Here is a 72,089-nt window from a genome sequence, read left to right on the forward strand (position 1 = left end):
TGTTCTCATGGAGCTTACAGGGAGAAAGACAGCAAATCTATACTTACAGATGGTGATAGGTTCTATGAAGGTAGTAGACAGATATGGCAGTGAGACAGAAAATAACTGAGGTCAGAGAAGGCCTCTTTGAGGAGTTGACATTGAAGCCAAGACTTGAAGGTTGAGAAGAAGCCAGCCATGGGAAGAGTAGAAGCAAGGTCTTGCACACCAAGGAGCACAGCTTGGCAAGAGGACTGCAGGCTAGATTTCGGCCCACCCTACACCTCAGCTGGATACCTTTGTGTAGAGAACAATCTGCACGATCTTACATGAGAGTAGGGGGTAAGGGGATTGTTCCAGCAGATGGAATTTCATATGTAGGAAAGAACATGTATTCTAGAAATTATGAGAACAGTGCCAGGAAAAGACTAGATCACAAAGGGTCTTATGGGGTAAGATAAGGAGTTTGTATCTTATTTAATTCACAAGAAGCCAGTGAAGGTTTTTAAACAGGACGACTGAAAGGATATGAATTATATTATTTAAAAAACTCTCTAGTTGTGCAGAGAATCCACTGGAAGGGGAAAAACCAGTTAGGAGGCTATTGAGTAGTCGAATCAGAAATGCTAAAGGTTTGCATTAGAATGAGAGTATTAATAGTTGAAGAGATGAGAAGTGGACAGATTTGAGAGACGTTTAGGAGGTAAGCCGACAGATGGAATGGATGTAGAAAAGAATTAAAGAGGGCAACCAGGTTTCCGATGAAAGCATCTTGGTGGGTAGAAGTGCCATTTCCTAAGAGGAAAGAACAAGCAGAGAGGAGGAGCAAATCCAGAATGACATTTTAGCTACTTCAAGTTGGAGAGATCTGTGAGATACTCAAGTGGAGATGCCAAGTCAAATTTGTTATAAACTTGGAAGAGGGGTTTGAGACACAGATATCAATTTGGAAATTATAATCATTGGGTTATCTTCAAGGCCTTGAAACAAAGATTAGATCACTGAGGGAAGGGAGTATAGAAAGGCAAAGTCCCAGAACAGAGCCCAGAGAAACTCTAGTTTGGGGGAATGAGGTAAAGAGTGGCCAAAGAGGAGAAAACTCAGAAAACTGTGATGCCACAGAAATCCTGAAAGGGGCTGCTTAAGGAAGAGTAATGTGGGTAGCTGCTGCTGAAGGATCAAGAAAACTGAGAATAGAAAGAGACTGATGGCTTTGACCACATGGTGGTCATTGCAGACCATAATCGGAGCAAGGGCACCAAACTGGAAAAATAAGAAGTGGTGGTCAGAGTGTGGAATTCTTAAGACTTTTTAATCTTGAGATTTTGGGAGTGATGTATATTTTCATTAAGAAAGGTCTAGGATCCTTGGCATGGTCCTGAGAGTAAGTGGATGAGGTAGGGTAGATGGCAAATTATTGGAAATGTAGAAGCTAAGAAACAGAAACGTTTGTGTGTTCAATGGCAAAATTGTCAAAGATTTAGGGTGGAGAGAAAGTGTAGTGAAACTGTGGTTGCCAAGCAGTCTTGAGCGTGCTCATGACCACAAATTTTTAGTGAATTTAGTCAACCAATTTTCAATATTTTTATCTGCTTCATTTAGTGGCAAGGAAAAAGTAATATAGTGCAATTCAACTAGAGTTTGGGGTTTTGCCTAGTAGATATGATAGACAGCTAAGAGGAGAAAGGGAATGGAGTGAGTGAGTAGGTATCAGTTTCCTATTGCTGCTGTAACAAATCACCACAAACTTTGTGGCTTAAAATACAGACTTAAAATATTAGAGTTGCAGAGGTCAGAAGTGTCATTGAGCTGAAATCAAGGTGTGGGCAGAGCTGTATTCCTTCTGGAGACTCTAGAGGAGAATCTGTTTCTTTGACTTTTCCAGCTTCTACAGCCTGCCCACTTTCACTGGCTTATAGTTCCCTTCCTCCATCTTTAAAGCCAGCAACATCAGGCCAAGTCTTTCTCATGCTGCCATCTCTTTGGTTCTCTCTTCTAATTCCCTCTCCCACTTTTAAGGATGCTTGTGACTGCATTGGGCCTATCTGACTAATCCAGAATAATCTCCCTATCCTAAAGTCAACTGATTAGCAACACTAACTCCATCTGCAACCTTAATTCCCCTCTGCCAGGTAACCCCACAGGGTTCTGGGGATTAGGACATGGGCATCTTTGGGGAGGCCAGCATTCTGCCTGTGATAATAGCAACACATAGTGGATGGAATTTAAACTGGGTAAGTAGGCAAATGAAGAAGATGGTAGGAAGGTAGAGTGAAAAAGTGGCTAGGTCAGCAGATTGGGGAAATAATCTGATGGGATTGAAACATTGTAGCAGTAGAGAAGAAATTTTCTAAATGGTGCCATTTCTGGTAATGGAAAAGGCTAGTGTAGGACCATGGGGGTAAGTATCTGATGTAAGTTTGTAGAAAAGATCAGATGAGGAGGTCACGGAAGTGGAATTCCAGGTCGTGGGATAAGTCATCCCTGTGGATGTTAAAGTCACGAAGAATGATGAACAAACTTCAGGGTAGGAAAGAAGACTGATGATGCAAGAAAGGCATAAACCCCACAAGCTAGATGAGCCTGTAAGTGAAAAGGAGCCTGTGGTGGTGCAGACTTGCCCAGAATCAGAAGGATGGAGCCCTGACATGCAACTCCACTCCCAGGGGCTGAGCTCAAAGTCACAGAGTCTGTGCAATGACCCCCTTGGGATGTGGAAGTCAAGGTCAAATCCCAAGAGAGACCAGCATTCCAGACTGTCCCTCGCCCCTCCCGTGGCTTCCATGAGGAGCAGGAAGTGCTGGGCTTGAGGACCGTGGGCTCTACCTGGCCTGGAAGGAGATGGCACTCCTGTGCCAGAGTAGGCACAAAGTAGGCACCCGCAGCCTACTCTGGCTGTGACACAGTAGACTAGGAGGCAAGCACTCCCTGTATGTCGAGGGTGGGGGAAGGGTCTCCCATGAGGGGTGAGATCCCTCATTGTCCCCAGCCTCACAGCAGAATCACACTAGGTTGCAAGAGCAGAAATCTCACAAGAGGCCAGGGAGACGATCCCAAGAGAGAAAGGAAGAGGGGATAGCAAGGCCCTTTGTAGACAGTCAAGCCCTAGGCAGATAGAAGAGAAAAACACCATTCATGGTGATAGTGATTCCAAAGCCGTTTGATTCGTTTAGCAAACATTTATCAAACACCGACCTGGTGCAGAGCCCTGTGGCAGGCACCGTGGGTGTTACAAACTTGAGACAGGCCTGGACATTCACCCTAAAGGGCCTGTGCTTTCTTGGAGTAGCTAAACCATGTCCACACATACCACTGTCATTCAGGATAGTGTCTGGTGAGGGTGGTGGGGTATAGATATAGAAAAGTAGGCTGCCTGGAGGCGGTGAGTTTTGAGCCAGGCTGTAAAGGAGATCTTTGGGCTGGTCTTCCAGGGGTGTTCCCTGTCATCCCAACATTAAGTGGAAACCTCTGAGGGTTGTTGTGGCTTTAGGTCTCTCCCACTGGCCCACCTTGACCTTGATGGTGGGTCTGCAAATGGAAAGGACTTGGCCACTTCTGTTGACTGACAGAGGGAGGTGGGGTGGGGAAAGAGAGCACCTTTCCCTAAGAAAATCTGAAATCCTGGGTTGTGCCAACTACCTGGCTTGGCAAAGATCAGATGTCATGGGTGGGATAGCTGGAGATAAAGGAAAGGTAGCAACTACACACCAGAGATAAGGGAATGTGACATCCTGGATGGGTCTACATCTGCAGACAACAGGCTCAGGCAGATAACCAAGGCTATGGAGATTGCTCCACGGACTTCTGGCTCACATACTTGCCATGAAGAGAGCCCCAATGCGGGAGCTAGGAGGACACTCTCCCTCAGTTTCACTTCAGGTAGTTTCACTTCACTCTTTGAAAGCACATCTGCTCAGCTTTTTCCTTTCTCTTCTGTTTGCTGGTGCTAACTAGTTTCCCCTCCCAGGGACTTGAAAACAACTGGTAAGATAGCTTACTGCCACTGCAACAGAACCATCTCCTCCAGGATCTGCCTCACTCCTTGACAACAACTTGCTCCATAACAAGCCCAGTGCCCAGTTCTATCTCCCTGCAGAAAGAAGCAGCTACTGCTGTGTACTTTTTGCCCTAGAGACTACAAGATTGACAGCAGTCATCACATTGTGTTTCACACTCACTGATAAGTGGACAAGGCAACTAAAGAGGAAATGATTTAGTATAAACTGGAGTCTCTGCAAATATATTGGAACGTTGACACTCTATGCAGCTGGGAAAGCTCAGCTTCCAGGGGTCTCAGCTAACCTCCACCCCAAAGAGGGGCACAGGAATGATGGGGGAAGAGGCACCAGGATGTAAACCATGAGCAGTCTGTCATCTTTGGATTTCATCAGTCAAACAAGCAAGAGGTACAAATGACAGTTGTAAGGAGGCATGGCATTGGTACATGTAATGCACTCAATAAATTTGGTAAATGAATAAATAAATGGTTTAATGAATACGGTTGATCATTTTAGGTAGGAGGTGAAGAAGATCAGAGGGCAATGACCAGGCAAATACAGAAAATAATGGTGGTACAGGCTGGGCGCAGTGGCTCACGCCTGTAATCCCAGCACTTTGGGAGGCCGAGGCGGGCGGATCACGAGGTCAGGAGATTGAGACCAACCTGGCTAACACAGTGAAACCCCATCTCTACTAAAAATACAAAAAAATTAGCTGGGCATGGTGGCGGACGCCTGTAGTCCCAGCTACTCGAGAGGCTGAGGCAGGAGAATGGTGTGAACCCGGGAGGTGGAGCTTGCAGTGAGCCGAGATCGCGCCACTGCACTCCAGCCTGGGCAACAAAGTGAGACTCTGTCTCAAAAAAAAAAAAAAACAAAATGGTGGTACAAAGAGGAGTATGTGTTCTATGGAAGGCAGGAAACCTACTTAGTGATAGTAATTACATAATAGTCTTGATATTGCTTCTGGACCTTGCAGAACCTAAAATGTTTCCTCTCTGCCCTTTACAGAAGAAGTTTCCCCAATCCAGGGTGCCTCCACATTGGATCACTATAGTGCTGCTAATAATCGTAAAATTAAAAGGACAGGACTTGTGTGGACCTAAAGGCTAGCCCTGGACACTAAGGTCTCAAAGAAAAGGTAGAGTTCTGGATTCTGAGTTGTCCTAGAGCTTAAGGGCCTTGATCTTCATTGGACGCAGAGCATGTCAATCTGATGTTTTCAGCAAATGAGCTTAGAGCTCGCTGAGAGCCCCTCCTTGACCCTTCCTGTCCCGCCCCCTGTCACTTACCAACCCGAATCTTTCCCGCCTTGTCTAAGTCCTCTCAGGCCAACCTCAGCGAGAGGCTCCTGGGATCGGCTCCCTGCCCTTCCCACCTTAGGGTGTCCTCAGAGACAGACTTTTATTCCCTCAGTAAGGAGACAGACTCTTATTCTCTCAGCAGCCCAGCCCCTCACCTCCCCTCAGCCACAGCCACGTCAGTGGCCACCGTCTTCACCGTCGTCACCTCAGCCTAGTCGCCACTCCAGTTGAGGCACTGACTGGCGTCATGTCTGCCACAGGGGATCAAGACCCGATCCAAGAGAACCAGGAGGCTCCAGTGAGCCAGGAGGGAGCGCAGGCCGAGGCCGGAGGTGACCAGGAGGGCAGTGACTCTGGCCCCGACAGTGGCAACACGGTGGCTGGAGTCGCAGGGCCCATGAGAGGCCTCGGGGAGGAGGAGGGTGAGCAGGCGGCAGGCTTGGCCACAGCCCCCGGGGGTGGGAACGCCGAGGAAGACTCAGAGATCAGGACAGTAGTGGAGATGGTGGAGGAGGAGGAGGAGGAGGAGGATGAGGAGGATGAGGAGGAGGAGGAGGAGGATGAGGAGGAGGAGGAAGAGGAGGAGGAGGAGGAAGAGAGGAACGAGGCGGACAACTTCGACTTGGTCGCGGCCGCCCGTCGCTACCCCATAAGAGGCTTTCATATGGAGTTTCTGGACATGGTCCACACCCTTCTCCTCCGCATCTATCATAACGACCACATCCTGATCCGGATGCGTGGCGGCCGCCTGATGCGGAGGCGCCGCACTGCGGCGCCCAGTGGCTCAGAAGAGCCCCGGCTGTTGCTGGTGCATGAGAGGCTGGGTGTGGGGGCCGCGGGTCCTGAGGGCGAGGGCCTGGGCCTGCTCCAGGAGGCCGCGTTGGTCCCAGAGCCTGAGGTGCCAGCAGACCTGGCCGAGATGGCCAGGGAGCCTGCAGAAGAGCCCGCAGAGGAGGCCTCAGAGAAGCCCGCAGAGGAGCCCTCAGAGAAGCCCACAGAGGAGGCCGCAGAGGAGGAGCTTGCAGAGGAGGCCGCAGAGGAACCGGCCAAAGAGGGACCGGCTGCAGAGGAGGAGTCCGCAGAGGAACCAGCAGCAGAGGAGGAGCCCGCAGAAGAAGCGGCCGCAGAGGAACCGGCCACAGAGGAGGCTGCTGCCCCTGAGGGTGAGGAACGGGCTATCTGCAGTGGTGGGGAGACAGGGACCCGTGCACCCAAGGGTTCCAGGCAGGGCCGCGGTGTGTGCACAGCTGGTGAAGCAGGTGGTGAAGTGGGGGTCGGGCCTCGGGTGGTGAAGTGGGGGTCAGGGCCCTCCTGAAACTTAAGGCCAAACGTGTACCAATGAGTCGAAGCCCAATTCTCTAACGACCTCTATGATTTTTGAGAAAACATGCCGCCCTCTACCAACCTGTGTTTGATAGAAGATCTGAGATCATCAATGCCATCTGGGGGGCCCACAGATGAATGGCCAGGTAGATAGGGGTTCAGGAGGGAGCTCAGCAGGAAACAAGGGACAACGGAAAGAAAAGAACAGGCAAATGGCAGGCATCCTTTTTTGTTCATGGCTTTTCAAAGTGTAAAGATCCTTAGAAAGTTGATCCCCAAATGATGAAGTGATACAGGGGCCCTTGGTAAAAATGAAACATTCAGGGGGGTGAGGAACCAATGAGCTTCACCATAGAATTTGTCTTTTGAGGCAACAAATATTTTTCCAGCAAAGTTCTGATCAAAACACTTAGAATGAGATCAGACACCATGATTCTGATCTCTTCTCCAAAGAACTAGAAATAATCAGCAGCTTTGGGTGGGAGATTTACTGGAAAAAAGGGAAATAGTGTCACTGTGGAAATGATCAAGCAGCAGCAACGTGAGGGCCATGGCACTGTTGTGAAAACCAGTAGGAAGGTGCCCAGCTATTCCTTTCTTAGTTAAGTCTATCCTGCTGCTTCTCCTGAGGGTGGAGTACTGGGTGCCGCTGCTAGTTATAAATTGGGCTATATTTTCTGTGAATGTCTGGTCCCAACATCTGTATTATTCTTCACTAAAGAAGTCACTAAATATCAGCATGAAAAGTGGGATGAAGAGGCCCAAGATGCTGCAGGCGAGGAAGAGAAAGAAGAGAAAGAGAAGGATGCTGAAAACAAGGTGAAGAACTCCAAAGGGACCTAGACGCAGCAGAGGGGAAGCCGAGAAAATCCAGGTATCGGTGTATAGCTTTGAGAATCACTCAACTATTCCGGGCATTTACCTGTTGCTGACAGTTTTATTTTAAAATAAAATTCCCAGTAAATTAATTAAGAAAAAGTTTTAGTTTAAAAATTCAATTTAACTTACTTAAAATGTTACTAGAATATTCATGTACGTAGTAATATGAACTGCAGTGTGTTCTGAAATACACTTCATGGCTACTCATTTGTTCATGTTGAGGTCTTTTGTCCTCTAGCTGCAGGACTACTAACAAGTGCAAATGTATCAGACCTACTACCTAAGATCAATATTTGTGTAGAAAACAGTTGCCAGACACAGCATCTAACTTGCTTGGGCCACACATTGGTTGGGACTTCATTACTTAGCCACAGAAATGCAGGCTCCCATAGTAACTAGGAGACAACTCAATGCCTTTTACAAAGTGACTACTAACAAATAGCAAAAAGCTAAGAATTTCAAGTAGGACCACATTTAATGACTAATACCTAAATATTTGTTTAGCTATATATCTTTGTATTTTATGTGACAAATGAAAAGAATGTGTGTAATTAAGTCTTAAGGCATATCTGTCTTTGAGTATATTTAAATGGTTAACATTTTTTCTTTTTTCTTTTTTTTTTTTTTTTGCATTTTCACAGCTGTATTATTTCATAACAGCTTCTTTCCCATATGGTAGATATGGAAACCAAGGGTCTGGGAGAGTAACGGAGTATCATTTGTGGAACTAGCACAGGCTGTTAAAGCTTGAGAGATGTATTTAAATCCCAGAATTGCCTCTCATGTAAAAACAACAACAACAAGCTTTTCTGGTGCTAGGGAGACAAGGTTGGTGTGGTCATTTGACTGGAACCATCAGTTTCACAAGCACCCTGATATCCAAGCTTGAGAGTTACAAAAGGAAAAGGTGTTCTTCTCTACTTGTTTAAGATATAGCACACAAATGTTGCAGATATACACAGAGCTGGCCATTTTCTTCTATTTAGAAAGTCACTGGTGCTGGTTAACGTACCATTGTTTATTTTTTTCTCATTTCATTCTGTAGTTGGGAAGAATAGAAAGAAGATGAAGAAAGAAGACTCTGTTGTTCATTGTTTTTATTTTATTTTATTCAGATGCCTGTGAGAATTTTAACACATATCATTCCAAAGTTCATTACCTTAAAAGTGATATCTAGTGACATCTAACTTTTATCTTTCACAAATGTATTTGACAGTGTTTGTTCAAGTTAGAAATAAAAGTTTGTTTTAAATGAATAAATTGAAACATGAGGAGATTTTCCAATAAATAATTCTGACTCAAATCTCTCTTTTACCTCTTTGTTTTGGCCCACCATACCTTCACTGAAAGGTATTACTTTCCACCATTTAGTAAGACTGTTTTAAATTCTTTTACTGCAGCCAAAAGTCAATTAAAATGTCAAGTTTAAAACCATTTTTGCAAAGAGAGAGATGGGGCTCAAGTCTTTAGAGCTGTACTGTCTACTACCTTAGTCACTAGTAACGTTGTGGCTGCTGAGCACTTGTAATATGGCTAGTCTGTTTGATATGTGCTGTAAGTGTGAAAATAATATTGCATATCTTACTAATGATTTTCATACTGATTACATGTTGAGATGATAATACTTGAATTAAAATGAAATATTAAAGTTTTTGTTGGTTTCTTTTTATTTTCAAATGTGGCTACTAGAACATTTAGAATTACCCATGTAGATCACGTTGCATGTGATCTACATTACAATACTGCTCTAGAGCATGGTTTTGAAGAAAACTTCATGGATGGCCCAGGTTGCCTGGAAGCCACATGGTATTGCTGAGCTTGGGCCCAGACTTTGATTTGGAGCAGTGGTTCTCAAAGTCTGGTCCCCAAACAGCATCATCAGCATTACCCGGGAATTCTCAGACTCCACCCAAGACCTACGGAATCCGAAAATCTGGGGTGGGGTCAGCAATCTGTGTTTTAACAGGCCCCCCAGGGGCTTCTGATGAACACTAAGGTTTGAGAACCACTGGTTTCAAGCAACAGAGGAAGAAGCTGAGCACCTCCTGTCGAGCCAGGGTTAATTCACTGGCTCGGGGCTGTTTCAGGTAAACTGAAAGGGACAGCAAGGGATGGGCTGGGGAGGAGACTAGAATTCACAGGGGCTGAGGCCTAGAGAGGAAAAATGCATAAAGGAAAAAGTCGGGTCCAAAAGGATACAAACATGATACCATGCATATGACTTCTAAGAAAACATACAAATGATCACCATAAATTGATTATGGGTACATATAGAGAGACTAAAAGATGTGCTTGTAAGAGATGCATACAAGTGTAGCATACAGAAAGGTGTGCATTCGAAAGAAGCACATTTGAGATGGTGGTTACCTCTCAGGGAAAGAAAGGGAGGGGCATTCTAGCAGAGAAGGCTCCACAGCAGGCATCAACTATATTTGTAATGTTACATTTCTTAAGCTGAATAGTAGATATATGGATGTTTACAGTAACATTTTCTACAATTTTGTGTAGGTCTGAAATATTTCTAAAGCAGGAGGAGGAAGGGGAGCAGTTCTTCCCACACCACTGGGGCAGGACTTACAGGAGTCTGAGAATTCTAGAACCCAACCTGGCCTTTGAGGTCATTATGAAGGTATATTTGTCATGGAAGGAGATAAGCCATTAAATAAAACATGCTGTATTCGTTTATTTAAACATTTCAAATATTTAGATATATGGTATGTGGATCCCAAGTTGAACTCTTGTTCTAAACCCTGAAAATGTTACAGGTGAGCCAGGCTCATTATCTGGCCTATAACCCCTTTCCCTTCCTCCCTCCATCACACTTTGTTACCTGAGCACAGTAGGGCCCCTTGCTTCTGAAAAGCGCTTGTTGCAGTAGCCCATCTTGCTATCGGACTTGGACTTTGTCCCTGACCCAGGCTACAGTGCAACCACCAATCACCTTGTCTCTTCTGCTTGCCCCCCAACCACACCCCCTCTTTATTCTCCAGGTGTCCAAACGCAAAACCTCTTCGATGGCCCTTCTCCCCCATACCAAATATCAATGCTCACCTGAAAGCCATCAGCTTGGTCAGGCACACCTGCGTGGACGCCCCTTATTCTCAGCACCACCTTTTAAGAACATTTTACTTTGGCCGGGCGCAGTAGCTCACGCCTGTAATCCCAGCACTTTGGGAGGCCGTTAGACGAGCAGATCACAAGGTCAGGAGATCGAGACCATCCTGGCTAACACGGTGAAACCCCATCTCTACTAAAACTACAAAAAAAATTAACCGGGCATGGTGGCGGGCGCCTGTAGTCCCAGCTACTTGGGAGGCTGAGGCAGGAGAAAGGCGTGAACCTGCGAGTTGGAGCTTGCAGTAAGCCGAGATCGCGCCACTGCACTCCAGCCTGGGCGACAGAGTGAGACTCCGTCTCAAAAAAAAAGAACATTTTACTTCTCTGACAACCTTCAGCTCTGAGTTGTCAATATCCTATTTGATTTCCCGCCCCATGTCACAGACAGAGATGGACTACAGAATAGGCTTTATTGAATTTATTTGCTTTGCATATATCATAAATCAAAAAAGTTAAAGAAGTAGAAAAGTCGTCAGAATATGCCTTTAGCCATTTAAAAAGAGCTTAATCTCTTCATTTAAAAACAGAGCTTTGTTGTTAACTGTGGAAAAGAAATTGTTATTGGAGAGTTCTCAGAGTGAGAATAGCTGAATACAGGTTCACTGTGAAAAAAAGGAAGGGAGGTGTAACAGCTGTGTTGTTAACTGTGGAAAAGAAATTGTTATTGGAGAGTTCTCAGAGTGAGAATAACTGAATACAGGTTCACCTTAAAAAAGGGAAGGGAGGTGTAACAGCTAATCTACCAGGAGTACCCAGATAAAGGGCATCTACCTTAATATATTGTTCACTATGGGAATACAAAGGAAATAAAATTCACTCAATCAAAATGGCATTATCAAAATGGCAAAGGCACAGTATCAGGAAAAATAGATGTTATATAGAGAAAATGCAAAATTTAGCATGTAATTGTACTGTGTCACATTATACCAGCATCAGCAAAACCCAGCACCAAGTGTTTAGCTCTGACACCTCACTACCTCTCTGGATTTTTTTGCATGGGGCAGCACCCCACTCAGAATATAAAGGCACAGTCAGATGTCCAGGCCTGCATTTCTGTTTAAGCAAAGCAGCACAGTGTAACAGAGGCAGACACAGTGATAACTACTCAGAAGTCACTTCTGGGTCTCCTAGAAAAATGAGCTAGGTTTACTGCCCAGACATCCAAAGGGAGCTCTCCCTTAGTGTTTGGTGGGTTTGGGGGATGGAATGAAGAGAAAGACAGAGAAAGGAAGATTTAACTAACTTCTAGTGAACCTAGATGAGATTCTAGGGTGGTCTGCATCTCAGATAGCCAGCCAATTAAGGAACTGGCTCTGGGGGTAAAGGTGCCTACATCTTCATCCTCAGCCAAAGAGTTATTAATGGAGGCTGTGCTACAAAAGAAAAAGACTGTGTGGCAAGATGGGAAGGGAGGCATCAACATTTGCTGGGCCACTTGCCCCCTCCCCTCACAGCTGACCATCCCTCTCATCCTCTTTCCCTTTTTGGTCTTCCCTCTTCTCCGTGGCTGGGGGATGAGTGGGTCACTGGAAGGTAGGTTCTCTCCAGCCTAGTAACTTTTGAGGTGTGTGCCTCTAGGAATGAGAGTGGGGAAAAGCTGATTTACTCACTTAAAGCTTCCAGGTAGCAGAAAGTTCATTTCTCTGTGGCTTTGGGATTGCACTCTTGCTTTGGGCTAAAACCTTGTGAAGCAAAGACAGCTGAGGGGAAAGGACAAGAGGCTACATGGAGTTCTCCACCTTAATGCTGGAACCAGAGAGGAAGGAGCTCCAGTGGCTCCAGACGTGCATCAAGGCAGTAAGCTTGCCATCTGCCTGATGGAAAGTACAGCTTTTGGCATCTGTAGAACTCTAATTTCAATAGGGTCTTCAGTGCTTAACAGGATATACGTGATAGGCAGTGATTTCTGTGCGATCAGAGAGGGTCACAGTAGTATTGGGACAAGAAGCAAAACATTGATGGGCTAACCCTCCAGAGGAGTAAGATAATTCCCAAGAAGGATTCTGCGTCATAGGGAGGTGCTCGCTGCAGCCAGGCCTGTGACAGGTCGACATGGGGCATGTCCAAAGAGGGAGCTTTGTGTAAGTGCTCTGCATGTTACTATCACCCAAGGAGAAAGCATCAGGGGCCCCCAGGGACACAGGGAAGATGTTTCAAGGGGTGATAGGCTGATTGCAGAACTGGCTGTGCAGAAATTTTCTTGGAGACCCAGAATTTTCACTTCCACCACCTCTTTTAGGATCCCTTGCAAAGCTTAGGGCAACAACCAAATAATTGCGGCATCTATCTAGGCTCATAAAACCTAAAGGCCAATCTTTAGGTCAAATCATCTGAATGTTTCCATTAGAATTACTTTATTTGGTTGAGGGAAATGACAATTTTCTAGTTGCTCCAACAAAATGTTTTTGCTTTCTCCCTTCTAAAGCACATTGTCCAAAGTTAAAGATTTTGCAATTTTACAGCAGTGCAAATGTTTTCCATAGTTTTAATAGAGGAAATGCTGGGTTTCTGGGTGCTGGCAGTGACTACATGGAAGGTTAAGCATTCATGGCATTTATTTCATTCAAATAATTATGTTTTAATTTGCATTTCTAAGGCTATTTTGCTTAATAAATTCTTAGTTTGCTTAATACAAGTGGTCACAGTAAAAAGATCACTACATAGAATTAATACAGCTATTAGCAATTATCATTTAAAACGCTGATGCTTGGCCGGGCGCGGTGGCTTACGCCTGTAATCCCAGCACTTTGGGAGGCCGAGGCGGGCGGATCACGAGGTCAGGAGATCAAGACCATCCTGGCCAACATGGTGAAACCCCATCTCTACTAAAAATACGAAAACAAAATTAGCCAGGCGTGATGGCGGGCGCCTGTAGTCCCAGCTAGTCAGGAGACTGAGGCGGGAGAGTGGCGTGAACGCGGGAGAGTGGCGTGAACCCGGGAGGCGGAGCTTGCAGTGAGCGGAGATCGCGCCACTGCACTCCAGTCTGGGTAACAGAGCGAGACTCCGTCTCAAAAAAAAAAAAAAAAAAAAAACAACTAAATAAAATAAATGCTGATGCTCCACACAAGAGCTCTTTATTGCATGATTTCTGCCATGTGGCTCCATGCTTTGGCTTTCTTCCTGGCCAGTGAGAACCAGACAGGCTCAACTGGCTCAACGGGGTTCTGGAACTTGGCTGGGAGAGTTGAAGATCGTTTGGTTTCTTTTTCCATGGCAGGCACTTGCAGTATCTTCTGAGCTTCAAATCCAACTGGAACCACAGCAAATAACACACAAGCAATAAGGAACCCCAGAGATATCGGGGTATGTTGTTTATGGAATGCCATATAATGTTTCCTCCTTTCAGGTTTCCTCTGATCCCCCTGCTCTAGTGCTTTCTAAACCCTTCTCCCTTTGGTGCCAGACTTCTAAAAGTTAGGACCTGTGTGATGCCATGGGTGGTATGTCAAAGGGGTAAAATCAACATGGCTATGGCCACAGGGCCCTGAGCATGGGAAGGCCTGGGAGGTAATACTTATGGCTGTAACTGCCAATCTTCAGGTGGTAATTACTGGATTGTCTTACATCTTTGAACTGAGACCAGAGGGAAACATATTGTATCTACTTAGTTTCTAAAATTTCAAATAAGGTAATGTTATTTGTTTGCCAATCCACGATTTCATGTGAAATGAATTGATTGATGACTTAATAGATGCACCCAGTAAAAGTTGATGATAAATAATATTGTACCAACCCAACTACCCCAGCCAAGGAGACTACCTCCCTATTCCTAATTCCACTCCCTCCCTCATCCTGCTTATGGTCAATTGACTTAGTGACTTAGAATCAACCTGTGGTTCTCAATCCTGGCTACACATTAGAATCACCTAGGACTCTTTTAAAAACACCAAAGCCCATGCCGTTTCCTGAAGCAAATGAATTAGAATCTGTAAGGATGGAGCCAGGACCATCTGTAATTTTTTAAAAAGCTCACCAGGTGATTCTGATGCACAGTGACAGTTGTGATTCACTTGATAGGAGTATAGTGCCCATGAGGCCATTAAAAGCTGTGAGCAAGTCAACTGCTGCTATTTCATGGCCAGAAAATGGGTTCCTAATTTCTTCATGAGCGGGATTAAGGGAGAGGACAAAGATGGTTCAATAAAAATCAGTCATCCACTCCCCTGCTCCTGCTGAAAAAATTCTCTCTAGCACACAATTCTTTCTGGTGAGATCACATTCTATTATATCCCAGCAGAGTATTCCTCTCAGCTGTCAACATTTCCTCACCACTTACACATCCCTGCTCAGAATACAGAGAAGCTTAAACAAGCCTTCTAAATAATTAAAAACAATTGAATACCATTGGGCCTTTAGAGTGAATTATTTTCAACAGTTTCATTGGAGATGTAGAAAGTGAGAAAATACCGCTTTGCTATGAACTGGAAAGTGACTTGGTACTTTCCTCTTGCATACCCAGCCAGAAGAATGTTTCAGTGAGTGACCACAGTTTTGTGCCTAGACAGCTTCTTTGATGAGGCAAAAGACTGGAAGACCCTCTGAAAGTTATACACTGGACTTGTATTAGTCAAAATAATTAGATTTTCCTAAAATAAGCTAATATTTGTATCTAATTAAAGAGCCACGTGAGAAATCATTAAGCTGACTTAAGGTAAGAGACAAGTATTATCTGAGCTTAAAATTGCAAAAGTTTTACAACATTCTGTCGGGGCTGTTTTTTGAGAGGTCAGAATGTATGCTTTTACCTGATTTTGTAGGCTTAGGTGGCTTCATCTGTGCTGTCTTCTCCTGTTTATGGACACTGGAAGTGAACATCTTTTTAGGCTGGTTTTCATTTGCAGAGCCAGCTCCCTTTAATACAAAAATGAAAACAGAAAGCTTGTAAGTTCTGACATTAAAATGGCAGATTGCTTATTCAGAGGACCATAGAGTGCAAGCCCTGTCCTGGGTACTATGAGTTTAACAGTATCCAAAAGGAAAGAGATTAGAGATATAGAGATAGATAAGGAGAGAAATAGCATTGAGCCTTTTGGCTTAAAATTTAGGTTCACAAAACCTAAGCTGGCTCAAGTTTACCACCTTTCAGACCAGAAAGAAAGAGCTGTCTAATTTTACAAATAGTGAAAGCAGGTTAACAAGATAATTATTTAACTTGAGAACAACCTTTTCCTTAGCACTTTACCGCACTTAACAGCAAGCTAACAGAACATGGTAGTTGCAAACAAATCTGATCAATTCACTGAAGTGAGTTCCATAAGATTTCTACTTTTCAAAACTAGCTGACATATGACTTGAAGCATTTCTCACATTAGAAAGTAATATAACTGTAGGTCTTTCCAAAATTCTGCAGTTTATTCTTTTCAAATTAACCTCTTCATAATTGGTCTAAATTAATGAGTTTATATACACTAATGTATCCCTCCTGACAAAAGCTTTAACCAGGCTGAGAGCAGTGGCCTATAATCCCAACACTTTGTGAGGCTCAGGCAGGAGGATCACTTGAGCCCAGGAGTTCAAGACCAGCCTGGGCAACACAGTGAGACCCATCTCTACAAAAAATTTAAAAAATTAGCTGGGCATGGTGGTGCACACCTATAGTGCCTATAGTCGCAGCTACTATGGCGGGGATGAAGGGGAAGGATCGTTTGAGCCTGGGAGGTTGACACTACAGTGAGCTGTGATTGCACCACTGCACTCCAGCCAGGAAGACAGAGTGAGAACCTGTCTCAAAAAAAAAAAAAAAAAAAGCTTTAATAAAGGTGGGCTTTACCCCTCTATGTTCCTGTCCCCGTGTAAATACTAACGATGAAAAAGAAAAGCCCTTTAAAGCAAAGAGTTAAACACCTCCTCGCACAGTCCTTCAACAAATTTAGTAAGCACTTAAAAGTATAGGAGCTTAGACATATCTCTTGATATATGAATTTGGTATGTTTCCTTGAGTCAGTTTTCTGCAGGTTTGATAAGAGGGGAGAAAGGCATCATCCCATCATCTCTTATCCACATGTGGTAGTTAGCCTAGTTTACCACATCACATTTTATAAATTACAGGTAGGTGCCACACCAAACCAAATCAATTTGTAGAAGTCCAAACATCAAACACAGAAAGGGAACTTGTTGTGTACTGATACAGAAAAGTGCCCAGAAATAAAATGTTAAATGAAAAAAACAGTATTTAAGTTTGATTCCATTTATAAAAATATATATACATATTGATAGGTATAAAATATCTGTAAAGATAGTCACTCAACTCTTACCCCAGTGATTACCTTTAGGTATTTTTTTAAGCTATGAGGACGCAAAGGCATAAGAATGATACAATGGACTTTGGGGACTCTGAGGGAAAGGGTGGGAAGGGGATGAGGGGTAAAATACTATGAACTGGGTTACAGTGCACCAAAATCTCACAAATCACCACCAGATAACTTACTCATGTAAACAAATACCACCTGTTCCCCCCAAACCTATGGAAATTAAAAATTAAAAATAAAATAAAATGACTTACTCCTTATTTCTCAACCAATTTCATGGAGCCTTGCTTTAGAATATTGAGGGCAGGATTTGTTTTGTAGATTCTCTCCATGTTCATGACTTTGCACAACACCCCCCCCCCACACACACACTTTTGAGACAGGGTCTCACTCTGTCACCCAGGCTAGAGTGTAGTGGCGTGATCTTGACTCACTACAGCCTCCATGCCTGGGCTCCAAGTGATCCTCCCACCTCAGCTTCCTGAGTAGCTGGGATGTCAGCACATGCCACCACACCCAGCTGTGTTTTTGTATTTTTAGTAAAGATGGAGTTTCAGCATGTTGCCTAAGCTGGTCTTGAACTCCTGAGCTCAAGCAATCCACCTGCCTTGGCCTCCCAGAGTGCTGGGATTATAAACAAGAGCCACCGCACCTGGCCTGCACAAACCCTTTAAGAGCATAAAAGCAGGGCACGTTTGTATAAATACAAAGCAAGTCTTTTTCCCTGAAGAGTCCTCCTGCCTTGATTAATGTTCCCAAAGAGAGGGGGAGCTGCATGTTGGCAAAGTTCCCAATAGAAACCTAATCAGTGATTCCAGCAACCTTTTTGGAGTGTTTTATTGGCTACCCCAGGTCCTACCCCATATTTAGGCTCCTTAGTCTCAGCATCGGCTCCAGCACTGCTCTTAGTTTTCAGCTCTTTCACAGGAATGTGGGCCTTGAAACTCCTCTGCTTCTGCTTTGCCATAGTTATCCAAACTGGCTCTGAGACAGCATAATCTGACTGTTGACCAGCAGGCTTTCCTGAGAAAGAAAAGAAAGGAGTTAGAACTGAAGCAAGGCAGGCAGGGTCTTGAGCCTGGTTGGGGCTTACCCACAATAATATCCCAAATGGGACCCTTGTTAATTGCCAAAGGAAAATAAACAGATATCAACCAGAGAAGGCCCCCCTTTTTTGGGCCCTCCCTATAGCTTGGCAAGGCAGGAGTTCCTTGAGTAGTAAAGAAGCTGTACTTAAACGTGGGCATGCTGTCCCTTCACTGGACCCTTCCCTTGTCCATCCCTCGTGCCATCTGCAAATCAGAGTAGGACAACGCTTGCCAGGTGGGCTGGGAAAATCCCAAGGATGCCAGAGGCTCAGGCCATTGATGCCATTCCTCTAACTCCTAGAAAAATCTTAGAGTATTTGTTACTTCATAGTCCCTCGCACAAGTGTGTGGTTACATAAGTGTGGTTACAGGAATATAAAAGATTTTTCCAAGGATGGAGTGTAAAGGTCCAAAGGTTTTGGGAGACATTCGTGCCCAAAAGATCGCCTAGCTCTAAATTCTTAGATATTTCAGATGAGCGAAGAGACATTTATGGCAAATTAAGATTTCAGGCTGAGAGACTGAACATAGTGCTCTACGAATGAGTTGGCTTTAAAAATCCACATGGTGTTAGGGAGGGGCTTAATACATGTAAAAGTATTTTGAGAAAAGCATAAAATTCCATCCAAATGTAAGGTGTGCAGAGGGTGAGGAAGAGGGAATGGGGAAATGGTCATGTGTCTACTATGGAATGTAGGTGGATGTCCAGAGGGGGATCCCATTGGGAAAGGGAAGGCTCAAAATTAACTACCTCCAAATCTATTAAATCTAGAATGGGGCACTATTTTGCTCCCAAACTCATAAACCAGCCCTATCAAAGCCACAATTCAGTAAAAGACTAGAATAGACTTTAATGCCCATTCAAGGCTTTGCTTTCCAGTTCTTTCCACTTGATATCTGCTTGCCATCTGGAGAGATAAAAGCATTACCTGGGGTCTTGCAAGCAGGTCGCTTCTTGGCCATGCTTTCAGATTTGGGCCTGCTCTGTTGCTTATCTGCAACGTAAGATATTTTGGTGAGGTCCCCTGCAGCATCCAGGAGCCCCTGGGAAGTGCTTCTGATTTTATGCCCCCTGCCTACAGAGGATGAAATTGGGCCCGAGGGCACTGAAGCAAGCTGGGTGAAGTTATCTTGTTTCTCACTCTTATACTTCTGCGAGGGAGGGGCTCTTTTCAGTCGAACTCCAAAAAGCTTTTCAACATCATCCTGATTGGATAGGTTTGCATGCTGGTTATTATTACCATCACCACTCTCAAGATCTTCTTTTTTAGAGTAAATGCCCCCAGAAGTGGATGTTTGCCTGACAGGAGCAATGGTGAACTTCCCAGGTTTGGTAGCAGGGGCTGGAATGCTCTTTATGGGGTTTTTGGAACCTTGGCTGAATTTCTTGGTTTTGATTGCAAAAGCTTCATCTCTTCCTAGGAACCAGTTGTCAGAATTGCTCTCAAAAACAGATCGCCTAGCAGCAGCATTCGCAGAACTTGAATGAACCTGTTGCTGGAAAGGACTACTTGAAGGCAGGTGCTTCTCACCGCTGCTCTGCTTTACAGGTACATTCACTGGGCCCTTTGATGACATCTGTGGCTGGAATTTAGACCTATCTGAGGCTTGGGAAGAATGTTTGGGAGGCAGCTGCTTTTTAGAATTCCTCCACTCTTTAGGAGAACTGGCAGAAACAGAGGAGACTTTTTGCTCATACTCAGGTTTCCTCAAGGCCTGGGAAAGCTGCCTGGGAGACAGCTGCTCTTTAAAACTGCTGCACTTCCCAGGAGCTCTCTCTGAATATGAGAAAACTTTCTGTGGGTCTTCAGGCCTCCCCAAGGACTGTAAAGGGTGCTTCATAGGTAGCATCTTTGAAGAAATGCCTTCCTTAGGATTAGCACTCCCTGAATCTGAGAAAACTTGGTGCTTGACTTCAGGCTTTGATAAAGATTTGGAAGGAAGATTGGGAGGCAGAGGTGCCACATCACTGCCCCTCTTAAGAGCAGAGCTCTCTGAAAAGATTTGCTGTGCCATAAATTTCACGAATGACTGGGTCGGACGCCTGGGAATCCATGATTTGTTAGAAGTGCCTTCAACAGCCATTTTCACTAGTCGTGGGGTCATTTCCTGAACTTTAGACCTCTTTAAGAACTGGGTAGCATACTGGGGAGGCAATGGACTCCCAGAAATGTCTGCCTCAACAGCAGCCCGCTCGAAATATGAGGACAGTTGCTGGACTTTATTTCCCACAGTAAACTGGGAAAGATGTCTGGGAAGCAGCTGCTCCTTAGAAATGTCCTCTTCAACAGTAGCGCTTTCTGGATGTTCAGAGAGTTGATACAGTTCCTCAAATTTAGGGGTCACCCATGGCTGGGAAGTGTATTTGGAAGGTGTTGGTGCCACAGGACTGCTCCATTCTGCAGAAGTACTCATTGAGTCCAGGAACTTAGGCCTCTCCGAGGGCTGGGAAAGGCATCTGGGAGGCAGCGGTTCCACATAAGTGCCTTCCTCAACAGCTGTGCTTTCTGAGATTTGCCGGATTTGAGGATCTGTCAAGGACTGAGGAGAATATCTGGGGAGTAGTGGCTCCACAGAAATGACTCTCTCAACAGCAATGTCCTCTGAACCTGAGAACATGTTTTGTTGAACTTTAGGATTCATCAAGGGCTGGCAAAGAAGTTTAGGAGGCAGAGGCTTCATAGAAATGCTCTCTTCAACAGCCATGCTCTTTGGAGATGAGGAAACTTCTTGCTCCACTTTAGGGTTCACCCATGGCTGGAAAGGGTGTCTTGGAGGGATTGGCTCCACGGAATCGCTCTGTTTTATAGAAGTGCCCACTGAACTGGTGGGGACTTGTTGCTGAACAGTAGGATTCATAATGGGCTGAGAAGGGCATCTGGAAGGCAGCTGCTGCATAAAATCATTCTGCTCTTCAGGAGTATTATTTGAAGCAGAGGAGACTTCTTGTTGGTTTTTGGGCTTTCCCAATGCCTGAGCAGGGTGTCTGAGAGGCAGGTCTTCCTCTGAGCTGCTGCAATCATCAGAAGTGTTGTACTTTTCAACATAACTGCTTGATTCTGTGAAGACTTCTTCATCTTCAGGCTCCTCTAAAGCCTGGGAGGGGCATCTGAGGTCCAGCTCCTCCTCAGAGCTGCTCAAGTCCTCAACAAAACTTTTTGATTCTGAGAAGACTTCTTGTTGATCTTCAAACTTCCCCAAGGACTGGGAAGAGTGACCATGAGCCAGTTCTTCAGAACCATCCCCCTCCTCAGGAATATTCTCTGAATCTGAGGAGACTTCTTCAGCATCAGGCTTCCTTGAGGACTGAAAAAGGCTTCTGGGAGGCAGAGTCTTGGCATAAACATCTCCTTTGGCTGTAGTACTTGTCATACCCAAAACACTTGCTGTAAAGGTCTGGTGAACATTTCCAGAAGGGTTTTCTTTGCAGATAGTTTGAACATCCTGGGCTGACTCCATTTTGGATTGGGCCTTTTGTAAATCAAAGCTGAAAGCTTCTTGATCTTCTAACTGGATATGAGAAGGATTCATAAACACCTGAGCCTCTGCTGCTACTGAGAGAATGGCCTCCTCTTGGGTTGTAGAAAGGCTTTCCACCATCAGTGAGAGAGAAGCTCTGGCTTCTGTCTTCTCAGCTCCAGAAGCTGCATCTTCATGGTATCGTTGTGGATCACTAACCATGGAATTGTCCATGTTTTCAGGTATGGGCTGTGCTGCTGATGCTTTTCTGGACCCGAAATCTATGCCAGCATTTCTCCTTCCCATGTCATCTTTATCTGAAAGCAACCCCTGAGGGGTAGTGGTTTCTGGTTGTGAAGTTGTAGGCTGCTCCATGTTGTCCTTCTCTAAGGACAAGTGCGAGAAAGGGACATTCCTGGCAGTCTTATTGGTAGGTGAAGACCCAGCTCTATTGCCCAGGCCATACACTTCACTGGATTGTTTAAGGCTTCTTCCTTTGAATTCACACCCACTCAATCCTGAAACACTTGCTCCTTTTCTTCTCCATCTTCTTCCATATGCTGCTGACATTGGATAGCCCTGACTCCGAGAAGCATCAGTGTTTGGAGCCTGGTCTGTTGTCTTCTTATCATACATCTCAGTTTTGTTGTTCTGTTTCTGGCTTGAGGAATCTGCACCAAACAGAAATAAGGAAAGGAGAAATACGTGTGACTTTGACTTCCTAAAATAAGAATACTGTGCTCTGGCCCAATGGTACCTATTTGCTACTGAATTTCCCAGTGTGAGGAAGCAGCTATTTGGAAGACAGAGGGCAACATGGTCACTATTAGGTTTCTGCAGTTGGACATTTTTAAGCCAAAGAGAAATCCTAGTTCTAGAAACTGACTCCAGGGTTGGCTTATCACCTTTTTACCAATAGTCTGGTCCACCATTCAGTGTGAGACACATCAGAAGGCAAATTTTGAACCTGTAACAATGACTACCTGTGGGGAAACTGACTGGGGAAGGAGGAATTGAATTTTTTACTTTCTACTTAGCATTTCTATTTTCTACATAATATTTATGTGAACTACCTGAAATTTCATATCATGTGCATGTTTTTTTTTTTTTTTGAGACGGAATCTCGTTCTGTCGCCCAGGATGGAGTGAAATCGAAAATTAAATTGAAAATTAATTATGGTTCTATTTTACACTCTACCCAAAGACAAATTTCACACTTTGAATTCATACATCATACCAGGCTGCAGTGGCGCGATCTCGGCTCACTGCAACCTCTGACTCCTGGGTTCAAGCAATTCTCCTGCCTCAGCCTCCTGAGTAGCTGGGATTACAGACACATGCCACCACGTCCAGATAACTTTTGTATTTTTAGTAGAGATGGGGTTTCCCCATGTTGGTCAGGCTGGTCTGGAACTCCTGACCTTGTGATCCACCTGCCTCGGCCTCCCAAAGTGCTGGGATTACAGGCATGAGCCACCGTGCTTGGCCATGTTGCTTTTTTTTTTTTTTAAGAAGGGGTCAATAGGAGTTATCTGGGAGGCAAGATTATGGCCCGCTTTTCTTTTTTTTTTCTACCCTCTTACATTAAAACAATCCTAGTTGTTTTTATTTCCAAGATGCAGATTGGAGGCATTGTTAGCATGTCTCTCCCACTTGGAAAGACAAATAGTATGTAGATATTCATGCTGTGAGCTTTTTCCAAGAAGCAACACAGGAACTTAACAGAAAGAGTGAAAGAAACCACAGACCCTTTGAAAGAAGTGATGGGCAGCAGCCTACACTGTGAACCAGATGGAAAACTCCCCATAGGAGACAGTGAACCTGCGCACACACCCAGCACATCACTACTGCAATCAGCATCTGAGAAAGCCATCACACAAAGATACTCTGCAACCAAGGAACTCATACAGAGTCTTCAAAACTGAAAGCACCCAGAGCTGAAGCCAGGTGACAATAAACTATAATAATCCATTAAAAAGTGGGCAAAGGACATGAATAAACAATTCTCAAAAGAAGATATACAAATGGACAACAAACATATGAAAAATGCTCAATGTCACTAATCATGAGGGAAATGCAAATTGAAACACAACGCGATATCATCTTACCTCAGCCAGAATGGCCATTATTAAAAAGTCAAAAAACAATAGATGTTGGGATGAATGTGATAAAAAGAGCATACTTATACACCGCTGCTGGGAATGTAAATTAGTGCAACCTCTGTGGAAAACAGTATGGAAATTTCCCAAAGAACTAAAAATAGATCTATGATTCAATCCAGCAATCCCACTACTGAGTATCTACCCAAAGGAAAAGAAGTCATTATATCAAAAAGACACCTGCACACATATGTTTATTGAAGCACAATTCACAATTGCAAGGATATGGAATCAACCTAAGTGCCCATCAACCTATGAGTAGATAAAGAAAATGTCAAGCACATGCTAGTAGTTGTACAGATTACTCCTCTCCTTTCTTCTAGTACTTTTCTAAGGAACTCACTTTGATCCCCAGATGGAAGGGTCCCTCACTGCCTTTCTTCCCTCACTATCTGCTGCATCCCTAGCTCCATCTAGGGGTTTCATACCCAGCATACCGCGCTGAGAATAGCTGACTGTGCTCCAAACCACTTTCATGATATGGAAAATCAACTAAAGAAAATGTGATACTACTCAGGCATAACAAAGAATGAAATAATGTCTTTTGTAGCAACCTGGATGAAACTGGAGGCCAATATTCTAAGTGAAGTAACCCAGGAATCGAAAACCAAATACCACATGTTCTCCCTTATAAATGGGAGCTAAGCTATGGGTATGCAAAGGCATACAGAGTGGTATATTAGACACTGAAGACTCAGAAAGTGGGAAGCGTAGGAGGGGGTGAGGAATGAAAAACTACATAATGGGTACAATGTACATTACTCTAATGACAGGTGCACTAAAATCCTAGACTTCACCACTATACAATTCATCTGTGTAACCAAAAACCACTTGTACCCCTAAAGCTATTGAAATAAAAACATTTTTTAAACCAATCATATGTAATACACATGCAAAGAAATTCTTGGAATGCCTTAAGAATTGCATTGGTCCACAGGCTTCAGGTCAAGCACAAGGTAGTAGTTGTACAGATTACTCCTCTCCTTTCTTCTAGTTCTAAGGAACTCACTTTGATCCCCAGATGGAAGGGCCCCTTGTGCCTTTCTTCCCTCACTATCTGCTGCATCCTTAGCTCCATCCAGTAGTTTCATATCCAGCATACAGCGCTGAGAATAGCTGACTATGCTCCAAACCACTTCCATGATACGGAAAATCAACTAAAGTATCTGCCACCATGGATACTGACTCAGTTCTATCCTCTGTGTGTAAAAGAGACAACTATTAAAAAATAAAGCTCAAAGGCTGGGTGCAGTGGCTCACGCCTGCAATCCCAGCACTTTGGGAGGCCAAGGCGGGCAGATCACAAGGTCAGGAGATCGAGATCATCCTGGCTAACACGGTGAAACCCCCTCTCTACTAAAAATACAAAAAATTAGCCAAGCGTGGCGGCGGGCGCCTGTAGTCCCAGCTACTAGGGAGGCTGAGGCAGGAGAATTGCTTGAACCAGGGAGGTGGAGGTTGCAGTGAGCCGAGATCACGCCACTGCACTCCAGCCTGGGTGACAGAGTGAGACTCCGTCTTAAATAAATAAATAAATAAATAAAAATAAAGCTCAAAAAGACAAAAGAGTACTCATTTAATCTTCCTTTTTCTTTTTTTTTTTTTTTTTGGAGGGTTTTGTGGTTTTCTTAGTATTCATGGGAAAACGTGTTTAGGAATATCCTGTCTTTGAACCCACATGTGAAATCCTTTGTGGCAAAAACGTAACATAACTGTTCAACTTAATTTGAGGAACTGGAATTTTTTTTATCAAATATTGCTTGAAATCAGCTTGCCATCAACTGGAGCCAACATCCACATATGCACACACATAAACACACAGAGAGATTTTCACTCTGGTGATATTTGTTGTTTGGGGATTTGATAGGTGTTGGCTGCCAAGGACATCTGTCTGCAGCTGCATAAACCCTCTTTGTCCATGGATGTGGGCAATAGTATCATTATTAACACAGACATTTTCTCTCTACAGGAAGAGAAAGGCAACTTTAAAAAAATGATTTTTTGGCCAATTCTGTTATTCCTTTCTGGTTCTGCTGCTGAGGAAGAATGCTGAAGGGGAAATCAGTGGCTGTCCTCTCATATCTGGGCTCACTGAGGAACTCAGCATGTATGTTAGCCTCGGAGAGGATGAAACAAATTCACAAACAAAACACCTCTCTTGTTGGAAATTCATTTACATAAAATAAGAATCCAGGTATGATCCTTTACCTGAACCCCACACAAGTGGCAATTGTATTACTTTGGCAGTTTAGATGGAGAAGCCTGGACAACATTTTCTGCATATAAAATTGAAAGCTCTCTGAAGACCAAGGGCAGCAGTCCTGGGTAGTTCTTGGGTATAGCTCCTATCAACATAGCACTGTGCAATGAAGTCTGTCATACATGTTTCTGGGCGAGGGTGAAGATATGCTAACCTGCACTGTCCATTCCCAGCTTCTTTTCGTTGATTTCTTTTGGTTTGGTTATGCTCTTTTCTTCTTCAGAAACCAATGGAAGGTTTGGCTCCTCCTCCTTTGGTTCCACCTGAAACAGGAAAAGAAAGAGCTTGAATCCTACTGAAGTGCTTTCCAACCACTCCTGCATGGTTGCCAAAGAAAAAGCATCAGGAAAAAAGTTCTTGATGCTGGGCACGTAACAGTACCTTTAAAGATGGACGTTATTTCAATGGAGATATTTCCAGGGATTTCTTAATGGAATTGTTTCCACCAAGAGATCCTTGGGGATCATTTTACCTACTGGAAGTGGTTCATCCAGGTTTGGAGTTTCTAATGTCTGAGTGACACACTGCAGGGATCTCTCTAAAATACCCTGGAAATGACTGAACCACACTGGAAGGCCACGAATCCGAAAACGGGGTCATTGGGCCTGACAACAATCATGCCCTCGGCCATATTGGGATTCTCTGATTTGCTTCACCAGACCTGTGAGCCAAATTCAAATCCTTTTTGGCTTCTTTTCAAGGAATGTAATGAAAGCATGAATTATCTCTTTCCAGATCAAAAGAAGAAAAAGAATTGGGGTTTTGTTGGGAGGGAAAGGAGAAAAAGCTGAAAGGTTCAGCCCTTACACTGGATGGGCTGAAGTTGGTTTAGTATAAATAAGGTTTTCTGATAATTACAATACAGCTCTGGAAATGTCAGCATAGCACTGCACTGAACAGTGTCCAGAATTTGCTTAGTGTAAGCCTTTATGGCATGCATGTAAAGACAAACATATAAGTCTTTACACTCCCACTCAAAGTGCCTGTGCAAACAGACACAGCTCATAATAATTTATTTTTGAGTAAACGTGGTCAGATTGGCCTGGATTCAAAATCTCTTCATCATTTACTTGCTGCGTGACCTTGGGCAAGTTATTCTCTGAATCACTGTGTCTACATCAATAAATAAGGGACCAGGAGAAACCTCCTGTGGGACTTGTAGATCTAAGAAATTACAGAGCAGGGAGAAAGTGGTAGTAGTCCCTGTGTCATAAATGATCCTGGATCTTCTTTATATTCATCCACATGTCAGGGAGAGAGTCACAGGGAAGAAGTGGATGCTCTGGCCTTCTCAGAGGGTAATGCACAGGCTTTTTCTCAACTAGGCTATACAGAAAGAAGAAAGTTAGAAGGGTCATACTGCTTCCCTCAGCCAACCTTCCCCATCTCCCAGGTTTGTGGTGAGGTATTCAGGGGATAATGCATGTATAGGGTTTGGCACCTAGTAATTGGTCACCCCTTCTTCGACACCAAACTAACAAGGTACTCTCAAGGCCACCAGAGGGCTTCCCTCTGCCGCCCTGCTCCTCCACCTGTTCTTTCAACTCGTATTTTGTCTAAAACCTAAAGTGAAATTGAGATGCCTAAGCTAGAGGCAAGATGGTGGGATGGAAAAAGGGCTGAGCTGGAAGTCAGAAGACTGGATTCTGGCCCTAGCTCTGCTACCACCTGGGTGTTTGACTTTGGGTAAGTATCTGAAATTATTTGTGCTTTAATGCCCTTCTCTGTAAAATGTTTGTACTATACAATCTTTTAGTCACTTCACCTCTGATTTACAGTCTCTTCCTTTCAGCCCAGAATCACTGGCGAATTCAGTTTTTGATCAAAGTGAGTTTTATAGACAACTGACACATCGTTTTAAACACTAAACACTAACATTTTTTAATCCTTAACTTTTTTTTTTTAAACGGAGTTTTGCTCTTGCCAGGCTATAGTGCAATGACACAATCTCGGCTCACCACAACCTCCACCTCCCGGGTTCAAGTGATTCTCCTGCCTCAGCCTCCAGAGTAGCTGGGATTACAGGGATGCGCTACCACACCTGGTTAATTTTGTATTTTTAGTAGAGACGGGGTTTCTCCATGTTGGTCAGGCTGGTCTCACACTCCTGACCTCAGGTGATCCGCCCGCCTCGGCCTCCCAAAGTGCTGGGATTACAGGCATGAACCATTGCACCCAGCCCTAATCCTTAACTTTTACTAAAAGCCTTTTCCAAAAGCATTATTTCTCTATCTTTTTAAACAGGGATCACGGAAAATAATCTACTTTTTCTAGATGACTTGGACAAATAATAAAATTATCTATTACATTGGACTATGATATAGTGTGGCCCTGAAGGACATATTGAGGTGGACAAGGTTCTTGAGCCCCTGTATTAAATGGCCCCAGATTGTTTCTGTCATTCTGTCTGCTACCAGCTGTCACTTCTCTTTGCTGTCAGGTCTGAGTCTAATCTGTGGCCATGTTTTTAACACAGTACGTCTGCTTCCTGGAAAGTCATGTGGCATCTATTTGGAGATCTTTGGATGGGTTAACAACTAAGTTCTGGATGTTTAGGGTTGCTGAAAGCTTGACCTCCAAATAAGTGGAATAGTGCTGCAATTTATGACTCATGGGTCTCATCTGATTAATAACTGAAAGAATCCTGATCTGGGCTAGGGTTGAATATTCTCTACAAATAGGCCTGAGTGAACTCCCAGATGTTAACCCAATAAGCAGTTTATGGGGGTTTAAATCATTCACTGTTTCTGCTTCCTTTTAGTCCCTTCTAATATAAGTTCCACACGGATAGGAAACCACATCCAGTAGATGCAAGCTTGCTCACCCCTCTGGGGGTGTCAAGCTTAGGACAGCACCCTTGACCTTGCCAAGCTTACTTAGGGCATGAGTCTCCTACACCATACTATTTCCCTAGTAGTAGTTTGTAAAGGTTGGAACTCATCTTTTCTTATACAGGAGTTTAGTGCCCTGTCTCTTGAAGGACTTACAATCACTTGAAGGTTCTTCTTTTGTTTGCGGGGATTTAAAGTCATTTTGTGGCGAGCAGCTGAAGAATCCAAACAGCCCTCGGTGGTGGCTGGGGTGCTGAAACCAATGGGCAGCTGGGTGCTGCTGGTAGAGGCAAGCATGGCAAATGCAGTCAAGGACTGTGAGCAATCAGGTCCAGAAGATAACTCGGAGAAGCTCTGGGGAAGGTGGGAGAAAACAGACGAGTCAACCCGTATGCTGTTACTGGTCTCAAAAGTTGGATATTCTTCCGGCTGAAGAATTCCCAAAGAAGAAATCCTTCATGAACTATTGTCCCCTTTCCTACATTTCCTGTCAATGGGCTTATTTGTTAGAGGTAAGCTCCATAATTTTACTGGTTTCCTTGCAGATGAAAACAAGAAACAGGAAGAAGTTTGGGTTACTCCTCTGCTTAGAAAGCTTTCAGGGGCACCCCGTTGTCCTCGGGATGGGAACACAACCACTTAATTGAGTTTGCAAAGTCAGAGAGACTGCATGTTCTCTTGTCCTAGATCCCCTTCTTATCAACAGGACATCTGGCTGGGGTGAGAGGAACAATTGGTATCAGTGAAACCCAGCAGAGCTCTGGGATTTCTATATTGGAGGGTTGGGTGGAGGGAGGAAAATCAGGTTGGAAGAGGGCCTGTCTGCAAGGTGCATTTTCATAGACAGCACACTACCTTTTATTTATATTGACAGTTCATGGGTGCAAGACTGATGGGAGGACCCTCAGGAACTGAATGCTCTAACCTCCAGTGGGATAGTGATGGAGCCTGTAACCCTGTCCTCATTATGGCTGGCCTCCATATCTCCATACTATTTGGTTCTGGGACACCTAGTTGAATTCCTCTGTAGGACCTTCAAAATAGTCTCCTCTGGGCTTCTGGACACAGCATTTTCCATACCTCAAAGAGCCTCCCCAGAGCTCTTTCCATTCCTAAGAAGATTTCGATTTCTGTTAGCAGAAGGCCCTTTGAAGATCAGCTGATAAACTGTCTCTGCTAGATACTAGTAGCAAACCATATATTATAATTTAGCAAGTAGACAGAATCTCCCATTGTGTTTACCCACTAAGTTCTCTTCAGGCTAGTTTTGCACAGCGGGGATCCCCTTGGTACTTGCAGCTTTCACATGCCTTCATGGTTCCCACCACCATTGTATGTTGATGCAGTGATAACCTTAGTTACTATCTTGGTTATGAAGATGGCACTGTCATTCCAGTGCATGGGGACTTAACACAGTGCTAATGGGTCAGGCTGATGACAAATCCTGCAGACCATTCTGTTTTGGATTCAGGGAGAAGACAGAGAAATAGTACAGTTGACTTTTGTGGGATCAATCACACAAAAGTAGGATTGATCCCAAGATTTCCTTTACTTCTTTGTGCAACTTTCATCTATGAATTTATATACTGCCTCTTCCTGATATCATCTAGTTAGATTATGTTATCTACTGGAAATATAAATTTGATATCAGTGTATAGAGTAAAAGCTCTTCTTTTATTGTTCTGAACATCTTTCATACTTCAGAGTGGTGTCATAGTTCTGGTCTTTTGGGGCTGGAGGATAACATCTATGCTCCCATTAACCTCACATGATCTGTCTTCCTTTTATCCCTGACCGCATTACCAGCCATTTCCTGCTCCAGACACACTGCTGGTCTGCTGTTCTTCAAGCACTTCAGGCATGCTCTCCCCTTGGGGCCATTGTGCCTGCTGTTCCCTCTGCTAGGCATGCTCTTCCCCCATGTCCATGTGGCTAGCTCCCCTACTTTTTTCAGGTTTTGATTCAAAAGCCACCTTTTCATGGCCTGGTGTGGTAGGCTCACGCCTGTAATCTCAGCACTTTGGGAGGCTGAGGTACGCAGATCAACTGAGGTCAGGAGTTTGAGGCCAGCATGGCCAACATGATGAAACTCTGTCTCTACAAAAAATACAAAACTTAGCTGGGTGTGGTGGCAGATGCCTGTAATCCCAGCTACTCGGGAGGCTGAGGCAGGAGAATCACTTCAACCTGGGAGGCGGATGTTTCAGTGAGCTGAGATCACCCCACTGCACTCCAGCCTGGGCGACAAAGCGAGAGACTCCATCAAAAAAAAAAAAAAAAAAAAAGGCACCTTTTCAGTGATGTCTTCCCTGGCCAATCTATTTAAAATGTTTGAGCCACTTCATATCCCCTTCCTTACATTGTTTTTCTCCCTGTCACTGTTCTCACTGTCTGACATACAATATGTTTTCCTTATTTAGCTTGCTTATTGTCCATGACCCCCTTTACAATATAAACTCCATGAAGAAGGGTTTTTATCTGTTCTATGTACTACTGTATTGGGGATACAGTACCTCCAACTGTGCTTGTAGTAGTTGCACAAGCACTACATGGTAGTTGCTCAAAACATGTTTTTTGAACTGGTGACTTGATTACGTTAAAGGCTCCCACCAGAAGTTGCCTTTCTGAGATGTCATCAGAGCAAGCTCCTCTGTTCTCTGTATTATTTTAGTTATTCTTTCTGAGGCCTCACTAGCTCCAGCCAAAGGTAGAAGGAGAAAAACAAGGAGATCTATGAATCTGGAATCCCTAAAAGAACACCGTACAACTTGCTTTGCATGAAAGCCAACTTATGATGCCCACATGGCAAGTAAGTACATATTTAATAAATATAAAGACCTTTCAATTCAGTTGGCATCCCAAACCTTGTGGTATAAACACTAAAGATACTTAATTTACTTTAGTGAAACTCATTCTATAGCGTAACAGAAAAATCAGGCTCAGCAAAAATCTGGCAATTTCTAGATTGGGTATGTGCAGGACAGAGTTTATCTGTTTCCAATCACAGCCTAAGCCAAGAGTCCATCAAACTTAATAACAGCCACTGATCTCCCTGTGTTAGCTTGACTCTCACTAAGGAATCTATAGACATCAGTCTAAACACAGACCCACATCCATTCTCAAACCGGGGCTAAAAATTAAAGAGCAAAACGATCAAGCATTCTCCTCATCTGACTATGGAGCTCAAGCTCAGACATGTGATTTAAAACAGTCTTAACAGGATCTCTGTTGTTAGGTTTAGAGTATGTTATGTGGGTATAGATTATATGTATATGTTATGACTTCCCTTAACTCACCAGTGAATTAAATAAACTATACACTCTCTGGAACTCTACACAGTATTTCTCAATGTATGGTCTGGAATCCCCCAGCACCAAAATCACCTGGAGTGAGTGTTGTAAAAGCACATTTCGGGGACATATCAAGACCTAATGAGTAAGAAGATCAGGGGAAAGGCTTTAGAATAGCTTTAACAGGGTTTCCAAATGAGTCTTCCAGGAGCCAAAGTTGAGAACCAATGCCTAGTCCTCTAGCATGAAGAGAACGGCTCCCATTTTCAAATATGAGTACAGCAAGTTCAGGAATAATCCCATCAGTTGCCTTAGAACAGGAGTCACAAATATATGGACTCCTTTTGGGAAGTGTGGCTCCTTCTTAGGCCTTCTTAGGTCCTCTTTCCCTCAGTCCTATTGGTTAGCAGCAACTTAGAAGAGTTACCACAGGCCAGGCATGGCGGCTCACGCCTGTAATCCTAGCAGATCGCGAGGTCAGGAGATCGAGACCATCATGGCTAACACGGTGAAACCCCGTCTCTACTAAAAACACACACACAAAAAAAATAGCCGGGCATGGTGGTGCACACCTGTAGTCCCAGCTACTCGGGGGGCTGAGGCAGGAGAGTTGCTTGAACCGGGGAGGTGGAGGTTGCAGTGAGCCGAAATTGTGCCACTGCACTCCAGCCTGGGCAACAGAGCAAGACTGTCTTTAAAAAAAAAAAAAAAAGCTACCACAGAAGCCAACCACAGGATTTTATGAGTTACCCAAGAAAAGCAAATAGAATCCCTTCCTGGCAGAATTCTGAAAGAAAAACGAGTGGAGAAAGTGGGACACCTTTCTCTACTTTTCCATCCTCACTCCCCTCCAACCCTACTTCTCCTTCCACGCACTCTGACAGCCAACATACCCTGTCTGAACCCAATCTGCATATTATTTTTTCGTTTGTATAAATCTAAGGGGTAGAAGCATAGCTTATTACATGGATATATCGGATATATCACATAGAGGTGAAGTCTGAGCTTTTATTTTTACTGTAACCATCACCCAAATAATATACGTTGTACCCATTAAGTAATTTGTCATCCCTCACCCTCCTCCCTCACTCCCACTCTTCCAAATCTCCAATGTTTATTTTCCACACTCTATGTCCACCGTGTACACATTATTTAGCTCCCACTTATAAGGGAGAACATTTGGTCCATTATGCATATTATTAAGTACAGCTGAGATGTTTTCATTTCTTCTCCTGTGTTTTAGAGAGAGTTTAGCACAGATATCTTCAGATTAATATCTGGAATTAAATGGGCTCCTTGTTCCTCAACATCTGGGAGATGTGCCCGGCCTGGTACCTACTAATCCAGAATCTTCTTAGAGAAGGAACCTGGGTTGGACCTTGGGCCAGGGGAAAGGATTCTTCAGCACTGGTTAGTAGAGAGCTGGACACTCTTTTGCTGTTAGCTGGGATAAGGGCTGCTCTTTGGAAAATAATAACACATTTTCACTTCTTTTTTCCCTTCTGTCAAGTTTCTAGACCCAGTGCAAAGGAGTTTCGTCAACAATGCACATTTTGGTAGTCCTTTTTAATGATTTCTTTTTCTGTTTTATGATGCTAGGGTTTTCCCCTTTTGAGCAGGGATAGAGAGAAGGTTGACTGTCTTCTTGGAACAAAGGAAAGCTCTGATTGTAATGTCTTAAATAAGGGGATTACCAGGTGGCTGTCTAGGCCCAGATTTCATCAAGCATTTGGCCCATAAAGCTGTCACTCTGAGAAAAAATACATTCTGAAACTGACACTGGGATGTTGGAGAGTTGGGTTCTATGTGAGTCAAAAGCTAAAAGCATGTGTCTATCTCCACAAGAAGAAGCTACTCTTGGTGGGAAATGTGGTTCTTGGTGGGAGACTTCTGCACCAAGAGGTACTGGCACAGAGTGTGAGACCCAATAATGGCTGTAGGGATTTTAATTCCCTGGGTGTGGCAAAGTGGCTTCTGTGCCCATTCCTGAGAGTTCCTGCACAGCTGCTGCTTCATTCAAAATCTATGTTACTTAAAAGCTGTTGTGGTCAATATTTTTGCCAACTTGAAAGTTCTTAGAGATGGAATTTCTGGTATTCCCTGCAGCCCCCTTCTATCACAATCTCTTCAATTTCTTAACTAGTATAGAGAATAAGAACATGGACTTTGAAACCAAATAGGCCTGAATATGACATCCTAGCTATACCACTTATTGGCTGTCTGACCTTGAGCAAGTTCCCTAGCCCTTTTGAGCCTCAGTTTTCATGTCTGTAAAATGGGAATAATCATAATACATACTTTGGTTTGTTGTTGTAAAGATTAAATAAAATTATACAAGGAAAGTGTTTAACACAGTGCCCGTTACATAAGAAAGTCTTGATAAATGTTAGCTGTCGTTGCTATTGCTGGGCATTGGTTATAAAAAGAGGACTGCTAGAAGCCACATAGTTCAGTGAAAAGTGCTATGGATTTGGTCAGGAGTCCTGGGATCAAGCCCCAGCTCTATCTTTGATTGGCTCTGTGGCCTTGGCCAAGTCACTTCACCTCTCTGAACCTCAATTTTTTTTATCTATAATGAGAATCTTTCCTATCTGCTTTACAGAGTTATTGAGAGAGTCAAATGTAACTATATAAGGAAAATCACTTTGAAAGTTGTAAATTTGTATACAATCATGGGAGGGAGCATTATGTTCTCCTTTGATGTATTAGCGGATTTTAAAACTAAAATTTTATTTCATTTTAGAGACAGAGTCTCACTACATTGCCCAGGTGGAAGTACAGTGGCTACACACAGGCATGATCATAGTGCACTACAGCCTGGAGTTCCTAACCTCAAGTGATCCTCCTGCCTCAGCCTCCCGAGTATCTGGGACTACAGGCGTATGCAGCAGAAGATTGCTTTAAAAAAAAAAAAAAAAAAGATGGCTCTGGGCTTCGGAGACTTATTTGTATACAATGCTGGGGAATTATGGTGTAAGCCATCCAGGTAAAGCATGAGATATTATAAAAAGAGGCATACTTGTAGCACTCAAAATTAACTCTTTATTAGCCAATTCAGTGGAATAACTTAACCCCCAAATGTTAAATACCAGCATTTATCCTGCAATGTGACTGAGGCCAGGGAATTTAATCAGCCCAAACTTTAAGCTTTAAGAATTTTACCCTGACAATGTATATTGATAGCTTATCTTCACAGGTGTGGGACAAAGGACAAAACTCAAACTCATCCCTCTGCTCACCTGAGACAAATGCATATTTGATTGCTTCTTCTGATGTAAAAATGCAGATTCACTGAGGAAGATGAAGGCATAAGTGACTATTCCTCTACCTCCTCTCACATGTAAATTGTGTATTCAGTGAAAGGCTGATCAAAGACTCAAAAAAATGCAACCATTTGTCTCTTATCTTCCCACACCTTTTAAAAATGTGGTCATCTTTCCCCAATATCCGCCTTTTCCCCCTTTAGACATTGAAGCCCTCAAAATCATCTTTGGAGAAAGGCACAGACCTGCCTCCCAGGTGCACATCCTTAACCATGGCAAAATAAAATTTCCAAATTGTTTCTGACCTGTCTTAGGTACTTTTCTGGTTTACAAACTCGACAACAAAAAGATAAATAACCCAATTAACAAATGGGCAAAGGAGAAATAGATATTTCTCCAAAGAAGATACACAAATGGCTAACAAGCACATGAAAAGATACTTAACATCATTATTTACTAGAGAAATGCAAATCAAAACCACAATGAGATACTATTTCACACCCACTAGCATGACTATAATTTTTTTAAAACAGGAACCTAACAAGTGTTAGCCAGGATGTGGAGAGATTGGAACCCTCATACATTGCTAGTGGGGATGTAATGTAAAGTGGTACTGCTGTTGGGGAAAACAGTTTGCTAGTTCCTCAAAAACTTAAACATAGAGTTACCATATGACCCAGCAATTCCACTCCTAGGTATATACCCAAAAGAATTGAAAACAGGTGTTCAAACAAAAATTTGTACAAGAATGTTCATAATAGCACTATACACAATAACCAAAAGGTAGATAGGACACAAGTGTCTATCAATGGATGAATGGCTAAACAAAATGTGGTACATCCATATAATGAAGTATTATTTAGTCATAAATAGAAATGAAGTACTGATAAATGTCACGACATGGATGAACCTCAAACACATTATGCTAATTGAAAGAAGCCAGCACAAAAGCCACATATTGTATGATTCCATTTACGTGAAATATCCAGAGTAGGCAAGTACAGAGATAGAAAGCAGAATAGTTGTTGTCAGGGGCTGATGGGAGATACGAATGGTGAATGACTGCTTAATAGGAACGGGGTTTCCATTTTGGAGAACCAAACAGGTTCTGGACCTTGATAGTGGTGATGATTGTATAACATTGTGAATGTATGTACTGTCACTGAATTGTATACTTTAAAATGGTTAAAATGGTAAATTTTATGTGATCTGTATTTTACTACAATAAAAAATGTTATCTAATTCAATCCTTCCACTAGTTCAGATTATACATCCCAATTCATCTGATTTAGTGGCATTCTGCAGAAAATACTTGTAGTCATAGCCCAGATCCATAAAACAATAAGCATCCATCCACCTACTACCAGTCTGTGCTTTAACTTTGGTTTTAACCTAATTTCTTTGTTGACATATCTAACTGAGGGCTGCTTCACTTCATAGGATCTTTTAACATCAAAATAGAGTTTTGTTCTGACTGGCCAATTATCTTCCCTATAAATTAGGTTTCTGTTTACTTTTTATTTCCAAAGGTTAATCATTCTAAACTCTACCTCACTCTCAGAGCCTTTTCAAGTTCACCAACAACCAATTCAATTAAACACACATTAGTTTGAGAATGGAAGTGTTGATATGAGCACACACTACTATACGCTGATTGATATTATCTGGTTGACAAACCTAGATATATGAAATAGACACATCGCCCTCTCACGTGTCAACTGATTTTTCACATGGATATGTGTCTATCAAATAATACTATATGTCCTAACCTCTGATATTTTTTGGATTTCTAAGTGTAGAGTCTATGCTTCAGTAAAAGTCTGTATTTTTATCTTCATGAAATAACTCAAAACATCTGCAAACTATTATTTTTTCGAAAATACTATCTTCCCTTGCTTATACATTAAAATGGTGATTATTTGGTTTGTAGAATTGGATGGAAAACCACCATGCAAATCAAAAGCCAAGAATGTCAGCTCCTTCCCCAATCATCCCCCTAGTGTTGAGCTCCAGCGGGAGAATAGATGATACAAGAAGAAGTTATGCCTCTGATCTGTGAGGCCCCTCAACCTGCCCCTTAATATATACTCACCTGAGTCGCTGTCAAACTCTTATGTGGTAAAGCCTTCTTTTGTGGATTCTTAGGTGACTCATCATCGAGAGAGATTTCTACCAAGTTCTTAGAAATTATTTCAGGTTGGATAACAGGTGGGATGATGCTGAGTCGGCGTCGGTGCGATGGTGGGTTCTGTCAAGAGGGAGAATAGAAGGAACAATTTAAAACCTGTGCTCTCTTCCTCAAATTAGTGGTTTTCTCTTATTCTTTAATAAGAGTAAGGAATCCAAAGTTGGTTGAAGGACTAAGAATCCAAAGTGAAAAAAATAAGCCCAGGGAAGAATTTCCTACCTACCCGTCTTCATTCCTAGTACCTACTCAAACCAAAGACTACTAGCCTTGATTTCCTCTCTGAGGTGCTGCACACTTTTGCCAATCCCCAAACAAAGACAGAAACTTCAAATTGCTTGTTCGTGCAAGATCAGAATCCTGATGTTATCTCCTTACTGATGTTAAATACAAATCTCATTTAGTTCTGATCTTTGTTTTAATGTCTGAATTTGACTTTGGAAGTCCAGTTCTCATAGAGGTGAGTCTTTGAGTTATGACCTGGAATTGGCATCCAAACTGCACTCTTTGCTCTTATTATTAAAGGAATTATTTGGATTGAATCTTGACTGTGTTAGTTGCTTATCTTAATCCTGTCAATAATGATTTTCTGGGATTTTAAAGAAAATCTACAGAATTTAAAAATCTATAGATTTTAAAGAAAATCTATGGAATGGTTTCCTAAAGGGACAAAAATTTATCATTTGGGCTTTCCTTCGGATTCAGCAGACAATTTAGTTGATTCCATTTTGAAGAAAATGGTACACTCGACTTTGAGGCACTAGTCCCTGCCATGGTCCTCTTGATGTGGGTCAGAATCCCTGCTTTTTATCTTTAACAAATACTGGCTAAGCATCTACAATGCATTACACCCCATTCCAGGAAATGGGCCTACAACAATAAACAAAACAAATTCTTGCCATCATGAAGCTGACATACTTGCTTCTGTTGTAGACTCTGCTCAGCTCAGGGCAGATAGCCTTCAGACACTGTAGCCAAAGAAGGAACCACAGTGAAGCTTACAAAGGTTATGCTCCTGGGGTGCTCCTGGCCAGTTTCTCCAGTGCTTCCTTATTACTACCAGGCCCCATTGGGAGCTCTTGGGGAGAGGCCATATCAACCAATTCTAAGCCCAGCTTTAATAATAATAATTACAATAATGACAACTAACTTTTACTAAGAGCTTACAATGTGCTAAGCAGGGAGTGCTCTCCATAGATACATCTAACTGAAGCCTCACAACAATTCTTTGAAGCATTTGCTGTTGTGGGCTCCATTTTACGGATGGGGAAAACAAAATTTGAGAGATGATGTAACCTGCCCTAATTCTTTCAGTGGCAGAGCAAGCATTTGAAAGGTCTGTCCAGCTTGATAGCTCTTGTTCTTGATCACTGTGAACTCGTGTCTCCTAATTATAAGAGCCAGAAAAGGGAGAGCCCATACTGAAGCCCAAGTTCAAGACGTTTAAAGGCAACAACCAGAACATATGGTGTGCCTGCTTCTTTAAGAAGGGCTGAGGGACAGTCAAGCCCGTGAGCAGTAAGAAAAACTGTTTTGAAGTCTCAGTTTCTTAAATGACTAAATTCAATTTGATTCAACAACAGCAAAATGCTAATAATCTGCCATTGTATCTTTTTAACTATTTACGCTCAAATAAAGGGAACAGAAAATGTCTTGGAGAGTAATGTAGGCATCCACATTCTTAACACTTCAGATAGGACATCAGGTGAAAATCTGGCAGGAAATAAAATTGGCTCAGTGTCAGTATTTCTGACATAACTGTATACCTGGATTTCTTCTTTCACAATCTCCTCGTTGTTCTGAATGTCACTTAATCCATTAGAATCCTGCCCCTTCAAGGGAATTGACCCCACTGGCCAATTTCATGCTTGCCCCAGCTTTTATGTAGCACTGGGTGTCAGGACCCTTGACTTAATGCTATCAACCATCCTTCCATTGGGGTTGTCATTTTGGTACTTAAGGGAAATTTCCCATGCAAAGGTCAGGTTGGTTGTTGATAACTTAGGTCCTATTAATACCCTATGTTGTCTTCAGCCTTGTTTTCCAGGGTATCAACTAAGGGATCAGGCCAAAAGTGTGAGGTATAGGCCCAAGCCAAACATTTAAGAAAGCTTGCCTTTAGGCTATTGTGGCCTTCCCCAACCACTTCCTTGTGAGAAGTAATGCCCCTAGAATATTTTCCTTTAATTTTCACAAAAAATAATTTTTTTAAAAAAATGGAATATCTCTGCTATATGAGTCTCTCTGTTGCTGGGACTAAGAAAGGAGGGGAAAGAAGGAGTCGTCCAAGAAACCAGTTTCCTCTTTCTGAATGTGAGAACCCTGTGCCACTTGGTCATGGTCATGAGGCTGCAGGGAGTGTAACTATGGAGGTGAGTGAAAGCTAGTGTTGATGTTTAAAACTAAAGATTGAATAGTTCACGGAAGTGACTTTTCCTGCTGTAGTACAAGAGGGAAATAGTCTTCTGACCCTAGGGGCTGCTTAACAACTTTAGCGTCAACACCATTAGCGTCTATCTCAGTGTTTTCTCCTCTGTAGCTAATGGATCCAGAAGAAAGGAAACCAGAGTGAGAGATGTGGGGTCTTAACAGACATGTCAGAAATAAGCCCCACTTACCTTTTGCCAAATGGAAAATAATCATCTCTCCAGTGGAGAAGGGTCTCCTCCTTGTTCTCTTCCCACTTACACAGGGACCTTTGGGCGTAATTCCACCCACAGGCTGAGACGGGGAAGGCAGCTGTTAAGGGTTGTCTCCTTGACAATATCTTCAGCTCCCCCTGAAGCATTTCTGGATCAGAGCTATACTCTGACTGAGAAATGGATCCCTACCATAAGTTTAGGATTAGCTGGAGGCAAGATGCTACATATATGCTACATTATGTAGGTGCTAAGGTGTACCCTTCTTTCTGTCCAGGCAGGTATAAAGAAGTTGAGCATCTTGGGGTAATGGAAAGATCATGGTGTTTGAGTTTAATACACCTGGGTCAGATTTCCAAGTCTACAATTTACTACCAGGGTGGGCTTGAGCAATATCTTTAACTTCTCTGAGTCTTCATTCAATCCTCACAAGCAACCCTTTGAGGTAGATGTTAATATTATACCCACTGTAGATGAGGAAAAGAAGGCTCACAGAAGTTAATCAACTAGCCCAGGGGTCACACAGCCAGTAAGTAGCAGAGTAGGAATTCAAGCATAGATCTGTCTTTCTGACTCAGCTGCCCATGCTCTGAACAATTCCACTTTGTTACCTCAGTGATCTTGGGGCCAGCAACCCAGACTGCACTTGTAGGCACATTTTGAAGCACAGCTCCTGACATGGCTCCAGACACAACTCCAGGCACCTTACTCCTAGGTTTAGCCAGAGTTCTGGAAATATGGGATCTCTGTGTAAGAGAGAGAGAAAAAAACTTGAGGATTGGTATGCCAGCACATAAACAGTGGAATGTCGCTGCCAAAATAATTATTCTTATGGTATCTTAAGAGAAGTGAATATAGGCCAGGCACAGTGGCTCACGCATGTAATCCCAGCACTTTGAGAGGCCAAGGTGGGAGGGTTGCTTGGGCCCAGGAGTTTGAGACCAGCCTGGGCAACATGGTGAAACCCTGTCTCCACAAAAAGTACCAAAAAATCATCCAGGCGTTACAGGCCTGTAGTCCCAGCTACTCGGGAAGCTGAGCTGCGAGGATCACCTGAGCCTGGGAAGTTGAGTCTGCAGTGAGCCACGATCATGCCACTGCACTCCAGCCTAGGTGACAGAGTGAGACCTGTCTCAAAAAAAAAAAAAAAAAAAAAGAAGTGAATATGGCAATACTAATCAACACTGTGTGCCAGGTAACAGGCACATTATATATTTATACATTCTGTCACTCAAGGCCTACAACAGCCCTGTGGCGGTAGGATCAGCTGAGAAGCAGAACCAAGTTCCCACTCCTTTTAATTTTGGCAGGGTTAGAGTAGGGAACAGAAGAGAAGTAGTCCAATTAGACACTGATGCTCGAGTCCACTATTACCTGCTGAGGTCTGCCTCTCTGGGGATCCATAGAAGGAAACATTTTACTTGCTGATCTTTCAGGCTCAGGACCCAACATAAAGATGCTATCATGGGATAGGGCTTTGCTCCCCATGCTGCTCTTGGCCCTGGACAGAAAGGAAAGGTCTTGTAAAAGCAACCCAAGGGCCATGGGAACTGAAGACAAATGTATATTCATAATATGGCCTACCATAGATACCTCAGAAGGAGAGCAGGGATGCATATGTGCTGACATAGAAAGTGGCTCATGAGATAGTAAGTGAAAAAGATAATAGTATGGTCCCATTTAATATATACACACATATATAGTTCATATTCAAAGAAAAAAGTCTAGAAGGATATCCACAAATTGTTAGAGGTGGTTCCCTCTGAGGAATGGCGCACTAGGGACAGGAATGAAATTTTCATTTTCTACTTCATGTCCTTCTGTATAATTTTAATTTTTACATTATGAGCATATATCCTTTTTACATAACAATCTTACTGAGATATAGTTTACATGCCATACATTTTGCCCATTTAAAGTATATAATTCAATAGTGGCAATTCCGGGGAATGGGAGGAAAGGCCATGAGTTTTGTTATTATTACAGTGAGAATTATAAAAGATCTTTCACATCCAAATTTCTCTCGTGTTTTTGTTTTGATTTAAAAAAAATCAAAGATCTTCACAGATACACAAGGCTTTAATTCATCAGATCCTTTCCTCTTTCACACAAGAGCTCTACAATATATCTATCCTATTTTCAAAGTCATCCTATGTACCACCTGCACCTCCCTTCCCCAAGCTTGCTAAATCCAGATGAAAATACCTTCTGATTGGGAATGGTGCCAGGTTGATGATAATTACATGTTAAGAAAAATCAGAAGAAAGATAAAAACAAATGAAAGGCTAAAGACATGAAAGACTCCTTTTTGGAGTGTGGTAATGTATTTTACCTTTAAAAAATTTCAACCAAAGACATCACAGGAAGAGCAAACTACAGACCAATATCTCTTATGAATATAGATGCAAAAATCCTCAATAAAACACTCACGAACTGAATCCAACAGCATATAAAAAGAATTGTATACCATGACAAAGTAGGATTTACAAGGAATGATTGGCTTAATGTATGAAAATCAGTGAATGCCAAACACTGTATCAATAGAATAAAAACAAAAACTATATGACCATTTCAATAGATGCAGAAAAAACATTTGTAAAATTCAACACCCTTCCATGATAAATGCACTCAATCTTGATAGAAGATATCTGTGACAAACCACGGCTAATATCATGGTGAAGGCTGGATGTATTCCCCCTAAGATCAGGAACAAGACAAGGATGACTGCTTTTATCATTTCTATTCGACACTGTATGGGATATTATAGACAGGGAAATTAGGTAAGAAAATGAAATTAATGCCATCCAGAATGGAAAGGAAGAAGTGAAATTATCTCTATTCACAGATGACATAATTTTGTATATAAAACTCTTAATGAATACACTAAAAATGACTAGAATATATGAATTCATCAAAGTTGAAGGATGCAAGTGTATTTCTATACACTTGCAATGAACAATCTGAAAATGAAATTAAGAAAACACTTCCCTTTACAATAGCAACAAAAGAATAAAAACTTAAAAGTCAATTTAACAAAAGATGTGCAAAACTCATAATCTGAAAACTATAAGACACTGATGAGAAAAAATGCCAAAGTCCTGAATAAATGAAAGGAAATCCCATGTTCATTCATTGGAAGACTTAAACTTGTTAAGATGGCAGTACTTCACAAAATGATCTACAGATTCAATGCAATAGCTATTGAATTTCATGCTGGCTTTTTTTTTTCCAGAAAATTGATCTTAAAATTCATAGTGAAATGCAAGGGACCACAAATAGCCAAAATAATCTTGAACAAGAAGAACAAAGTTGGATAACTTATACTTCAATTTCAAAGCTTACTATAAAACTACAGTAATCAAGACAGTGTAGCACTAGCATAAAGATAGACATATAGATCAATGAAATAGAGTTGAGAGTTCAGAAATGAACCTATACATCTATGGTTGATTTTCAGCAAGGGTGCCAAGACTATTCAATGAAAAAAGAATAGTCTCTCCAACATATGGTGCTGGAGCAACTGGGTATCCACATGCAAAAGAATTAAGTTGGACCTTTATCTCACACCATATATAAAAATACTATAAAGACACATGCACATGTATGTTTATTGCAGCACTATTCACAATAGCAAAGACTTGGAACCAACCCAAGTGCCTATCAGTGATAGACTGGATAAAGAAAATGTGGCACATATACACCATGGAATACTATGCAGCCATAAAAAATGATGAGCTCATGCCCTTTGCAGGGACATGGATGAAGCTGGAAACCATCATTCTCAGCAAACTAACACAGGAATAGAAAACCAAACACCGCATGTTGTCACTCATAAGTGGGAGCTGAACAATGAGAACACATCAACATGGGTGGGGGGGTACATCACACACTGGGGCCTGTTGTGGGGTGGGGGGCTAGGGGAGGGATAGCATTAGGAGAAATACCTAATGTAGATGATGGGTTGATATGTACAGCAAACCACCATGGCACATGTATACCTATGTAACAAACCTGCACTTTCTGCACATGTATCCCAGAACTTAAAGTGTAATTTTAAAAATTAACTCAAAATGGATTAAAGGCCTAAATATGAGAGCTAAAACTATAAAATTCTTAGAAAAAACATAGGAGTAAATCTTTGTGATCTTGGATTTGGCAATGGATTTTTAGATATGACACCAGAAGCTCAAGTAACAAAAGAAAAAATAAATAGATAAATAGTGATATGGTTTGGCTCTGTGTCCCCACCCAAATTTCATGTCAAATTGTAATCCCCGCATGTCGAGGGAGGGACTTGGTGGAAGGTGATTGGGTCATGGGGGCAGTTTCCCCCATGCTGTTCTCGTGATAGTGAGTGTGTTCTCATGAGAGCCGATGGCTTAAAAGTGTGTGGCATCCCCGCTTGCACTCTCTCTCTACTGCCACCATGTAAGACGTGCCTTGCTTCCCCTTTATCCTCTGCCATGATTGAACTGTGAGTCAATTAAACCTCTTTTCTTTATAAATTACCCAGCCTCAGGTAGTTCTTTATAGCAGTGAGAATGGACTAATACAAATGGATTTCATAAAAATTAAAAATGTTCGTGCATCAAAGGTTACTAGCAAGAAAATGAAAAGATGACCTACGTAATGGAAAAATATATTTGCAAATTATATATCTGATAAGTCTTGGATCTGAAACATATAAAGAACTCTTTCTTACTAATAGGAATTCTTTTTATTGAATTCTTAAGGAATTCAATAATAAAAATTTAAATAACCCAATTAGAAAATAAAAAAAGATGTGAATAGACATTTCTCCAAACAAGAAAGATATACAAATATATTTTCCAAAGATATACAAATGGCCAACAAGTACATGAAAAGATGCTCAACATCACCAGTTGGCAGGGAAATACAACTCAAAACCATAATAAGATGCCATTTCACACCCACTAGAATGGCTAGAATCAAAAATTCAATTCAGGTAATAACAAGCATTGGCAAGGTTGTGGAGAAATTGGAACACCCATACACTGCTGGTGGTGCCCCCATACATTGCTGGTGTTAAAGTGGTCCAGCCACTTTGGAAAACAGTCTAGCAGTGCCTCAAAAGGTTAAATATATAACGGCCATTTGACCCAACAATTTCACTCCTAGGTATATATCCCAGAGAAATAAAAACATATATCTGCCCCAAAACTTATACACAAATGTTCACAGCAGTATTATTCACAATAGCCAAAAGGTGGAAACAACCCAAATATCCATTAACTGATGAATGGATAAAATGTGGTATAGTCATGCAATGGACAGTCAGTAGCAAAAAGGATGAAATTCTGATACATGCTACAACATGAATGAACCTTGAAAACATTATAATGTGTACAAGAAGTCAACAAGAAAAGACCAGCTTCCACTCATGTGAAATGTCCAGAATAGGTAAATCCACAGAGACAGAAAGCAGATTAATGATTTCTAGGGCCTGGCGGGCGTTGGGGGAAGGTTGAATAAGGAGGACTGGTCAATGGGTACAGGAGTTTATTTTTGAGGTGACGAAAAAGTTCCAAAATTTATTATGATGATGATTGTACAACTCTGTGGATTTACAAAAAACGTTGAATTTTACCATTTAAGTGGTTTAATTGTATAATATATGAATTATATCTCAATAAAACTGCTACCAAAAAAGAAATCAAGTTCTTGATGCATGATTTTAAGTAAATGACCCTTGAAAACATACTAAGTGAAAGGAAGCCAGTCAAAAATAGCCACATATTGTATAATTCATTCATGTGAAATGTTCACAATAGGCAAATCCATAGAGGCAGAAAGCAGATCAGTGGTTTGAAAGAGGAGAGGGGAATGGAGAATGACTGCTACTGGGTGCAGGGTTTCTTTTTAGGGTGACAAAATGTCCTAAAATTGGGTAATAGTGATAGCTGCACATGCTAAAAGGTAGAACTTTGTAGTATGTGAATTATATTTCAAGAAAGCTGTTATATAGAAACATAAAAATTTTAAATGATAAAAGTTATTCCTGTTAGGTAGGAGAAAATGTGTATGTTTATATAAAAGATGAGATTAGACACGAAAAAATAAAGGAAGAAAAGAAGAAAAAAGCAAGTAAGCTGATACATGCTACAACATGAATGACTCTTGAAAACATGCTAAGTGAAAACATACTAAGTGAAACAACCTTTGTATGATTCCACTTACATGAAATATCCAGAATAAGAAAATTTATAGAGGCAGAAAGTAGATTAGTGGTTATTTAGGGGGGAAACTGTTAATTGGTACAGGGTTTCTTTTAGGGAGGGGTAGCAATGTTTAAAAACAGATAAAATAAACTTTAAAATGTTTAAATGCCCTTTTTGTACTTATTATCTTTATTACAAAACAATACATTTATGTTAGCACTTAAAAAAATCTTCAAATGGTAACTAGAGTATCAGCTTGGGCATTGTGGGGCTAGCACCTGCCCTGTCATTATGAGCCTGTGGGGACTTCATTTGGATATATTTGATAATGACACACTATAAGGACAATCTCATGTTATGGGGATTAAAACAGAACCCGCTCTAAGATGGCTTGTGGGCCAACAGGAGAGGAGAGGAGAGAGATGTCTGCTACTTTTTACTAAACTCCTACTTACCTTTTCCCTATAAAACTCTGCTATCCAGGTGGCCCCGGTGTTGGAAGCAACGTAGTCTGCTTTATAAAATAGCAGTCCAGCAGAAAATTACTGTGACTCTCTAGATAAACACTTAATGGACATATATATGATTGATCCAGCATTGAGAATGTAATGTTTCCAGACATCTCTATATACACGCATATGCTCAGTATGCACATATAACACGCTTTCATTCACTGCTGCTCTATGATCTACTGGCTCAAATCAGGTTCAGAACCAGTGTAGCATCTGTGACTACCTTGCCTCCTCTGCTTTTTGCAGAAAAACTGAGAGGAAATCTTGGGCTATGAGTGGGCTTAGAAATGTCTTTCATTTCCATGCTGTGCATTAACCAAAGTGAAATGGTTGAATTGGCTCTATAGTGCCAAGCCCTCCCTGATCAAAAGATTAAATTAGCACCAGTTGTGGCCAAGTCTGTCAGAAATGAAAACTCTTGTCCACTTAACATATCTAGTGCTCATTGATCTGTTCCCTGGAGGCGAAAATAAAAATAAAAATAAAAACTCCCAAACAAAATCTCAGCCTTAATTAAGGGCAGTGAAGTATATTATTACAACAGCACTCATTAAGAAATCAAATGAAGGAACGGGATTTCCATCAGATACGGCTTAATACAGTCTTGGAAATAGATGCTGGTCCTATGGTACAGGCCAGGGGAAGGCTGGTCATAAGTTTCGTTATGACTGATTGCTTCAGTGAATGAAAAAAGCTGATCTCCCTTCTCCGGAGTGACATTTTCCAGGGTTTCTTCCCCTAGCACATTAAGCAGAAGACTGAGATCAGGGGTGATCTTCAGGCCCCCTAAGTTATATTCTTTGAATTTCCTTGCACACAAAAAAATCCCCCCCTTCTCTCTCTCTCTCTCTCTCTCTCTCTCTCTCTCTCTCTCTCTCTCTCAGGTTCACGTGTGCACACACTTCTGGAAAGGAAGGAACAAGTAAAAGGGAGAAATGTAGAACTTTAGCAGAGATAGTAAACCTGAATGCCCCTCCCTGACCTCCCCCTGGGTTTTAGCCGGGCTAGTCTTAGTCTTACTGAACACTGCAAGGCAATGGGCTATAATAGTATTACTTGTGAGGTACTACATAAGCCCCTCTTTCAAAACCGTCTGCCCTACTCCCAGCAAGACTACTTGAAATTCCTTACACTGGATGCACTCATGAAGGTTGTTCTTAAGGAGCCATATATGATAACTATCAGGCCATTATGTTATAGAATGTATTGGGGGAGATATTGGGGACAGTATAACATGTCAGCTAACTGCCTCATTCCCTCAAGGCTTTGCCTGGTTGGAGCGGGCAGCAGGACTGGTGAGCTCTGTGGGGAGTCCAGATAAGTCTGGCATGTAAGGCCAGAAGAACAGGCCTAAGCAGAACTTCATAGAGGGGGATCTGATTGATCCAGAGACAGCTGGGAATCCTAGGTGTCCAGATAGCACAATAGGATGTGGAAATTTGGGCACTGCAGATGAATATCTGAACAGCGGTGGCAGTGGTAGCTGGAAACAGTCTTCCCCATGCCCCCTGTGACTATAGCATTTCCCCTAGTCTCCTGAAATGGAGGGAGAAAGGGATCTGGGTTGTTTGCTTGCATGTGTGTTTTTACAGCAACACAGTGATCTCATGCTTATGACCCACCCCACTCCCAGCTAGATAGCTTTACTATAGGAGGCTTTCATCACTTGTTATGAGATCTTGGCTAGATCGGTAGTCTGAGAGCCAGGCAAGCAAACCAGACCAAGCCTCCTGAATGACGTAGGCCCTTCTTACCAGATCAAACAGGCCTTCAGCTCCTCATTGGCTGCAGGCCCCACATCTCAAGTTATTTTAGTTGCGACAGGCAGGGCTTCCCTGAATATCTGCACCCTCTTATTCAGTGCTCTTGGGAAGTGGGGCATGCATTTGCCATGCTCCAACCCACTGAGATGTGCAGCTCAGACAACAAACATGCATATGCACACAGAGAAAAGCACCACCCCCCTCCCCCGGACATGACTGCATTGGCAATGGCTGCAAGCCTGGCCCCCACAGGTGGGGACTCTTGGTGTCCCTGGTGATTTGGCTGCCGAAAGGTGAACTAGATCCAACTGCCTGCCTCTTCCCCTGTCCCCATCACTCTCCACCGCATCTGAGCTGACCTGGCCTTAGTTGGTTGATTTTCCCGAACGGGCTGCAGAGAAGAGATGTTAATGTTGCTGCTGGACAAGCTCAGTTCTAGCATTTCTTCTTCCTGGGTATCTTCGGCTTCTTTTTTCTTCTTAACAAAAAAGCTCTTAATGGCTTTAAATTTGCATTTCTTCTTTCCTGGAAGTGAAAAATGAAAATGAGGCAGAGTGTGATGGTAGAAGGGAAGACAGGAGAGGGAAAAGAGCCTTCATGAGAGGAACGAGGACCATGATCCCACCCAGGTGGCCTGCAGAGCTTGGACTCAACCCCAATGCTGACAGCACCCTTCAACATTCATTTGATTAGTTGTCCCCTTAATAACTCAATAACAAAGTGTCTGAGTTACTGGTAAAAGCAGAAGCCCAGGCCACAGCTTGTGATCTCTGGGCAGCTGCTATTCAGGCCAAACTCATTAGGAATTTACTTGCCTCTCAATTTCAGCTATTAACATATACACCTCTTTCTTTGTCCTAAGAAGTTCATTCATGTGAAGCAATGACTGAGGCAATGAAAGCACTTAGTACTCCCCTGACTCTACCCCAGTGGCTGGAGTCATTGCAATCCAATAGGAGAGCCAAGCTCCCACATGTGAAAAACACTTCAGAACCCTTAGAAATCCAAGTCTAAGTGGCAGTTGATACTTCCTAGCCTGTGTGTTCAAAGGATGCAGACCCAAAGAGTGAGTGCGGTTGGTTAGTGCAGTCCAGGAACACTTCCTTGAGGAAGGAATTTATGAGCAAGGGAGATGGCTGGGAATCAGAAAGAAGAAAGGGCTGCCCAGGCGAAGAAGCTGCCTGTGTAAAAGGCATGTCAAAATCAGATACCAAAGAGTTTTTCAAGGAGTGTGTGTGTGTGTGTGTGTGTGTGTGTGTGTGTGTGTGTGTGTGTGTGTGATGATCATTGTGTGTGTTCTTCAAGTCTTGCCAATTGGTTTGGATTATCTACAGGGCTGCTGCCCTTTGCACATGCAGATAAATGAGAGTTTGCTCTATCTATAATAATTACCAGGGCAGCAGTGAGGAGTGTGAGCTTTAAATGCCCTTAAGGTGCTGTCTGTTTGGGCTTTACTTTTTTTTTTTTTTTTTTTTGAGATAGAGCCTCACTCTATCACCCAGGCTGGAGTGCGATGGCATGATCATGGCCCACTGCAACTTCCACCTCCTGGGCTCAAGCGATCCTCGCACCTCGCAACTTGCACCTCAGTCCCAACCCAGTAGCTGGGACTATAAGCACGCACCACCACACCTGGCTAATTTTTGGATTTTTTGTAGAGACGACACTCTAGAAACTAGAGTTGAGTTCTAGAACTAGAGTTGAGTTCTAGTCTCAAACGCGAACTCTTGGGCTCAAGTGATCCACCCGCCTTGGCCTCCCAAAGTGCTACAATTACAGGCATGAGCCACCACGCCAGGCCTCTTTAGTTTCTTAATAAGCACATATGTCTTTATTGTGCTTATTAAGAAACTAAAGGAGAGAAGGGTGAGAGGGCTCGTGCTGCATTCTTCAAAGGGAAGGAATTAGCTCTTATTGATTTCACATGCAACAAGTGCCAACTAAGTTGTCTCATTCCAAGTCTCAACTGTCTGGTCTCCAGAAGGTCTCATCAGCACAGCAATTCTGTGCTGGCAATGAAGGGTCCAGACAAGGGAGTTGCCAATGCAGCAGCCATCATGAAAGGCTTAATGGTGTAATGGAAAGCACCATCCAAGAGTCAGAAAATTCTGGAATCCTAGGCTTGAATTCACTATCAATTAGCTCTGTGACCTGGAGTAGGTCACTCAACATCTCTGGGACTCAGCAGGAAAATTAAAGAATTGCACCTGATCAGCATCTCCCAAAGTGGGTTCAGAGGGATGCTCATAAGGTTTGTTGTATGAGAAAGGGATCCGTAGTCCAGTCAATCTGGAAAATTCTGGATTAGACAAAGTTCAGTAGCCTGCTTTTCAACAAAACTTTTCTGAAACTTCAAAATGGTTATGTATATGGTGAAGTTCCAAGAAACCAGGCAACAATATTATCTCCCAATGTATGTAAGCAGAATGTCTGACAAAAAACACTTTGAGAAATGCTGAACTAGAGTTCCTTTAGCTCTGAAATGCTATGACCTATTTGTGCACCGATTACTCCTGAGCCTGCCAGGGTAAAGGTTCCTAAACTTCAAGGCCTGCCTTAAGTCCAGTTTCCCACCAATCAGTGAAACTCGTGCTTCTCTCTATCTTCTGAACACCTAAAACTTGGCTGTTAGCATCAGAAGTTTTGCATCTGAATGTTCTCAGCCTGCTCACTCATTCATTCGTTCATTCATCTATTCAACAAATATTTATTAAGGTCAAGTACTTACCATGTTCTGGGTATCCGTGAGAAAGAAATAAGTTATAGCTCCCTATGTCTTAGCTACCGCCCCTACATCAAGGCTGTAGGCAAGCCCTCCTTAGCATCCCCCTTAGCAACTAGCACAGTGCAAGGCATGCAGTAACAGCTGTGTCCACTGGGGGCCGCAGAATACCAACACAGCTTGTCACTTCCTTTGACTTGAGACCACTGAACAGAGTCATCCTTCAGCATACGATAATTTAAACACTGGCCCTTATAAGGAGTTGATGCAAATTATAGATGACATAGGTAAAGAGCTTAGCATATGATCTGGCATGTAGTAAGTGTTCAATAAATGTGAGCTAGTGTTAGGGACTCAGTAATTACTTGTTTATCAGGGCTGGATTCAATTCTATCTCATTAGAAGCAGCCCCATATCTATAACTGAATAGTGAACTGTAAAATATGCATAATTGGAGGCAGAAGCCAGCATGGAGTAGAGCAACGAAAGATTATAGAACTGTTTGCTTGATAATTGCTGCTTAAGTAATTTCTGTTTTGGATGACTTGGGCAATTTCTTGTCTACTAGAATTTGCCTATATAGGGGCATGGTTGGGAAAACTTGGCAATTCTACCTAAAGAGAGAAAGAATAAAAAATGAAAATGAAATAGGAAACGTATATTTTATGCAAGATCCCTTTTAAAAGTGTTTTCAGAAAAAAATAATTTCTACAATAATAAAATATTTAAGGCTGGGCATGGTGGCTCACACCTGTAATCCCAGCACTTTGGGAGGCCGAGGCGGGCGGATCACGAGGTCAGGAGGTCGAGACCATCCTGGCTAACACGGTGAAACCCCGTCTCTACTGAAAATACAAAAAATTAGCTGGGCGCGGTGGCAGGTGCCTGCAGTCCCAGCTACTCGGGAGGCTGAGGCAGGAGAATGGCGCGAACTCGGGAGGCGGAGCTTGCAGTGAACCCAGATCGAGCCATTACACTCCAGCCTGGGTGACAGAGTGAGACTCCATCTCAAAAAAAAAAAAAAAAAAAAAAGAAAGAAAGAAAAGAAAAGAAAAATTAGCTGGGGGTGGTGGTTAGTGCCTGTACTCCCAGCTACTCAGGAGGCTGAAACAGGGGAATTGCTTGAGCCCAGGAGGTTGAAGCTGCAGTGAGCTATGACAATGCCACTGCACTCTCGCCTGGGCAAGGAAGTGAGATCCTTCTACCTCTGCCTCCCAAGGTGCCAGGATTACAGGTATGAGCTACTGTGCCCAGACGATTTATTGATTCTTGACAGGTGGATCTCATTCTGGCCTTCTGAAAGGGGAACAACTTTATGCTCAGAAGATTTAGAAACACAGCAATTGTTGCCCCTCTTGCTTCAAAATCCCATAGTGGAAGAGAGGAAAGCAAAGCTAGGATTCCCTAGCAATTCCTGAGTTGCAAACCTGCTTCTAATAATCCAGCAAAGACAGGGAGAAGAGAGTCAGCAGCTAATAGCTCCATTTGTGACACAATCTATAAACACTGAATAACTGGATAAAAACATGTCTAATAAACTATTTAGGCTGTAATAATGAATTCAACAAACATAATCATTGTATGAGCAGAAAAATTGTACATTAACACATTTTTATGTTCCTAAATTAACAAAATGACTAGTGACTTTGGAACTGTAACAGGTGCTGAAAGTTAAGTATGCATATAGTCCAATTTCCCCCCAATTTTCCATTCTTTTCTGGGCAGAAACAACTTATTTTCCCACAAAGATTCAAAAATAGCTAAAGCAATGGGTGTCTCTTTTAACCATGGACCCTAGAAGAAAAAGAATGTTTCCATTCCATCCTGTAGTGTGGCTCTGAGTGTGGTGGTGGTATAGCTTTGTTAGCAGGGAGCTGGGGAGACACGGAGAGATGGTAACTGCCAAACATGGTAGGTTGGCTGTTGCTCTAGGTCAGTGGCTTGAAAGCTGGATACGGCCTTTGTGACAACCCACTGCCAGACATACAATGTCAGTAGCAAGGGTCTATGTCTTCAGCCTGCTTTCCATTAGGAGACCACCCTACCCCTAACTGTATCCAACACCCCCCACCCCCGCTATCCCATGAATGAAGATGAGCCCTGGTCTCAGCCCTGGGAGTGAGATACAAAGCTGGGTACTGTCCATGTGCTATGTTGCTTTTGAAACCCTAATGGAATCTGAGACGGTTGCCATATATTCAAGTCTATAAATTTGGCCTTTGAAGCTTTCTTTTTAAAGTGTGGTGGGGGCACCTTTCAATCACCAGCAGCTGAGCCCTCCAGAGGCTGTTTTTCAAAATCTAGGAAAAGCACAAAGGGTAGAGAGATCTAGACAGCAGGTATGGGTAAAAACTCACATTTGTACCCAGCAATGTTTATATGGGTCACCTATACACTGGATAACTTATGCCATCACAGGGTACAGCAGTTGCAGTCAGTGAGCTGACAGCTGAGAGCTGACAGCTGTCTGGGCTTCTATAACAAAGCCACTGATTTCCCTGTCTCAGCCCAAAGACTATGCATTCCCAAGCAGCAAGTAACTTTCAACATACTCATCCAGTCATGGTCTGCAGTGTGTCACATGCCAGAAAACAGCTCATTGAAGGCTGTTTTTTCTCCAGAGAAGAAAACACAGCTAAATCTAATGAGAAATGGTTGCCTCTAAGTTGTATATTTGCTTATCCACAATGCATACAGGCAGCCCATCTGAATTGAAATGAATGAGCTTTTAAAATACATCGCATAATGATGACTTTGTTCTTTTGCATTGCTGCTTGGAAAGAAATTTGTTTTTTTTAGTTTTTATTTATTATTTTTTTTTGAGATGGAGTCTCGCACTGTCACCCAGGCTAGAGCGCAGTGATGCAATCTCAGCTCACTGCAACCTCCACCTCCCGGGTTCACGCCATTCTTCTGCCTCAGCCTCCCAAGAAGCTGGGACTACAGGCATCCGCCACCACGCCCAGCTAATTTTTTGTATTTTTAGTAGAGACGGGGTTTCACCGTGTTAGACAGGATGGTCTCCTGACCTCGTGATCTGCCCGCCTAGGCCTCCCAACGTGCTGGGATTACAGGCGTGAGCCAGCGCGCCCGGCATTTTTTTTTTTTTTTTTTTTTTAGATGGAGTCTTGCTCTGTAGCCCAGGCTGGAGTACAGTGGCGCGATCTCAGCTTGCTGCAACTTCCACCTCCCAGTTTCAAGTGATTCTTTTGCCTCAGCCTCCCAGGTAGCTGGAACTACAGACGCCTGCAACCACACCTGGCTAATTTTTAAAAATATTTTTAGTAGAGACAGGGTTTCACAGTGTTGGCCAGGCTGGTCTTGAACTCCTGACCTCAAGTGATCCACCCACCTCGGCCTCCCAAAGTGCTGAGATTACAGGCGTGAGCCACCACTTCCAGCTGGAAAGAAAACATTTCTAACTAAACTTTCTTCCCTTTAACCTCCCAACAGCCACCTTATTCTCTGGCCAGCCCTGACTAGTTCTAAAACTTCTAAAACTGTACTCAAATATTTGGTCTTACAAAAAACAAACTTGAGAACAGAGAAAAGGCATTTCGTTGCTACCACTCTTCATCAAGATATACTGTGCTGCCACCTTCTTTTATAGGCATCTGTTTAGTTCATATCCAAAAAGTCAATTGGTTTGGTGGTTGGGTTTGCTTTGGTGAGAAGGCCTTTCACTCATTTATTCATTCATTCATTCATTAAATATTTTGGAGTGCCTAATCTCTTTCTCTCTTTTTCTCTCTGTCTCTCTCTCTCGCTGAGACACAATACTAAACAGTGATAACACAGAGATGAAGAAGACCCAAGCACTGCCATTAAGAATCCGTGATCAGGCTCTCAGCATCCCCTGCCCCACATCATATGTGAAGCCAGGCCCCCAGGAAGCCACAAGGAGGTTCCCCTCTGTTCTTCCAGACAAAGTTTTCTGTACCATACACCACTAAAGAAAACTCAGCAAAAGAATGGAAGAACAACCCAAAGAACTGTTCAGTTCAATTCTGTCTTTACACTCAATGTCTCACATTGCATCTTATGATTTCCTTTTTATTGTGTGTGTGTGTGTGTAAAGCTTATCATTGTTTAGTGACATTTGCCTCCCTTTCTAATTATTCCATGCATGATCACCTATCACTCATAGATTGTGCCACAATTTAGGCAATGGATACACGAGTAAGTTTTGCCAAAGAGAATTTTTGTAAATTTAATCCTATTTAACAGAAGCCTGTGGAGGCATCTTTTGTTTCTACCTCCTTTTACTCCTCAACAAATTAATCTCTTGCTTAGATCTGAATTACTATCTACAGCAAAACCTCAGCTGAATTTGTCAGATCATGGTCTGTTCTGATTGGTTTTTTTATGATGAAGCAGAAAAAGCCTTAGTAAGTAAAACCTGGTAACCATTTTCAAAGAAGATTGCAGGACCTCAGGCAAATCTTTGACTATCAGAGTTGGAGGTGCCAAAGAAGAAATTAGAAAACTGAAAAGTAAACGTGACTGAGTCTAATGATCTGAACTTGTTTTCTTGTGCCTTGCTTCTTTGTCCTAGGAGCTAAATAAACACAGTAAACAAATCTAATTCTGGTTATCAAAGTTTTATTGGGTTACTTACCCTCATCACTGGCCTCCAGAACATCCAGACTGTCAGAAATTTCACTTAGTGATTCAGCCATTGTAGGATGACTAAAATAAAATACAAAGCAAAAAAGCAAAATATCATCATTTGATATTCAGGGCATAATGCAATCCTTTCACCCTATCCCTTAACCTTCAGTTATATTCTTAAAATAGCCTAGAAAACATATACAAATGGAATTGCCATTACAGAGAATTATCCTTCCTTTAAAAAAGACAATGATTCCAAATGATTCCATTTACATAAAATGTCCAGAATAGGCAAATACGTAGACACAGAGAATGTCTTGCTCAGGGCTGGGAGGATGTTTTTTGTTTTGTTTTGGTGGGGGGGGGGGGGGTTGGTAAAGTGTACAAGATTTCTTTTTTGTGTTTTTGTTTGTTTGTTTGTTTTTTGGTTTTTGTTTTTTTACAGGATCTTGCTCTGTTACTCAGGCTGGAGTGCAGTGGTGTGATCACAGCTTACTGCAGCCTCAACCTCCCAGGCTCAGGCAAAACTCTCACCTCAGTCTCCCAAGTAGTTGGGACTACAGGCGCATGCCACAACACCCAACTAATTTTTGAATTTTTAGTACGGACGGGGTCTTGCTATGTTGAACTAGAACTCCTGAGCTCAAGCAATTCTCCTGCCTTGGCATCCCAAAGTCCTGGGATTACAGGCATGAGCCACTGTGCCCAGATAAGGTTTCTTTTTGAGATGATGAAAATGTTCTAAAATCGATTGTGGTGATGGTTGCACAAATCTGTGACTGTATTTAAAACCATTGAATTGTATACTTTAAATAGGTGACTTGTATAGTATGTGAATTATAGCTCAATAAAGCTGTTACCAAAAAAAGACAAATGCAAAAAACCTGATCTATTGTTTTGTGGGTTGGGGCCCATTAACTTTGGATGCCTATTACTATTCACAGGTGTGCCCAGGGAGACAAGATTGTTTTGATAAACACACAGAGCCATAAAGAAAAGACTGAAACATCTGACTACATGAAAATTTCAGGCCGGGTACAGTGGCTCAAGCCTGTAATCCCAGCACTTTGGGAGGCAAAGGCAGGAGGATCACTTGAGCCCAGGAGTTTGAGTTGAGGCTGGGCAATATGGCAAAACCTCATCTCTACAAAAATTTTTTTTTAATAGCTGGGCATTGTGGCATGTGCCTGTAGTCCCAGCTACTAGGGAGGCTGAGGCGGGAGGATCACTTGAACCCAGGAGATTGAGGCCGTGGTCAGCCATGATCATGCCACTGCACTCTAGCCTGAGTGACAGAGCAGGACCCTGTCTCAAAAAAAAAAAAAAAGTGGAACTTATGGGGAAGAAATAAGTCAATAAAAGAATGACAAACTAGAAAACAATACTAGCAACAAATATAACAGATACAGGGGCCAAATTTCTTAATTTATAAAGAGCTCATATAAATCAATAAAAGACAAACAACTTGGTCTAAAAGGGACAAAGACTACAAAGCAGTTAGCAGAAAAAGAAATACAAATAATCACATATGAAGAGGCTCCGTCCCACTGACAATTAAAGAGATAGAAATAAACATATCAAATAAGTATTGTCATCTATCAGATTGTCAAAATCCTTAATTTGGATGATATTGCATTGCTGACGAACGTGGGAAAAAATAGGGACTCTCATGCACTCTGGAGTAAGTAGTTCTAACTCTCTAAAGAGCAATTTGGCAATACCTATCAAAATTTAAAATGTACATACCTTTTGATCCAGGAACATCACTTCTCGAACATTACCTTATAGATAAATAGTCACACTTGCACACAATAATATACATACAAGAAAGTGTATCACAGCATTGTTTCCAATAGTTAAAAACGGGAAACAACCAAAGTGATCATGAAAAGGATAATTCTCCCATGACTCACTCCATGTCATGCCTCTAAGGAAGCATGTCGGTTGATAACCAAACTTTTAGAAATCAATGCTGACATTATTTTTAGAGACAGAGCCTTGCTCTGTTGCCCAGGCTGGAGTGCAGTGGTGCAATCATAGCTCACTGCAGCCTCAACCTCCTTGGCTGAAGAGATCCTCCCACCTCAGCCTTCATAGCAGCTGGGAGTACAGGCATGCTCCACCATGCCCAGCTAATATATATATATATACATATATATATATTTTTTTTGGAGAGATGGGGTCTCACTCTGTGCCCAGGCTAGTCTTGAACTCAAGTGATTCCCCTGCCTTGGCCTCCCAAAGTGCTGGGATTACAGGCATGAGCCACTGTGCCTGTCCCAATGCTTTCATTCTTGATGAAAGTTTGTGTGGGGGGGTGGGGGTGGGGTGGGAGGGAGATCTGAGGAGCACCATAACCCAGAGAAAGGGTGCTATAGTCATCTGTGCCAGAAGGCCATAGAAAGGCAAGCAGAGACTTTGCACCTATGATAACTCTCCTTGAGGTCTTGATGTAACTGAATGAACTATTGTAAAGTGGGGTTAAGTAGATTCTAGAATCCCCTTGCCACTCCAGATCTGCTCTTTTCCCAGACATAGCTATGCTGCTATTGCTGTTTCATGGGTGGGCTTCAGGCCCATCCTGTCCTGCTTTCTAGCTGTAAACCCCTGATGCATCTCCAGAGGTGGGGGGCCGGGGGGCGGGGCTGGTGACCACAGGCTCTAAGGCTAAGGAGAATTTGAGAGTTCACATAGCCAGAGTGACTGAAGCCTTGGAGAGCAAAAGGTTCCAAATCACCATGAGAACTGACAGGGCTGTGGTGTCAAGATTGCTTCAGACCCACTTACTGAGATGCCCTGTGGTTCCCCACAATTCCCCCTCACTGCCACAGGTAACAAACCCAATTTGTTCAACGTCAGGTATGTTCCTGGCTGAAAGGTATTGATATTTTAAGTCACTCAACTTTTATGAGTTAATATTACAATTCTGCCTAAAGATGACTTGAGTCCCAGGCCCACACAGTGATCAATAATTACCCCGCTCACACGCCCTCTCCACTCCAATAACCACACCGCCTTTCTTATCATATGCAGACCATCAGGAGAGCCCACATCAATGGATTTACACACCAATGCATTGTCCCAGAATGAATGGCTTTACCCTTGGCATTCCTGTCTCTGCTAGTTTTCCAAGATCTGGAGATCTGGCAGGAGCAAAGAGGAAGGAAAATTCAACATCTCACTGGACACAGTGGCTCACACCTGTAATCCCAACAATTTGGAAGGCCAAGGTGGGTGGATTGCTTGAGCCCAGGGCTTTGAGACCAGCCTGGGCAACATGGCAAAACCCCATCTCTAGAAAAAATACAAAACAAATTAGCTGAATGTGGTGGTGCATGCCTGTAGTCCCAGCTACTCAGGAAGCTGAGGTGAGAGGATCACTTGAGCCTGGGAGGTCGAGGGTACAGTGAGCCAAGATCATGCCACTGCACTCCAGCCAGGGTGACAGGGTGAGAACCTGTCTCAAAAAAAAAATATTCAAAAGCTCTTAGGAAATTCAGAGGGAGAACAGGAGGAGTTTGTGTCATTGGTAAGTTCCTGGCCATCTTAATAAACACAGCAGCACCCCCACCCCTGCCACTTTAGAAGCCTTTTTAGACATTGGGGAAATAAACTATCTTAGAGAAGCCTGTGGGAAAAAAAGCCCGTTAACCAAAATGTGGGGCCATGGTAGGCTAACATTGTCATTGACCTACCACTGTCAAGTGTAGAAGATAGAAAGGGAAAAAAAACACTGAAGAGAAAAATATGAAAGATGAGGGAGAACAAAGAAAGAGGGCATCTTGGCTGCATCTGAACTTTTAGAGCACTAGTAGAATCATTGCATTTAACCCTTGAGCTTAGACTGTCCTGTCTGAAATTCTTTGTAGCATACTTGCCTTATTTCCCTAACCAAATCCTAAAAGCCCTGAGGCTTTTAGCAGGCACTCTGTTGACAACACCACCATCAACCAATCCAACTGGACATGTGGAACTGTCTCCTCTCCTAAACAACCCAGCAACTACAGCAAAACACAAATCTCCCCTTGAGTTCAAATTCTCTTCCTGTTACCATCCCATTCCTCTGAATCTCTTTAAAATAAAATTCTTTAAAGAGTTATCTATACTTACTGCCTTTATGTCCTCACTTTCTATTCTCATGAGCTCTCCAATCAGGCTTCCAAACTGAACTGCTTCCAAGCCAGTCCACCAACACTGCGCTTGCTGAATCCACCAGTTCCTTTAACTTTCAGCAGCATCTGACGTGATTGGCCACGCCCTTCTTTTTGAATAATTTTATCACTTGTCTTCTGGAACACCACACTCCCTTAATTTTCCTCCTACCTTATTGGCTGTTCCTTCTGGGTCGCCTTTGCTGGATCTCTCTCCTCTCCCTGATTTTGAAATGTAGCACTGCAGGGCTTTGTCCTTGGCTCTCTTCTTTGTCTACAATCACTTCCTAGAACCTCACCATTAAATAGAAAAGTTTACCTGAGCAGAATTGCAAGCCACGTATTTTCAATTTTCTAGTAGCTACATTTTTAACAAGAAAAAAGAAACAGGTGAGACTGCTTTTAATAATATATTTTATTTAACCCAATATAACCACCATATTATGATTATTTCAACATATAGTCACTATAAAAATAATATTAATAGCATATTTTACGTTATTTTTGTTCACAGTAAGCTGCCACATCAGCTGCATCAGCTTCCTGCTCCAAACCCCCAGTGGCTTGCCATCAAGCTGAGAGTAAAATCCCAGCCCCTTACCATGGGCCTTATGTGATGCAAGCCCACCCCCATGCTCCACTGATCACCAAACCCGCTACCCCCCTACTTCATCCCTTCACCTAGCCTCACCGGCCCTCCTGGTAATGCCCCCTTTCAATCTCAGGATTTTTGCATTTGCTGCTTTCTCTGCCTGGAGGACTCTTTCCCCACATAGTTGCATGGCTGGCTTTCTTGTATCATTCAAGCATCCAATGTTGCTTCCCCCAGAGAGCACGTCCATGATCATCCTAGTTAAAATGCTCCCACTCTCTCTCCATCCCATTATTCTTTTTTTATTTATTTTTCATTTTTTATTTATTTTTTGAGACGGAGTTTCACTCTTTTTGCCCAGGCTGGAGTGCAATGGCGCAATCTTGGCTCACTGCAACCTCCGCCACCCAGGTTCAAGTAACTCTCCTGCCTCAGCCTCCCAAGTAGCTGGGATTACAGACGTGACACACCACTCCCTGCTAATTGTGTATTTTTAGTAGAGACGGGGTTTCTCCATGTTGGTCAGGCTGGTCTCAAACTCCCGACCTCAGGTGATCTGCCCACCTCGGCCCCCTAAAGTGCTGGGATTACTGGCGTGAGCCACTGTGCCAGGCCAATTATTCTTTATTAACATCTTCATAGCCCTCACTGCTGCCTAAAATTATATTCTATGTTAATTACTAGTTTTTTGTCTATCTCCTCAACTAGAATGTGAATTCCATAAGGTCAGGGGCCTTGTCTATTTTGATCATCATTGAATCTCCCAGGACCCAGAATAGTGCCTAGAATGAAAGAGGCAAAAGATTTACTGTTGGATCAGATGTGGTGTGTCAGGGGAATAGCAGGCACTCAATAAACGTTTGTTGAATGAATGCATAAATTCAATAAAAGAAAAAAAATTCTTCAATTTTTTTATTGAAAAATTCAATAAAATCCACCTTTGTGGATTTCACTCTGAGCTTGATGGCAAGTCACTGGGGGGTTTGGAGCAGGGGGCTGATGCAGCTGATGTGGCAGCTTAGTGTGAACAAAAATAATGTAAAATATATCATTAATATTATTTTTATAGTGATTATATGTTGAAATAGTCATAATATGGTGGTTATATTGGGTTAAGTAAAATATATTATTAAAATAAAAAGTGGTTCCTATCAAAGAACCACCTTTGTGGTCAGAAATTTCTTCAGACACAGAGGCATGCTACACGGGGCAGAGGAAGACTTGTCCTAGCAGAAGAACCCCCTTGTTTTCCTGTTTAGCAAGACCTGTCTTCCCTCCCAGCCCTGGGTTATTCACCTGTACAGAATCAAGCACTCTTGGACCCCTCTTTCCCTTGATACACAGATCCCATTCCTAGATATCCTAGCCACGTGAACCGTGAGTGTGGAGCCCCATTCAGCTGGGCTAGGTCTGGACCCTCATGGAGAAAGAGGTTTCAATAAAAGAAACGCTGCCTCTTCCTACTTTCCAGCCACCACCTTTTCTGTCCTTTTTCCCCCACAAGCTGATCTTATTAAATAATTTCCTTCCCAAGTACCTCCTTTTAGAGGCATCACTGTATATTTCTTTCACATGCCTCATTATGGCTAATATAAATTTAAAATAAATTTGTCCCTTAATCATACCATGACTCATTGGTAGTGACCTTGGGGCTGCCTCCTCTGAGCTATACGTTTATTTATGATATTTAGAAAAAGCTACAGTCACCTCACAATCTCAAAAAAGGTACAGTGTTCTCTCTGAAATATAACCATGAGCCTCCCGCTTAAACTTGTCCACCAGCTTCCTGCTGCCTGCAAGATAAAAGCCAAGTTCTTAACACTCAAGGCCCTCTGCAATCTGGTGTTCTCTGCCCACTGGAGGGGGTCCAGTCTCCCAGCAGCCCACCTCTGACTCACACCCCCATGCTCTGACCTCCCAGAATCACCATGTTCTTTTGTTTTCTCTGTGTTCCACACAGGTTGTGCACTTGGCTTGGAACATCATCCCTCTAATTCCCACATCCTCGAAATTACATGTATGCTTCAAGACCCAGCTCAAAGGTACCGGCCACCCATGCCCTATGCTCTCAGACCTTTGCGCATACCTGTTGTCATAGTTGATATCACCTTGAGAACAGTGACTATGTTTTGATTATCTGAGTATTACCAGCACCTAGCACAATACCAGGCACGCAGGACGTGCTCACTATATATTTTTATGGATGGATGAATGCAGGGGGTGGAGAGGGTCTTGCAGTGGCAAACAGAAATCAGTGGGAAAAGTGGTCTTTTTTAAACATATGGGGACACATTGAGACACACTTTCAGTAAAAGACCCTTCTGCATGAAGTCCCATGAAAAAGCTGGCAAACTGAATGAGGGAAGAGGAACTATATGTTTTTATCCAGTAAATTATGAGAGGCTTTCGGAACCACTTCCAAGGACCAAACATAGTCATGTAATAATGGTTATCAGGAAACCTGGCAGAGCAGAGGTATCGAGTCTCGTTATCAAGTCATTATTAAAGTGCTTTGTTTGCTTCTCTAGGCCGACCCCAGAGACTTAGGCCCCAGAGCTGCCTTTTCCTTCTCAAACTGGCTCATTTGAGGGTTGAACAAGGGTTTTGGGGGAAAAAGAGGGGAAAAAAAGGGGAAAAGGCTCTTCTTCCAAGGTTGTTGAATTTTTTTAAACCACAGCCTGATTTGGCTTCAGGGATTCAGAAGACTTTTCCTGACAGCTCTGTTGCCCTCCCGGAATGGAGAATACTAATGGAAAGCAGCTGGCCTCATGTTGTTGGTTTTCTTTAAACAATGTAATAGGATGAAATGTATTTCACGGAGTCTGCGGTAAACAGAATTCTAAGATGACCCACAAGATTCCCACCCCCTGGTATGCATGTCCTGTAAATCCCCTCTCCTTCAGTGTGGGTGGACCTAACCTAATCAGGTGGGCCTCTGAAAAGGAGGGTTTACAAACACCACATGCTCTCACTTATACGTGGGAGCTAAACATTGCGTGCGCATGGACATAAAGATGGGAACGACAGACACTGGGCACTGGGGACTACTAGAGGGGAGAGGGTGGGAGGCAGCAGCGTTGAAAAACTACCTATAAGGTACTATGCTCACTTCCTGGGTGATGGGATCAATCATACCCAAAACCTCAGTAACATGCAATTTACCCATGTAACAAACCTACCCATGTACCCCCGAACCTAAAATAAAAGTTGAAAAAATAAACAAAACACACATTTGAACATGAGTAAATAAAAGGAGGGTTTAGAGATCAGATAACAGAAGCCAGAGAGAGTCAAAGCTGCAGCAGATGCTGTCCTGTTGGCCTTGGAGTAACCAACTGCCATGTTGTCGAGGGCCACATGGCAGGGCATGGCAGGACATGACATGTGGCCTCTAGTAGCTGAGAGAACCCCTTAGCTAACAGCCATCAAGAAACCAGGGACCTCAGGCAGGGTACAGTGGCTCACGCCTATAATCCCAGCACTTTGGGAGGCCGAGGCAAAGGATCACTTGAGCTCAGGAGTTTGATACCAGCCTGGGCAACACAGGAAGACCCGTCTCTACTAAAAATACAAAACATAGCCAGGCATGGTGGTGCACACCTGTAGTCCCAGTTAAGGCTGAGGTGGGAGGATTGATTGAGCCCACGAGGTCGAGGCTGCAGTGAACTGTGATTGCTCCACTCTAGCCTGGGTGACAGAGTGAGACCCTGCCTCAGAGGGGGAACAAAAGGAAATCAGGAACCTCAGCCCTATAGCCTCAAAAAACTGAATTCTGCCAACAACCATTCAGTTTAAAAGATAACCCTGTACCTCAGAGGAGACCTCAGCCCTGACGGCGATTGAGCCTTGTGAGACCCTGAGCAGAGGACTCAGCTAAGCCCAGTCTGGACTCTTGACTCATAGAAACTGAGAGATGGTATATTTGTGTTGTCATAAGACAGTATTTTTTTTTGTCATTTGTAACATAGCAATAGAAGACTAATAGAGTCCTAGAGGCTCTAGCTCTAATTGCAGATGAAGCCAAAACTGGGGTAGGTTTGGAGCCATGTAAGCTGCAACACAGACCTGGTATAGAAGCACACGAGGGGATTATATGCTCCCTTCCCCCAGCACACCCCACTGCAAACCCTTCTTTACGAAGAACTTAAGTTGCTACTCTCTCAAGCAAATTGTCAGCTGGACTGATTAGACCCTGCCAAAATGTTAGAACATGCAAAATCCCCTTAAAGGCTCAGCTTGTTTGAGATGGCTTTCCCTACCCCCAGGACAATGTCTTTAACCCCTTTCAAAATATTTTATTTGAGACAGGGTTTCACTCTGTTGCCCAGGCTAGAGTGGAATGGCATAATCATAGTTCACTGTAACCTTGAACTCCTGAGCTCAAGCAAGCCTCCTGCCTGAGCCTCTTGAGTAGCTAGGACTTACAGGCATGTGCCACCATACCCTGCTAATTTTTTAAAAAACTTTTCTTGTTGGGGGGTCTTGCTATGTTGCCCAGGCTGGTCTCAAACTACTGGGCTCAAGCAATCCTCCTGCCTCTGCCTCCCAAAGTGCTGGGATTACAGGCATGAGCCACTGCACCCAGCCTTTCAAACTATTGCTGTACTTTGTGCCCTCAACCAAGAGTATGTGCATCCACCAAGCAGTGGCTAAAGAGCCCTGGAGTTGAACATTCTGAGGTATGGTAAGGGGAGAGAGTGATGGTGATTGGATTCTTCTAGAGGGAGCGTCTGATGCCAGGATGCCAACTCATTGAGGAACGAGGAACCACCCAAAATGAAAGTATCAGAAAGGGCCCCTATACCCCTTAATTGCAAAATAAAGTATCCTCCAGGGGAAAGGAGGCTATAATCACCCCACAGCTTCCTCTTTTCTTGCAGGAGGTTGGCAGGAGGGCATCAGAGGTCCAGCCAGCTCCTGAAATGCAGCCCTTGGACACTCCGTAATGAAGATGGCTGCCCTTCAGATCACACAATGAGCTCCAGAAGTCCTACTCCACGAGTCCACCAGTAGTCAGTATGATTCCATTGTGGAAAGTCACCCCACTGATTGGCAGAGTTCATTTGGTGGGGTAGGGGTTTGATACCAAGTTCCACCCAGGATACAACTACATCCATGCACAAATCAGGACTGTGGGATATAGACGGAATGATTGGCATTTGCCCAGCAGGGGCCAAGAGCTGCAGCAATTCTCAGCAAGCCCAGGGCCAGCTAGCTAGCCTTGAACTTCTGTTTGTTTGTGCTCCTAGGAGCAGGTGTGAGCACCCTCACGGGAACCTGGGTAGAGGAGGAGAACAATCTTTTTTTCTTTTTCTTTTCTTTCTTTTTTTTTTTTTTTAATACTGTGTCTCGCTCTGTCGCCAGGCTGGAGTGCAGTGGTGGAGGAGAACAATCTTGATGGCCATTTATGCTGGCTCTGAGAGCCCTGGGTGGCTATCTACCTAAAGCAGAAACTGATGCATGGCTTTGGTGGCACGTTATCATATTTTTTAATTTGGAAATTTTGTATTGATACATTATGTTTGTACATATTTATGGGGTACATGTCATACTTTGTTACATGCATAGAACGTATAATCATCAAGTCAGGGTATTTAGCAGATATTCATCACCTCAAATATTTATCATTTGTGTTGGGAACATTTCAAGACCTCTTTTGTGGCTATTTTGAAATATATAATATATTACTAATTATAGTCATTCTACTCTGCTATGGAACATTAGAACTGATTCTTTCTATCTAACTGTATGTTTGTATTAACCAACCTCTCTTCATTCACCCCTGCCACCCATACACCCTTCCCAGTCTCTGGTAACTATCATTCTACTCTCTACCACCACGAGATCAACTTTTTCACCTTCCACATATGAATGAGAACATGTATTATTTGCCTTTCTGTGCCTGCCTTATTTCACTTAACATAACGTCCTCCAGGCTCATTCACATTGCTGTGAATGACAGGATTTAATTCTTTTACATAGCCAAGTAGTACTCCATTGTGTATATATACTGCATTTCCTTTATCCATTCATCTATTGATGGACAGTTAGATTAATTTCACATCTTCACTACCGCGATGGCACACTACTTAAGATGACATCTTCAGCAAATTCTGCAAAGTCAACCCTCCAAATGTCCATGGATGTCAGCAGCAAGACATACCAGGGAGAGAAGATCATCTCTCTACATTCCACACCCTCGCCTGTGGGTATTTGAACATCTGGATCATCAAACAGATGCCCAAATAGGCTCTAGGGGATGCCTGCCTCAGATACTTGCTGCAGGACAATTGTCACTGAGGCCTTTCTTACACACTAGAAGGCCAAAGAATAATGGAATCCACCCTCTCCACCTCGCCATCACGAGGAAGCCCATTTCAGAAATACCTCTGAGCACCCTGATTGTCATCCAGTGAACATGCAAAGAACTTGGCCTAAAAGATCCTTTCTGAGATCTCTCTAGTGGCCTAAAAGCCCAGCAGACAGGGAGTCCTATTCCATCTTACAATCCACAAATCCTATGATCAAAGGCTCTGTTCTTGTGCAGTGAGGGGCAATTAATATTATGCAATTAATCCAACTAATGAAATTGCTGAGTCCTCAGTCTGTGCCAGGCAGACACTGTGAAAAATTATTTTATGTGCATTATCTAATTGAGTCCTCACAAGAGTTCTATGTAGTAAGCATTGTTATTTTGTTTTTATTCTTTTCACACCCACTTCCCAGATAAGGAAACTGAGTCTTGCTGAAATTAGGCAGTCTGTGCAAGGTCATACACGTTGTGAGTAATAGAGTTAGGACTCAAACCCAGTTCTGGATTTTAAAGCCCATGATTCGACCACTACACTCTTCTCCTTCCTCACTTGGCAAAATCTGGTCAATTTGAAATGCCCGCTCACTGCTGCCCTAGAGAATCTTCCTTACTGGTCTATTACATGACCTGAAAATAGAATAGTTCACCAGGCCATTAGCAGCCCCTAACACCTTTGCAGATATTTGCCGACATTTTAACAATGCACAGAGTCCTGCCAAAAATGACCCACTAGATACATATATTGTGATGAGGGATCTTAAGGGAGATAGGTCTGCAGCATGGGGACCCTTGGGTGGTCAGACTGAAGTGCTGTTCCAGCATTGGGGAGGAGGGGCAGGAAAGCATGAGAACACTGCGAGACTCAAGAGAAAAGTCAGAATTGAGGGGCCCTAAGGATGGACTTCACAGCTTTGAGTGTGTGTTGGGTGCCAAGAGCTCTGCCCCCAAATGCTCTGCTAGTTCTCAAGCCCATCCCAGCAGAATGTGTCTAAGGCTTTTGATCTTGTTGTTGAGTTACTGCAGTAGCTGTTATTACTGCTTCCAGTGGTCAATAATACACCAGTTGAGGGAGGAGGTAAAAATCTCCAAAGAGGAAAAAAAAGTAAAAGTAGAAGAAGGCCAGGTGCGGTGGCTCACGCCTGTAATCCCAGCACTTTGGGAGGCCGAGGCGGGCGGATCACCTGAGGTCAAGAGATTGAAACCATCCTGGCCAACATGTTGAAACCCCGTCTCTACTAAAAATACAAAAATTAGCTGGGTATGGTGGCAGGTGCCTGTAATCCCAGCTACTCGGGAGGCTGAGGCAGAGAATAGCTTGAACCTGGGAGGCAGAGGTTGCAATGAGCCGAGATTGCGCCACTGCACTCCAACCTGGTGACAGAGCAAGATTCCATCTAAAACAAACAAACAAAAAAAAGTAGAAGAAAGGGGGTTGCTAGTGGAGGATGTGAATTTTACGTAGCTCATTGGATTCTGTGGGATTTGATATAGATATCTCCTGCTCTTAGAATTCAAAAGCCGTCAAGGAGTGGAGACACCAGGAGTCATTTTCTGGCCAGGGGAGGTAGGGGAGATAAGGGAGAAAGAACAACCAGTCCTCTGGAATGCGTCCCCAGCCCAAGCTGAACTATCTGTGTCCTTTGTGCAGGCACATTGTAACTTTCTGGTTTCATCTTGCAGCCTTTTGGCCCACAGGGTGGAGGTTGGGGAAAGCAATCTCAGCATCACCCCATGGTTATGAGAAATAGCCTTTTGGTCTCCCAGTTCTGGAGGGATATAGAAGTCTCTGAGTGAATTTCATCTTAGCAGGAAGGGAATGGGCATAAGGAGGGGTGATGCTGATGTCTTTGTCCCCAGAGGGCACATACCCACAGAAATAAAAATGCCATGGCCAGGTGCAGTGGCTCATGCCTGCAATCCCAGCACTTTGGGAGGCCGAGGCCAGAGGATCACTTGAGCCCAGGAGTTCAAGAGCAGCCTGGGCAACATGGCAAGACCCCATCTCTACAAAAAAAAATTTCTAAAACTTTAGAAAATTTCTTAAAAATTTTTAGAAAAGAAATAATGCCTCCAAGAATCTGAGATCACTGGACATTCTCAGTCAAGGTGACATCTGAGACTTTAGGACCTCAGATTTCTTTAACCCTGATCCCATGTACAGCCCTGCAGCTCGGCAAAGGCAGCTCCCTACCTGGAGTTGTGGGAAGAGTTATCCGAAGGTTCTCTAGCCCCAAATCTTTCCTTTTACCCCAGCCATGGCATCACCCTCTCTTTCTACCTGGCCTAAAATATCCACCATCAGAATCCTTCCCCTTGAGCCAGACAGCAAAGTCAGAACATTATTTCCCAGAGCCTGTCTCATTAGTAACCCCAAGGTCTTTATGCACAGCTACTATGTGCTTAGACCTGTTTCAGGTGCTATGTAGGCAATGACAAAATAAAATCGTTAACATTTACTTGACAATTAATATGTGCAAATGCTGTTTGAAGCGCTTCGGATACATCATCTCATTTAATCCTCAGAGCAATCCTATGAGGTAGGTACTAGTTATTTTCACTTCTCCCCCATTTTGTAGATGACAAAACAGAAAGGCTAAGTAACTGCCCAGGGGCACATGACAAGTTCGAATTCTGAAGGTAGGATTTGAATCTAGGCAATCTGACTCCAGAACCAATAAGTGCTACAGAAAATGACCAATTCCCTGATGACAAAGAGAAAGAATACACATGAAACAATTGAGAATAGAACTACATTAGGAATCACAAAGCCCGCGTCCTGAAATCTGCTGTTCCAAAAAGTTGTCCTTGCAGCCTTGCCCGAGTCATAGCCCCTCTTTGGACCTCAGTTCTCACATTTGTAAAATAAGATGAGGCAAAATTATCATGTGTTAGGACAAGGATTCGCAGGGTTAAACTCTAGGGCGAGCTTGTCCAACCCACGGCTCCTGTGCCGCATGCGGCCCAGGATGGCTTTGAATGTGGCCCAACACAATTTCGTCAACTTTCTTAAAACATTATGAGATTTTTTTTACAATTTATTTAAGCTCATCAGCTGTAGTTAGTGTATTTTATGTGTGACCCAAGACAATTCTTCTTCCAATGTGGCCCAGGGAAGCCAAAACATGGACCACCCCTGCTCTAGGGCACTGGCTACATGTGGAAGGAGTCTGCAGGCCCCAAGAGTTGTGGAACAAAAAGCTGGAGTGTACTTTGCTTACATGTGTGGTACAGGGGGCTAGATGCCAGAAATGAGGCAGAGGGGTAAGATCAAGTCAGAAAAGGGTGTCCATAACACATGGCAAAGCTGAGAATGGCAAGGAACAGCAAAGCAAGGCTAGTATGCTGAGATTTAGATGTAAATGAGGTCAAAGAACAAGGGAAGGTGAAACTGAAGGGGAACAACATAGGAGGCCGTCAAGCTACAGAAGGGACCAGAAGGTGCTTTTATGGGTCGCTCCATCTACAGCAGAAAGGACTAAAAGGGACCTTTCCATGCAGGCTGAAGTCACCATGAAAGACTATAGAGAAGGCAGAAGTTTGGTTTGGTTTGGTTGTTTTTTTTTTTTTTTTGAGACGGTGTCTCGCTCTGTCACCCAGGCTGGAATGCAATGGTGCAATCTTGGCTCACTGCAAACTCCGCCTCCCGGGTTCAAGCAATTCTCATGCCTCAGCTTCCCGAGTAGCTGGGATTACAGGTGACCACCACCACGCCCAGCTAATTTTTGTATTTTTAGTAGAGACGGGGTTTCACCATGTTGGCCAGGCTGGTCTCGAACTCCTGACCTCAGGTGATCTGTCCGCCTTGGCCTCCAAAAGTGCTAGGATTACAGGCATGAGCCACCACGCCAGGCCGAGAAGGCAGAACTTAAGATACGCCAGGTGCTAGGCAGAAAAGTTTGCTGACAGCTTGAGCACTGAGGCACTGAGAGTCAGCACAGATGAGTTACAGATGAGGACAGAGAGGGCAGGTGACATCCACAAACCCTAGTGACCAGGAAGGAGTAAATGATGTGCCCAGGCTCTTCCTCCTACAGTGTACTACCTGGAAGGAAAAGAAAAGTGGCAGTGAACCCCAGGAGAGCAGAAATCTGTTGGGCTTCTCTAAACTTCAGGCACAAGAATCCCTAGTCAGAATGACCTAGGAAAAAGAAAAAGCCACACTGGAGTAGCATCTGTCCTCACAGTGCCCGGGAGAAGCTCGTAAATGGGGGTGGCAGGTGGCTGGCCCCTGACCCAGCTGGACACTGCCCCGTTGTCCACTTGAGCATGAGAGAAAAGCATACCCCAGCATGTGAGGAATAAATGAGATGCATAGAAAGTAGCACAGTGCCTGGCACAAAGAAAGTGCTCAATAAATAGTGAGGTTTACAAAACTCCCATGACAGATAAAGGCAAACTGTGAGCACAGGGTTCAAGGAGGAAGGCTGTAAGTCAAGAGCATGTGTAACAATCACTGATTCCTTGGCACTCACTCACAGGGATGCTGCTTCTTCAGTGGGAGTGGGGCCCAGGAACCTGCAAGTCCAGAACCTTCCAGGTGACTCCTGGGAGGTGAGGGCTCCAAATACCTAGCTTTAAGGAAACCCTGCTGCAAATCACCTTGGTACAGGGCATGGCTGAAACAGAAAACCTGAATTGGGAAGCCATAAGAAATGGATGGCAGCTAGAGAGTGGATTAATAGACATTGGAGCCTCAGGAAAGTGGGAAGGTGGGAGGGGAGTGGATGGTGAGAAATTACCTACTGGGTACAATGTATACTATTCGGGTGTTGGGTGCACTAGAAGCCTAAACTTCACCAAGTATCCACACTATATCACTCATATAAAGCTCTTGGCAAGAGGCATAACACACAGTAAGCACTCGATACATGTTCACTGTTATTGGTATTACTCTCCCTTCTGCCCAAGAAGGCTGTCCTCCCCGTGGTGGTAATGACCTGTGTTCCCTGCTCTTCATCAGTTTCCCTAAAGTAGGGGATGAGATGTTCTGCAGTTACCCACAATATATCCATGTAACACAACTGCACTTGTACCTCCTACATCTATAAAAATAATAAATAATAAAAAGAAATGGATGGTAGGACAGGGCAAGTGTGGTGAAGAAAAAGCAATTTGAATGATATCTAGAGAGAATCGTGACCACAGATGAAGGTATTTTTCTTCTAATAAACACCTCTAAGATGTGAGCCTCCAATGAGGCCTCTAGCAATTTTTGGACAGT

At 43.1% G+C, this 72,089-nt stretch overlaps 2 protein-coding genes across 2 annotated transcripts; one reads left to right on the forward strand and one right to left on the reverse strand.

Annotated features, from left to right (window-relative positions):
* Positions 1–5,284: 5,284 nt before the first annotated feature.
* Positions 5,285–11,756, forward strand: CT47C1 (cancer/testis antigen family 47 member C1). The gene is made up of 3 exons (XM_055376226.2): positions 5,285–6,444; positions 7,326–7,478; positions 8,529–11,756. The coding sequence occupies exons 1-2, from the start codon at positions 5,529–5,531 to the stop codon at positions 7,445–7,447; spliced, it is 1,038 nt and encodes a 345-aa protein (XP_055232201.1). The 5' UTR covers positions 5,285–5,528; the 3' UTR covers positions 7,448–7,478; positions 8,529–11,756.
* KIAA1210 (KIAA1210 ortholog) lies at positions 11,004–60,052 on the reverse strand. Its single transcript, XM_019018844.3, has 12 exons — positions 59,923–60,052; positions 55,820–55,890; positions 48,839–49,004; positions 41,400–41,526; positions 40,637–40,771; positions 37,294–37,449; positions 28,805–29,002; positions 25,972–26,080; positions 18,869–22,069; positions 17,711–17,874; positions 15,349–15,454; positions 11,004–13,853 (listed from the first exon to the last, which is right to left on the reverse strand). The coding sequence occupies exons 2-12, from the start codon at positions 55,878–55,880 to the stop codon at positions 13,678–13,680; spliced, it is 4,599 nt and encodes a 1,532-aa protein (XP_018874389.1). The 5' UTR covers positions 55,881–55,890; positions 59,923–60,052; the 3' UTR covers positions 11,004–13,677.
* Positions 60,053–72,089: the final 12,037 nt, after the last annotated feature.

Source organism: Gorilla gorilla, chromosome X, assembly GCF_029281585.2.
Source record: "Gorilla gorilla gorilla isolate KB3781 chromosome X, NHGRI_mGorGor1-v2.1_pri, whole genome shotgun sequence".
Classification (NCBI taxonomy): Eukaryota; Metazoa; Chordata; class Mammalia; order Primates; family Hominidae; genus Gorilla; species Gorilla gorilla.

Excerpts from the sequence above, each read along its gene's own strand:
- KIAA1210 (XM_019018844.3), bottom strand. The coding sequence starts at position 55,880 with ATGGCTGAATCACTAAGTGAAATTTCTGACAGTCTGGATGTTCTGGAG. Across the intron at positions 41,527-48,838 it reads AATCAACCAACTAAGGCCAG|GGCCAAGAGCAGCATGGGGA; the intron begins GTCAGCTCAGAT and ends CTTTCTGTCCAG. Across the intron at positions 22,070-25,971 it reads GCTGGGAATGGACAGTGCAG|ATTCCTCAAGCCAGAAACAG; the intron begins GTTAGCATATCT and ends TGTTTGGTGCAG.
- CT47C1 (XM_055376226.2), top strand. The coding sequence starts at position 5,529 with ATGTCTGCCACAGGGGATCAAGACCCGATCCAAGAGAACCAGGAGGCT. Across the intron at positions 6,445-7,325 it reads GGAGGCTGCTGCCCCTGAGG|AAGTCACTAAATATCAGCAT; the intron begins GTGAGGAACGGG and ends TCTTCACTAAAG.